At 37.6% G+C, this 72,089-nt stretch overlaps 2 protein-coding genes across 2 annotated transcripts; one reads left to right on the forward strand and one right to left on the reverse strand.

The window, feature by feature from the left end:
* Window positions 1–13,826: 13,826 nt before the first annotated feature.
* LOC127123883 (uncharacterized) lies at window positions 13,827–15,146 on the reverse strand. Its single transcript, XM_051054061.1, has one exon. It carries the CDS (start codon window positions 15,144–15,146, stop codon window positions 13,827–13,829), a length of 1,320 nt encoding a protein of 439 aa, XP_050910018.1.
* Window positions 15,147–25,691: 10,545 nt separating this feature from the next.
* LOC127120773 (late embryogenesis abundant protein At1g64065) lies at window positions 25,692–26,514 on the forward strand. Its single transcript, XM_051051314.1, has one exon. It carries the CDS (start codon window positions 25,821–25,823, stop codon window positions 26,385–26,387), a length of 567 nt encoding a protein of 188 aa, XP_050907271.1. The 5' UTR covers window positions 25,692–25,820; the 3' UTR covers window positions 26,388–26,514.
* The last annotated feature ends 45,575 nt before the right edge of the window (window positions 26,515–72,089 follow it).

The following is a 72,089-nucleotide window of genomic DNA, read 5'->3' on the forward strand; positions in this document are numbered from 1 at the left end:
CCTTTCGTCATGATGTCTGCAATCTGATTCTCAGTTCTGCAGTGTTCCACATTCATCTTCCCACCTGCTACCTGCTCTCGAAAATAATGGAACTTCATCTCGATGTGCTTGCTTCGACCATGTGCTATCGGATTCTTCGCCAGACTGATAGCTGACATGTTATCGATCTTCATGGTAATTGCTTCATGACTCTTCGATGTTATCTCTTCGACCAGATTCACCATCCATGTTGCTTGACACACACAAAGAGAAGCAACTATGTATTCTGTATCGCATGATGATAATGCCACTACTGGCTCTTTTCTCGAACTCCAAGCAACTGGTGCATCACCTAGCATAAACATATAGCCAGTTGTGAATTTTCGATCCTCATCATCACTACACCAACTTAAGTCGGTGTATCCCACTAATTTGCATTCTTTTCCTTCATCAGCTGCAGGAAACAAAATGCCATAGTTGATAGTTCCTTTCAGATACCTTAGTATCCTCTTCGACGCTGCTATATGTGATACCTTTGGCTTCTGCATGAACCTACTCACCATACATACACTATATGCTAAGTCAGGCCTTGTGTGACAAAGGTATCGAAGTGACCCAATAAGTCTTCTATATTGGGTTGGGTTGACATCATCTGAATCTGAATCTTTCGACAGTTGTAATATGGGCTCAGCTGGAGTCGAAGTTGGGTTGCAATCTTGCATCTCAAATCTCTTGAGAATTTCGCCTACATACCTTTTTTGGTGCATCATCAAACCTCTACCACTCTTGTAGAATTCGATGACAAGGAAATATGAAATGTCACCCAGATCTAACATTTTAAATTCCTTGTTGAGATCACCTTTGAAGTCTTCGATCTCCTTCTTGCAGCTACCTGTTATCAACAGGTCATCGACAAAAAGGCATAGTATAAGCAGTTCACTCTTGCTATACTCCATGTTCAAATTTGCACTTTACAAATTCCTGCTCCCTTATAAATCCATCTATCTTCTTGTTCCAAGCTCTTGAAGCTTGTTTAAGTCCGTATAGGGCTTTATGCAGCATGTACACCTTTCTTTCTTCACCTTGTTTCACAAACCCAGTTGGTTGTGCAACATAAACTTCTTCTTCTAAGGGGCCATTCAGGAATGCATATCTCACATCCATTTGACACATTTGCCAGTTGTTCATGTTTGCTAGACCAACAACCAACCTGATTGTTTCGATCCTAGCAACAGGTGCAAAAACTTCATCGAAGTCAATTCCTTCTTTCTGAAGAAATCCTTTCGCCATAAGTCTCACCTTGTGTCGAGTCACTTCTCCTTTGGGATTCAACTTCACCTTGTATACCCATTTCACATTGATTTCCTTCTTGTCTTGGGGCAATTATACAAGTGACAAAGTGTTGTTGACTTCGATTAACTTCAGTTCTTCATCCATTGCTTTCATCCACTTCGAATCTTTCAATGCCTCAGTTGCATTAACAGGTTCGACATCCGCGTAGAAAGCATAATGTACCAGCTCACCTTCTTCATCGACCACATCATCTGATGTAATCACACATTCTTGCAACCTTGCAGACATGTGTCTTGTTCTTTGAGGTATGCTTGTACTTGCTTCACCTCTGACTTCTTCTTGTTGAACTTCTCTTTCGACTTCACTAGCTAGTTCCTCACAAAAGATTCTCACTAAATCTTTCTTGACATTCTCAGTCCAATCCCACTCCTTAAGCTCATATATGATCGTGTCCCTGCTGATCACTACTTGCTTATTCACTAGGTCGAACAACTTGTATCCTCCAGTCGAATGATATCCTATCAGGATCATCTGACTGGACTTGTCATCAAGTTTTCTTCTCAACTGATTTGGCACATGTCTATGTGTTATAGATCCAAACATCCTCAAATGACTTGAGCTAGGCTTGACATCAGACCAACATTCTTCTGGAGTGATTCCTTTTAGCTTCTTCGTTGGACATGTGTTCAGGATATATGTCGCAGTCGACACAACTTCTCCCCATAATTCTTTGGGTAGATGCTTGCCTTTTAACATACTTCTAACCATATTCATAATGGTTTTATTCTTCCTCTCTGCGACTTCATTCTGCCGTGGAGTGTAGGGTGGCACCACCACATGCACAATCCCTTCTTTCATACATAATGCATCGAAGTCTTTCGACACATATTCTCCACCACCATCAGTTCTCAAAATCTTGATCTTTCGACCGCTCAATCTTTTGACCATAGATTTAAACTTGGAAAATACCTCAATCACTTCACTTTTCTTCTAGATCAGGTAAGACCACCGTTTTTGACTGAAATCATCTATAAATGTAACAAAATGTTTGTTACCTCCAATCGAATCCACCTGGAGAGGACCACATACATCAGAGTATATGACTTTAAGAATTGCCTTCGACCTGCTTCCTGCATCCTTACTGAAGTTGTTCTTATGTTGCTTCACCTGAACGCATTCTTCACACACTTTGTTTGGAATGTCAATTTCTGGTAACTCTGAAACCATATTTCTTCTCTTCAAATCTCTGATGTCTTTGAAATTGAGATGGCTAAGTCTGTAATGCCATATCCATTCATCTCTGTTGACTGTTGTTGCAAGGCACCTATGCTCCATCACATTTAGTTCAATCTTGAAGGTTCTATTATGAGACATTAGAGCCTTTAAGATCAACCTTACATTCGAGTCGAGAACTTTCATCATCTTGTCTTTGATTGACACCTTGTAGTTCTTTTCGACTAACTTCCATATGCTGAGAAAATTGCTCTTCATGCCTAGTATGTACAACACATTTGAAATTAATGACCTCTTGCCACCTTTCCTTATAATCAAAACATCACCAACATCTTCAGCTGCTAGAGTGTTGTCATTTGCAAATTTCACCAGGTTCTTCGTTGAGGGCTTTATGTTTACAAACCAATTTTTTCTTCCAGACATGGGTGATGAGCATCCTGAGTCCAAGTACCACTGGTCCTTGAATCTCTCTTCTTCTCTTGTTGTAACCATCAACAACGTTTCTTCTTCTTCATGTTTCGCCAGCTTTGTATAAGTTTCTTAATTCTTCTACTTTTCTAGACAATAACTAGAATAGTGACCACATCTTTGACAATTGTAACACTGAATGTGACTCTTGTCTGGCTTTTAAACACCACATCTTCCTCTATCGGTAACACCATCTTTTTGGTTGCCTTGGTTCCAGGGTTTTCTCTGATTCGACCAGTTTCCTTCTTGCTGATTTCGACCAATCAAACTGTTGTAACCTCCTCTGCTTTTGTTGCCATTCCAGCTACCTCTGTCTTTCCTTTCTTTTGCTGATTGAGTCTGCAAAGCCATATCACTCTTCGACTTCCTACATCTCTTTCAGCCATTATTTGTTCATGAGATTCAAGTGTCCCTTGAAGCTATTCCTTTGTCAGTTTTGGCAAATATTTCGACTCTTCTATGGCTACTACCACGTGGTCGAACTTTGGAGCCAACGACCTCAAGATCTTTCTAACAACAGATTTTGATGTCAACATTTCTCCATATACATTGATTTAATTCACTAGTTTCATAACCTTGGCGAAGAAATCAGTTATGCTTTCATTGTCTTCCATCTGGAGCAATTCATACGTTCTTTTGTGAGTTTGTAACCTCACCTCATTCACCTTCTTCGCGCCTTCAAACTATTTCTTCAAAATTTCTCATGCTTCTTTCGCTGACTCTGTATTACTAACCTTTTCAAAGTTATCTGTATTAACACATTGATGGATTATAAAGAGAGCTTTATAATCTTTCTTCTTTAATTCTTTATGTGCATCATATTCTTGATATGTCGCGGCTTCTGCAAGCGTTGTTACTCCTTCCTTCACAAGATCCCCAAGATCTTGATAACAAAACACAACATTTATTTGCTTGCACCAATTCTCATAATTGTTGTTCCTGAGAATCAGAAGATTTACTGGAAAATGCCTGTTTGGATGATTAGTTGTCATGATGATTTTTCCCCACAAATCGATTAAACCGGAGCTCTTGATACCAAATGTTGGAAATCCACCAAAACCTATGGAGAATTTCAATCAATCTTGATGAACATGATTATTATCACCCACACAATAACAATGGAAAGAGAAGAACAATGGAAAAAGAAATAAAGTAAAGAACGATGAATGAGAAGAAGAATTAAATTCTACAGAGTTTCTCTCTGCCCACAAACTGTGGAAAACTTCTTATTCACTTTGCAACTGCAAAATACTGTGAATTACAATGTTATGGATACTCTATTCATTTCATTGTAAGAATAAGGGTTACTCCATCTATTTATAGATTTATGTTAACTTGGACCTCAAGCCAAAACCCAAAACTATAAAAGCCCAAAATAGCTGACACTACTAAAATAGGCATAAGTCAAAATTCGGTGTGAAACAACATGCTTCGAAACTTCGACACACTAACACAACTCAACACCTAGATGATTCGACACTTCCTTGTTCTGTCTATCAATCTGTTTCGACACAAGAAATTACAATCCAACACAAGTAAAGTTATCAAACATAAGAAAATATGTTCAAATAACTAACATATTTTTATATCATTTGCATTTGACACTTTTGAATTCCTAACACCAGAGGCAATGGATCTTTTAAAGAGAGTTCAAAGACTTATGCATACAATATTGTGTCTCCCGAGCGATGAAAACAATTTTTAAGAAGATTGATTCCGCCATCCAAAAAAGAATAATGACACAACTTATTATCCGTTTGCCTCCCATTAATGTGTAATTAATATTATCTTCTATAATAAAATAATGTTTTTCTTAAAAAAAACACTAGAAATACATTTTTAATGGTGACATATTCGAAGACCATAATAACTAGATGTTTATTTGATAGAAGTTGAGGTAGAGTGTCATGGATGTAATGTTTGCTACTTAACAAATATATGTGCAATGCTCTAGTAACTTAAGTTGTAAAGATGGTTCTAATTTGATCATTTATGAACAATGTCCTTTTCATGTCAGGTTAATTTTACTTGCAGATAGTGCACATATCAGTGTCCAACATTTAATTAGTGAGTCACGAGAAGGATCATTCCCATTGGGTCAAGAGCAATCACACAAGTGAGGAAAATATTACATATTTGTTCAAAATATTAAAACATTAGGTATATGAGTCATTTGACTTATAAAGTGTTTAACCTTTATTTTTTTTAAAATCAATATGAGACTTTTAACTCACATTTGTATCACAATAATCTTTCTCTCAAGTGTGAGTTTGTCTACTATAATATCCCTCAAGCAGAAACTCTTTCATACAACTGTTGACACCATTTCCACATCACTTACACTTCAACGGAACGCGTCACCTAACCACTATTATGTCAGGAAGACTTCCGATATAAGAAGTCGATCCCTTACTCCAACCATCAATCCTAATACCACTGATAGATCACAAGGAAAAGTATCCATGTTGAGTCAAGAACAACTACATAATTGAGAGAGACTATATATATACCCAAAACCTCAAAGACATTAGATATATTGACCATATTAGTTATAAATGTTCATTATCCACTTGTTCAAATAATGAAAATCATATTTGTATAAAATATTAATTTGATTGTAGTTTTTCCTTCCTTTTTTTAATAAAAAAACAAAATAATTTTTTCAAATAATGTAAATTTTTTAAATCATATTTATATAAAATATTAACATGATTGTAGTTTTCCTTCCATTTTTTTAATAAAAAAACATAATAACACGTCTCACGTATTATTTAAGATATTAAAAAAACCTTTACTAGTTTATGAGAAATGTTATAATGACATCAATTTAACTCATATATATATATATATATATATATATATATATATATATATATATATATATATATATATATATATATATATATATATATAATATATATATATATATATATATATATATATATATATATATATATATATATATATATATATAAAATACAATTTTTTCTTTATCAAAATTATTTTTATGTGTATCGGAAATTAAGTCACATTCAAAATAAAATATAAATCAATGTAAAACATACGAGAATAATTAATCGGAATGTCAATATAACAAACCTCTTACTTTTTCATTAAATTTTTCTTTTATTGCATTATATAGTAAACAAATTACATCCTATTATTTAGGTATTTTATTTATTTCTATTTTAAATTTATTATTATTATTATTATTATTATTATTATTATTATTAATTATATGGTGAAATATGTTATATATTTATAAATTAAAATATATACATTCTTCAGCGTGGTTTAATCCATGAATGATACTCCGAAGCATGAACAACGAAGGTCACTCGACACCGTTATGTTGCCAACGAGAATGTTGAGGTCACTCTTGATCTTCAAGACAATCACGATGCCGTTCTTCACGATGTCGAGTCAGTATCTGCCATTGACATCGACGATGGTGTCAAAACTAGCGGGGACGAAAGCTCAGTTCCGGCTACGAAGTTGCCGCCGATCAGGAGAAGCACTTCCAAAATGTTGCGGCAGTTCTCACATAAGACCAAAATCGGCAGTTCTCACATAAGACCAAAATTGAGGCGGTTGCCAAGGTAAAATAGTTTTCACAAGAGCTTAATCGATTAACATTCAATTATGGCGGATCTGAAGCAGGGTTGTTGGCTAGAGATCTTAGGAAACAACGCACTCAGCTTGATCGTAATCGCTCCGGTGCTAAGAAAGCGCTACGTGGATTGAAATTTATTAGCAGTAACTCCAACGAAGGTGATGCCCAGAACGATGTGCATAACAATTTTGATAGATTTGCCAATAACAGTTTCAGAGCCGAACCAATCAATCCACGACCTTTTTATAATTTAAAAAATAGGTCTAAAAATATCAATTTATATTGAATTTTTTAAATAATCGATAAATATATATATATATATATATATATATATATATATTTGAAAAAAAAATTATTTTACATCTCATTTTTAAAAAAAAAATGTAAAAGAGATTTTAAAAATAAACTATCATTCGTTGTTAAACAAATAGCTGTAAAATATATATTTTTTTAAATTAAAAAAAAGTGGACCCTCCAAAACTTGGGGTCAGTGCTGTAGCACAGAATACACTTGCACTGACCCCAATACATAAGGTTGTTTCATTATTTTTTTCTGCAATTTTCATTTCTATTTTTTCCTTGTGCATGGGTTGACTTCGTTATCCTAAAGGCATACTCTCGATTTCACATTTTTCAAAGACCATTAAAAAAATTCCTGTAAATATCAATAATCTCTATGCCAAACTGCTGAGACTAAATCTTTGAATCACTGCACGTGATTGCATAGTCTAATAACTTGAAAATTATACTTGATTTTCAATCATGCATAACTTATTTTTGTTTTTGTTTTGAAGGCATGAGAGATTCTAAGGAGTTTGGTTTGGAAATATTTGATGCTTTGAATCGTAAACGAAGAATGAAGGTTGTGAATTTTGGTCAGGGTTTCGATTCACAACTTCTTATTTTCTTTAACATGTAATGTAATAATTAATTCATTAGAAATTCAACGAATTCAAAATAAAACAATGAATTAATTTTTTTAAATTAAAATTAAAACAAAATCCAATATTATCAATTCTTTTAAATAAAATATGCTCCTAATTGTAATTTTTATCCATCTTTACAGGGTAAACAAAAACGAAGAGGGTATACTCAACAAAGAAGAGGTGAAAGAGGTATAAAACAGTTTATTTCTTTTAATTTTGTGTGTATCATTTTAAACAATTCTTTTTGCTCGGATTAAAAAGTTGGAATTTGGTAGCCCACAAAAACATTGGCCAGTATTAGGATTTAGTTTAGGACTTGATAATTTCTCAATCTATCAAAATCAATTAAATTTCTCTAGATTTTTCATTCCTTTTTATATAATTGCTTTTGATATTTTAAAGTATATTAATTATATTTTTACCAACATATAATCTCTTGTTATCTTGGGTATTGACATGGTATTTCCAAGTACTAGTTACATCATTTATTTTTATTTTAATAAATGTATTTGGGTGCTGATGTTTAGTTAGTTAGGATGTCAAATTTACTATATGGCTTTACAATCAAATTTTGTATAAAAGAAAAAATATATAATTATGTTATATTTTTTTCTCCTTAAATCTACGATAAATACTTTTCTACAAATATTAATGACATATCTTTTATAAAAGACAAACTTGTAAAATTCAATAAAATAGTTAACTTTCTTAAAGAGACATACACATTTCTATTTTGTAAAAAGAAAAAGTAAAAATATTAGTCAAAGTTAAAACTTTCACTAAACAATAGTTATATCTCATTCAATTTTTAGATCATTACACTAAGTGCTTCAACCAATAGTTGTGCAGATTAAAGGAGCAGACTCAAGAATATGCATTTTTAATCATGGAAGAGTTAGATCTTGAAAGACTTGATTACATTGAGTAGAGAAATCTTAAATGTTTGGTTTGTAAGTAATTTTGGTTTGGTGCATTTTGTTTGGCTTAATACTTTTTGTTTTGATATTTCATTTATTATAGATTAAGTGGAATAAATCAATCATTGATTTGTCTAACTTATTCTAAAAATGATAATAGATATAACTACACGATGATATTACTTCTTGGTTGACATCCCCTTTCAAATTGATGAGACTTATTAATGAGCATTAATTTGTTAACAAAAATGCGATGACATAGGCACGAAACAAACTTAGTAAAATATATGGAACTTAAAACTGAGTATTAGGTAAGAAAGTGATTTTGGTCATTATAGACGTCCCAAATTGAATGAAAACCAATTTTGAAATGGTTGGTGCGTTCATGAAAACTGAATTTGCAACAATTTAGAAACACTTATATTATCAGCATAAAGTGATATTGGTTTTGTTTAAAAAAATTCAAATCCAACTAAAAGATTTAGAAACTCTTATTTATTTCTTATTTTTCTATGAGACCAATAAAGAATTAAGAAAGGTGCATCATCTAATGACAAAAATCAACATTATTGTAAACACTTAATTTAAGGGCTATATTGATGGGAAAGAACCGCAGTGAGAGGTTCCATTCAAGTGGTAAATTATACGACAAAACACAACCAAGTGAAGACAACGAAGATAATGCATGGATTGACTTACTTGTTGAACAACAAAAGATATATTAAGGAAATAGTTAAGTAGTTAAGGATACCCACGAGATGCCGATACATTAAGTGGTCCGAAAAAAATCACCATCATCATAATGGTATTTAGCATTGATCATAAGAGGAATATCTACCGAATTCACTGATTTGAGACTAGCCATAGAAGTCAAATTTGTGTCATATTTGTATTGGTATAAGAAGATGTCATTGAACGTATAATGAACCTCAAGGCCTAGAAAATAATGCAGGTTACCCAGATCTTTCATAAGAAATGAAACATGTAATTGTTGTTTAAGTCGTTGAATAAAAGCGCGATCAAAATTAGTAGTAGCCATATCATCAACAATTCTCGTAGATATTCTATGAATAAATAGGGATGAATCATACTGACTATACATAAAGAATGATTCAAGTATGGTAGAGCTAAAATTTTCATACCATGCCTTAGGCACGTGTTTTAAACGATATAAAGAGTGATTGATCTTGCACACACCCTTAGATGAAGAGGACAAGCCTTAAGGAGGAGTCACATAAATATCTTCGACCAGATCATCTCGAAGGAAATCATTGTTCACATCCATTTGATGAAGAGGTCATCCATCGGAAGCAAATATAGAGAGCATAGTGCGATCAATTGTCATTTTAGAAACCGATGCAAATGTCCTATCATAATCAATGTCATATTCTAGGTTGTTTACTAAGGCAACAAATTGATCCTTTAATGGACGATAGACTCATCTGAATTCAATTTCATGAATACACTTATTTGGAGATAGTAGGTTTTATTTATATCATGAGAACAAGAAACAATATCCCATGTAAAATTTTCTTGAAGAGCGTGAGTTTCCCCATTCATTGTTATCCGACCCACATCTTTAACAACCTATAAGTAACAAGTAGGAATATACTCCCTCTGAACTTATTTATATCATGAAAACAAGAAACAATATCCCATGTAAAATTTTCTTGAAGAGCGTGAATTTCCCCTTTCATTGCTTTTATCCAACCCACATCTTTAACAACCCATAAGTATCAAGTAGGCATATACTAGTATATGTTACAGAGTAAGACAGTCCGAGAAGTATGTGAGGAATCATACATGTATGGTGAATATATATTTGATCCTCGAGATATTTGACCAGAACGTCATGGTTTAACCAATACAAGATCATGCGGCAAATTAGGGTCTGAAAGGGGTGTTGGAACATGTTGTCTGTGCGTGTAACGTATAAATTTCCTAATTTTTAATGTTCTATAGATCGAGGCATAGTAAAAAAATTAAAAATAATAACAATATCATTCATGGCATGAGAAAGACAATGAGACTCCCTTGTTCATACACCTCATGAACAACGAAGATCACCTTTATTTGTCTAAAACATTGATCCCAATTCTACCTCATGAACAACGAAGATCACCTTTATTTGTCTAAAACATTGATCTTTATTTGTCTAAAACATTGATCCCAATTCTTGTCATAAAGAATGGGGAAAGTTAGCATGAAAGGTGCCATTTCCTCTAGCCATGATTTCTCACATGATATTTTTTTCTCACTTTTTGAAAGATCAACTAAGGGTGAATGAACAATCTTAGAATTTGGATTGGTCCTAACTCATCCCTACAAAACCGGTTTATAAGGTGAGGATTGCCCCCACTTATAAACACAACACATACCATATCTCTAAACAATGTGGGACTAAATCCACCCTTTCAAAGCTAACACAATGAAGGTGTTAGGGGCTGCAATGAGGCAAGTCAAAGTGCCGCAATTAAGGCGACTAGGGGTGGACCGCAATTAAGGCGAAAAGCCCAACAAACAATTAAGAGAGAAGAGTTTATTGATTTAGTAGTAGAAGAATGAATACATGATTACAAGCACAAACTATGCATTTATAGAGATTTAGCAACATGGTAACTGGTTTACTTGTGATGCAAGTAAACCAGCAGCCAAAGTTAGTTAATCTTAACTAATCTCCAAATTACCAACTAACTTGTAACCAACATAACTGCTAAATTTAAACTAATTGTAAAGTTTGAATTAAAACTAACTTAGATGACATATTGAAATATCTTTCACATACATGATTCAACACCTGATAGTCTTACTGCACTTTTATGCGCGTTGTGTTATTGCAGCTATGGCAATTGGAGACACTTTTGTTACAAAAGGATGCAGACATCGGTTACAGCCGGGCTCTAAGCTACCCAAATCAAGCTCTGAACCAGAACCCACAAGAACTATGGAGGATGAGTCACAGGTTGCTCTACAGTTTACAAGAAAATTGGAAGAGACTTTGGGTTTTAACACTGTGGATTTCCATAATGATTGGGCTGTTTATGTGGAAGTTCATCCAATACAAGCAAAAAGATGCTTATAATATCATGGGTTACTGTCTACTCACGGCGAAAGGCGCGGCTGAGACACTGAAGTTCAATATGGCTCTTATACTCTTGCCTGTATGCAGAAACACCATAACATGGCTCAGGTCTACCAAACTGGCTTACATTGTACCTTTTGATGATAACATCAACTTTCACAAGGTAACCATTTAATACATCAATATTTTTTTAAAATCTTTATTTGAGATAGACTATATATTCTTAACAATTTTTTTATGACATTTGGTAGATAAACTACTCATCATAATATTATTAATTTACTGTTGGTATTGATAATATATAATATTTTCATCGTATTACCTTTAGACTTGTTTTCCAAAAGCAAATAGTCCTAAAAAAAGTTTCACCTGCAAAAAACCAGAGAAAAAGAAAACAGAAAATAGCTGCAGAAAATTATCTGGAAGAAAGCAACAAAATTTATCATGAGTAACTGAACATAATATAATGTGCAGTTATGGATGTTTGCAGACAATTGCGGCGGCCATAGTCATTGGAGTTACGGTTCATGTCGGCAATCACCTTACATGTGATTTTCCAAGACTTGCAAATTCCTCTGAAGACGAGTATAAGAAGTATTGAATGGTGCATTTGGAGATCATAAACCCAGTTATGGAGATCTTGCTATAGGGATTGAGGGTGTGACTTGAATTTTGGTGGTGATTTTTATGGCCATGGCATTGATACTTGCAACAACATGGTTCAGGAGAAATCTCATTAAGCTTCCCAAACCATTTAATAGTCTGACAGGTTTCAATGCCTTTTGGTATTCACACCATCTATTTGTCATTGTCTATGTGCTGCTCAACATTCACGGAATAAACCTCTGCCTCGTGCGAGAACGGATCCATCAAACGGTATGTTATCTGTAGTATCAGTTTTCAACTACTTAGGAGCTTTGTCATACGATTTCTTGTCAGTGATTTGTCACTTGACACATTGATCTCTTTATTCAGACATGGATGTATCTTGTAGTTCCAATCTTACTTTATGCAGGAGAAAGAACACTCAGATTCTTCCGTTCTGATTTATACACAGTCAGTCTTATAAAGGTGAGCACACAATTCTAAGCAGTTACTTCTAAACTCTGATTCTGTTTTCAACCTTGATAACTTTTCAGGACTTTTTCCTCTTATTTGAAATCTTTTTTTCAATATGCCCCAGTCTGAAAATAATTTTTCAATCTATCCTTTTTTCAGAGTGAACTCGTCACTCCAATGGACGAGGGCCTGAAGGCCTAATTCATGAAGTTAGGGCTCGGCCAATGAATGGCCGAGGGCATGAAGAACACATTTTTTTATAAATATTTTAATTACTTTATTAAATATTAATAATAACTAATATAATTGAATTTTAATTATTAATTCAATATTTAATTAATATAATTGATTTATTTAAAAAAATAATAATTTTTTTATAAAAAAATATTTAAAATAAAATGTAAATAAAAATAGTTTTTCATGATAATAAAAAAATTGTGATATTATTATTTTTAAAATATTAATAATAAAAATGATTAATTTTTAGAATTTTAATAATAGAAATAATTTGTGTCTTATATATTAATAATAAAATTGATATGTTTCCCTCCAAAATGTCAATAATTTTTTGGGAATGATATCTTTCCCGCCAAAAAGTTTTTGTGTTTATACTGTCTCGGCCAATGATTGGCCGAGTATTCAACTATTAATTTTTGTATAAATAGCAGAACTTGTAGAAATGTAACTCAGATCACCAAATCCTTTCTTTAGGTCAGAATTTCTGTTTGTGGTCTTGTATTTTATGGACACGGTAAAAAAATGAGTGTTTGCCTTGACCCGCAATGGAATTTCAGAACACTGATTTCAGCCATCCACATTGGCTTCCGACAGTTGGGCGGGCGTCGTATGAAGGTGAGGAAAGTAGAGTATCGTTGTCCATACATAACGTTGACTGATGCAAGCCCCGATGGTACGTACATGTATCACCTGGATCGTATAGAAAATGATGAAGATGTCCAGTGTATGTTTTCGGCACATGGTGGTGAAGTTAATAGAGGAGTTGAAGGTCCACTTGTGTTGGTTGTTGTTGTTGATTAGTTTTTTTAATTACTAGTTGTGTTGGTTGTTGTTGTTGTTTAGTTAATGTGATCGTACTTTGTAACCATAACCCTTTGATTAACAAATGTATTTCATAAATGTTTGTTCCCAAAAGACATTAGAAATACACAATGGTTTATATATATTACGTGCATAGTAGTTAATAAATAAATAAAAAAACATAATCATATGAACAAATATTTAAAACAACAACATAATCATCTGGAAGGTCGTTGGGATGGTCCTGCAACATTAGGACATTTCCTACGCATGTGTCCTATTTCACGGCAAATTCCACACCTTCTCTTTTCCTTCTCAACGTCGTCCATCTCGGTTCTAATCCTGGTGCTGTTTGGGCGCCCTTTCTTCCTCCTTCTCATAAAGTCGTCGTGGCAAAGAGTAAATCCTTCATATTGTGGCCAATTCTCCTCATGGGGAAGCCCTAGGAAACTCTCCTGATAGACCTTGAAGACGTCTGGAATGTGAATGGAATAGTCCTGGCGTATGCTCGAACATGCTGCGATTACATGGGAGCAAGGTAAGTGAAATGCCTGAAATTTCCCACAATCACAGTGTTGTTTCCTCAGATCAATCCTGAACGTTCCGGTTGGTCGACCGTCGTTATGATTAATCTTCTCTTGGACCATGAAATAAAATCTCTCTCGATCGAACTGCATGACGTTGTGCGTGTTAGCTTTGATGACTTCCTCAGCCATCCCCTTGTTGCAGTTATCAGTGAAAACCTGCCCAGAGGCTAACATTTTTGTCCACTGATGGCCTCTTCTACCAAATAGTGATCCTAAACGATAGTAAGTAGATTTGACCAATGCAGTGATTGGAAGGTTTCGGGTTTCTTTTAGCACAGAGTTTATTGCTTTTGCTAGGTTAGTTGTCATGTGACCCCAGCGTTGCCCTCCGTCAAATGCCCTAGCCCACTTCTCGCGAGGGATGTTGTCTATCCATGATAAAGCATCGTTGTTTGTTCTTCGGATTTCCCCCCGATAATAGTTAAACGTTGCCTCTGTTAACGCATAACCCATGTTAACAACTATTTTCCGCAGATCCTTGTCTTTAATCTCCCGCATGAAGTTTTGCGCGATATGTCTAATGCAATAGACGTGTGATGAAGGAGGAAACTGCCATCCATTTTTCGGGTTGTTGTATGCACTCTTTATCGATTCATGCCTGTCTGATATTAGGCATAGATTTGCTTGGGGGGTAACATGCATTCTCAAATTCTTAAGAAAGAAACTCCAGGCTTCCTTTGTCTCACTTTCAACCAATGTGAACGCTATCGGAAATATGTTCCCGTTCCCATCCTGTGCCACAGCCATCAGTAGAGTCCCTTTGTACTTTCCATACAACCAAGTTCCATCAACCTGCACAATTGGTTTACAATACGCGAAACCACGTATACATGGTCTAAACGCCCAAAACAGACGATGAAATATCCTTTGGTCACCCAAGTATGAACCATCATTTGAAATCACAGGTAGGGATTGTAATTCTATAATGGTACCTGGTAGATATGTTTTCATTACCAGTATCCACTACGGAAGATCGTTGTAAGATGTCTCCCAATTTCCATACAGCGACTCAATTGCCTTACACTTTGCAATCCATGCCTTTTTGTATGATATGATATACCGGTATTTCTCAACAACATGAGCGATGATAACCTTCACCTTAAGAGAAGCGTCTTTCTTATGGATGGGGGAATCACACTGTGGGACGGCGGCAAACATTGCCGAATACGTAAGTCTCGTTCAAATTTACCGTTTTTTATTACCGTTTTTTATTTCCGTTCTTTATCAGATCAAATATTCATTACCGTTTTTTATTTTAATTTCAGCAAGATGGTAGATTTCGGGCCCATTCGCATACATATATTCAACCAAGTGCGGTTATAATACCGTATTTGGAGCTAGCAGGTTTTGCGAATGTGGCCAAAATTGCAAGTCTAAAAGTAGACTCTAAACTCATTGTGGCATTGTTAGAGAGATGGAGACCGGAGACACATACATTTCATTTACCAACAGGTGAATGTACCATCACATTAGAGGATGTGAGTATGTTATTCGGTCTCCGAATCCATGGAAAAGCTGTCAATGGCCCAACAAACGTAACCAATGACGTTTACATGGAAAATTTGGGCACCGAACCAACCGCCTCGGATAAAAATGGGGCTTCTGTCAAAACTGTTTGGTTAGAAGCAGTATTAACGCAACTCAAAAATAACCCTAACCCGTCTGAGGCAGAAAATATTTTACATGCAAAAATTTATATTTTACTTTTAATTGCTATTTTTTTAATGCTAGATAAGAGTCACAATTTGTTGCATTCTTCTTGGTTACCTTTAGTAGGAGACCTTGAAAAATGTAATGCATACAGTTGGGGTTCTGCTTGTTTGGCGACACTATATAGACATATGTGCAAGGCGGCCCATAGAGGAGTAAAGAGCATAGGAGGATGTGTTGTATTACTAACTGTATGGGCATTCACACGCATACCCTTGTTAGCCCCGGTTAGTAACGAGGTTCCATCACATCCTTATGCATTAAGGTAACGATTTTCATTTAAATGCAATTTATATTTATCAAAATTATTTATACGTCACTTTAACGTATTTTTTTTAATAAGCAAGATGGTGCAAACGAGGTATGAATTATGGAAATAATCCTCGTCATCATCTACGAGGGTACCGTGTTGCAATAGAACACATGGAAGAAAACGATGTAAGAATGATTAATTATACTATTAAACTTATTTAAATTTATTTTATACATTCTAATATTAATTATAATATTAAACTTATTTAAATTTATTGTATACATTCTAATATTAATTATAATATTAAACTTATTTAAATGTATTTTATACATTCTAATAGTTATATTTCTTTTAACAGTTTATTTGGAGGTCGTACATACAATATTCAGTGCCTGATTATAATGACAGCCGAGTCTGGAGTGCAACAACATATATCATATGTTCCTATACCGTTGAGATGCATTAGACGGATCGAGTCAAACTCCAATTTGGATTTGAACAACAAATACCGTCTTCGCCAAGATGTCTAAGTGAACACCATAACATGACTATGGTCCAAGCTTGGGACACGCATTGGAAAGATTTAAATAAAGAAGAGCTGAAAGAATGGAAAAGAAGAAGGCATTTGGTGTTACAAGGAAACTCAGTAATTGGTGAGTCTAAGCCGGATAGAGAATACATGAATTGGTTTTTATCAATTCCTTTTATGCACGTTGCTCCGACACAATTTTTGGATGATCCCCGCCAACGTGTAGCTTCTTCAACCCAACACACAACATCACCCCCACAACAACATAACCAACCATCATCCTCAGCTCAACAAACATACCAACACTTCCAGACCACCCAACAACACACCATTTATTCCACCTCAACCCAAACCATAATCCCCAAACTCCATTCCCTCAAACAAACTACTTTTACAACCAACAATATCAACAACAAACCAACCTACGCCCACCCATACAATACACTCCAATTCCTCAACCAAACTTTGAATACTCAAACCCTCATTCTCAACCCCAACCTTCTAACACCACATACGCACATCCCACTCCCACATACAACCCTGATGATGTGTATTATCCTCCTATCCAACACACCCGACCCGAAACCTACACACAAACCACACATTCACTACCCAACTTTGACCTCACCGATGACCATTTAATGAGTATGCCTTCTTTTGGCGTTCAAGAACTCGACGTTATGGATATGCCTCCAAACACATCACAACAACATCAAAGTCAACAACATCAACAACAACAAGACACCCTTGATGAATTGTCTTCCGACTCATCTCCGTCTCCCGCAAGACAAAGACAAGAAGACTTGGGCAAGGGAAAACACAAAAAAATTGGCACAAGATCTGGAACAGGCGGTCACTATAAATAAAATGTATTGATTCCATTATATCAATAAAATGTATTTCTTCCATTGTATAATAATATTTTAAAATTAATCATATCATAATTTTAAAAATTCTAAAAATAATAATAATATTTTTATTAAAATTCTATTATTAAAATTATTTCTATTATTAAAATTCTAAAAATTAATCATTTTTATTATTAATATTTTAAAAATAATAATATCACAATTTTTTTATTATCATGAAAAACTATTTTTATTTACATTTTATTTTAAATATTTTTTTATAAAAAAATTATTATTTTTTTTAAATAAATCAATTATATTAATTAAATATTGAATTAATAATTAAAATACAATTATATTAGTTATTATTAATATTTAATAAAGTAATTAAAATATTAAAAAAAAATGCGTTCTTCATGCCCTCGGCCATTCATTGGCTAAGCCCTAACTGCATGAATTGGGCCTTCAGGCCCTCGTCCATTGGAGTGACGAGTTCATTCTGAAAAAGGGGGTAGATTGGAAAATTATTTTCAGACTAGGACATATTGGGAAAAAAAATTCAAGAAAGGGGCAGGGCAGGAAAAAAAAGTCACTTTTCACATGAGTTCCAACACTAGACACAAATAATTGTTTGGACCTTACGGTGCGCCAGCACAGGACTATGCAAAATATGATGTCATGTTACTTGTTGGTCTTGGAGTAGGAGCAACACCTTTTATCAGCATTCTAAAAGATCTTCTCAACAAGCAGAAGAAAACAGTGGCGCTTACCAGCACTTATTTCTACTGGGTAACAAGAGAACAAAGTTCTTTTGATTGGTTTAAAGGGGTCATGAACCAAGTTAGTGAAATAGATCAAAAGGTACTAAGTTTTACCTAAATGTTCTTTTATCTTGTTTATGAAGCAATTACATAGACACCAGGCACGGCTAGGACACTAAAACACATGGATAATAATTTAAATAAATAAATAAATTATATATAATAACATACACTGACACCAGACACACTTTTGTTCAGATGTTTAAGTAATTTAAGTGGTTACAACTTTCTCTTAAATTTTTTTCTTATAATCCTTAAATTATGGTCTTCAGGGTGTTATTGAGATGCACAACTACTTGACCAGCGTATACGAGAAAGGTGATGCAAGATCCGTCCTCATCACCATGGTGTAAGCCCTCAACCATGCGAAAAATGGAGTTGATATTGTTTCTGGGACTCAGTGAAGACCGTCTTTCGCGAATTATCAACACTTTAAAAGCTAGAATTTGCTTTCTAATATCTTACATAAATTTTTAATCTCCATTTGAATCTACTATCAGGTGCGAACTCATTTTGCAAGGCCTAATTGGAAAAAAGTTTTCTCTAAAATATGTTCTAAGCATTGTAATAAGCGAATAGGTAAGTCATTCTACATCATACATTGTTTTAGAGACTTTGTTATTTGTTACTATGTCTTCTACTCATATATCTTGGCTTGGTATCATAAGTATTTTATTGTGGAGCACCAATTTTGGCCAAAGAATTGAGCAAGCTATGCTCCGAGTTCAACAAAAAGGTGCGACAAAATCAAAATTTGAGTTCCACAAAGAGCATTTCTAAGGAATATGCACAGCATGCTGTGATTCCAAATGTTTATGTTAACATGCCGGCGCTGTGGATCACTATTGGTTTCCTAATGTGTGTGTATAAAAAGCTTTTCCATGTGGCATTTTGGTTGTGTTTTGTTTCCTAAATTTCTATTTTGCATCAAAAAAACAAATGGACGTCATCTAAAAAAATGGAAAATGTCGATCTGCTACCCACCAAATATATTTTAATACAAAGTTTGAACTTTTCTATTTCTGCATTTAAAATAGTATTTATTTATTTTAAATTATAATAATTTATAAAAGATAAAAAGATTTTTTTTTTAAAAATAATTTGAAAATACCAAAATAACCATTTTTAGAAGAGAATGCACCAGATGAATTGGTGCATCCCCTAAGTTATCAAAGCAGAAGCCCAAGGCATTGGCGCATGCATTGGACTCCTCATGAGGAGGCGCCAATGCTCTTGGCGCATGCATTGGCCCTCATGAGGAGACGCTAATGCTCCTGGCGCCTGAATGGTGCCTTAAGTGGAGGCGCCAATGCCTCTGGCGCCTGCATGATGTGTCATGTTGGGCGTCAACCCTCTTGGCGCATGCATTTTTTGTCATATCTGTATAAATACTACACCTTTGATGCAATATTTTTCACACAAAAGCATCCCCTACTACCATATTTTCTCTAATTCAACCCCACCCACCTTCAAGTTTCCGTGTTTTAACCATGTCTGCATACATTCAGAAGCGAAATACCGATATAATATTTTCTGCCGTTGCGGCTCCGATACAAATTTGGCTCTGGAACACATATACGTTTGAACGTCTTAATCGGATGTTGTACATTTGGTTAGAGGGAGAAATTGGAGAGGATGAAAGGATTAAAAGAATACAATGGCTTGTATCCACGTTCAACCAAAATGGAGAAGTGTGCGAATGGGTGGATATTAAGACCGACCAAGACGCTCGTAGGATGATGCATTACATGTTCAAAATTGTTTTGATGGTTGTAATCGCATAGTTCTTGTATTCTAGTTGTTTTAATTGTTTGTGTTATTGTTTATGTAATGGTACTTTTGTCACAGACGTCTAATATGAAATAAATTTAGTTTTTCATATATTGCAATAGAGGTACATGTGAATTTATCTGGTTGTGCTCGTTCCAACACTAGGACAGTTATTGTGATTGTGACCTGGCTGACGGCATGAACTACATAATCTAACCATTTTGTTTGCCGTATCCATTTCGGTTCGAATCCGGGTACTGTTTGGGCGACCCTTTTTCTTCCTGCGCATAACTTCGTTGTGCCAGACGATGTCCCCTTGATATTCTAGCCAGTAATCCTCTTTTGCCATTATGGAAAAACTAATTTTATAAACATTTGATAGGCTGGTGACTTTGTAAACTTCAGATAGCAAGTAGGATGGATCCCTTCGAACATTTGAGCATGCTGCAATGACATGGGAGCAAGGCGTATGAAAGGCTTGGAACTTTCTACAGTCGCATCAACCTCTATTTAGTTCGACTTTGTATTGTCCCATCGGCATGCCCTCATTGTAATCCATGGACTCGGCAACACTATATCAACCTTTAGTGCGGTCAAACACTGTGACTACATGTGTGTTCGCTTTGGCAGCTTCATGTCTAATGAATTTCATTGAAGCATCACTGAACAACTGCCCAGATTGCAACATTGAACTCCATTTGGAACGTCGGCTCTCAAATAGCGCTCATAGCCTGAAATATGTTGTATGCACCAAAGCAGTTATAGGTAGGTTACAGATGCCTTTGAAGACAGAGTTCATTGATTCCACAAGATTTATTGTCATGTGGCCTCAACGTTGATCGTTGTCGTATGCCTTAGTCCACTTCTCCAATGGAATACTATCGATCCACCATACCGCATCTTCGTTTGACAATATTATTCCTTCGCGGTAGTGTTTGAAAGAAGGTTCTGATAATGCGTAACCTGCATTGACAACCTTCTTCCGCAACGTCTTATCTTTGATTTCCCGCATGAAATTCTGAGCAATATGTCTGATACATAACACATGCGTCTGAGGAGGATTTTGCCAGCCTTTATCAATGTTATTATATGCATTGATGATTGAAGGATGTTTGTCGGAGATCAAACATAAGTTAGGTTGAGGTGCAACGTGCAATCGAAGATTTCTTAGGAAAAAACTCCATCCCTCAGCAGTCTCCCCTTCAACTAGGGCAAAGGCGATTGGAAAAATGTTATTGTTGTCATCTTGTGCCACTTCCATCAGTAAAATTCCTTTGTATTTCCTGTACAACCATGTACCCTCAATTTGTATAATTGGTTTACAGAAAGAAAAACCTATGATGCATGGTTGATACGCCCAAAAGAGACGGTGGAATATTTCATTTCCAACAGCACACGTCCCGTCTGGTGTATATGCGGGCAATGTTTCCAACTTGACAATAGTCCTGGGAGCATATTGTTTTAGAGCCAACAGGTATTTTGAAAGTTGTTTGTAAGACTCCTCCCAATTGCCAAACACTTTTTCAACAACCTTTGTCCTAGCTATCCATGCCTTCCTATATGATGGAGTGTACTCGTACTCTGCCATAATATGAGAGATTATTGTACTCACCTTTAACGACGAATTTTCGCCAATGACAGACAATATTTCATCGCATATTAGTTGAGAGCTTAACTTCCGATGATCCTGCATTGGGTTTGTCAACATGCATGTGTGATCTGGACCCATGGATCCAATCTCCCAAGACTCGCTCCTCTTCCGGTACGAAACTGACAACCTAAAAAGGCAGTGCTCATTCGGAAAATAAATTTTATACCTCAATGCGTTAGTTCTGTCAACTCTGAAATCAGCCGATAGTTGCATGTGTAATTTTTTAATGGCTTTTACACATTCCTCTTTTGTGCGAAATGTGTCTCCTTATTTTAAAGATCCTTGCATTTGCACATATGGATTGTATCATATATCTTTGTTTTCTATTCTTTGTTTAATATGTGAAAAAATTTATCATCGATTTATTGTAAACCGAGATACCTCTATGTTTCGAAAACAAAAACCGAATAATTGATGATCAAATATTTCACCTTCGATATGGGCACTGATCATGTAATGTTATGAGGAAGACATATTTTATAAATCTAACTTGCTTTTCTTTACTGAAATTGAATGCATTGCTAAGTTGATCATTTGCACATACTAAATAGCGTAAACGTTGAACGCATTGATCACTTGGCTCGTCTGCATATACTTGACCATGCATGCAGTGAAAATAATTCACATGCAGTGACAAGAATGACAAGAACACACATGCTCCTAGGGAATCTTTGTAGCAAGGAATCTTTGTGCTCTAATATTCTAAAAAGACGCACATTCCCTAGGTGCCATAAAGCAACATGGGCGCCAAGAGGAAGGGCACCCCTTCCATTCAATTACTCTTAGATGCCAAGAGGAATGACGCCTCTTCCTTGCATGTGACTAATCACATGCAGGCGCCAAGAGGAAGGACGCCTCTTCCTTGCATGTGATTCTTCACATGCATGCTCCTAAGACTAAGGCTAGTCTACTTTTGTCATTGCATGCAATCAATCCCATACTTCGTAGGTTGCAAACCTACTAAATCACTCATCTATAAATAACCTTCAAATCACAATATCAAATCATCTCCAACACTACTCATCTATACTCTTTCTTTACCACACTATTTCTCTACCACATTCAAGCTCTGCAACATCAAATTATGTCTCTATTAACTATGGGTGTGAATATAGAGGAACACTCGAGAATATCTCGACATTTGTATGTTATCACTCTCTTTTTACTTATTCCATTTTTAAGATGTATACCTTTCTTATCTATGTTTGTATTATGTATTCCTTCTTCTTATTGCATTTCTTACTTATGTGTTATTAGGATCCAAAGCGTTTTCGGTGCCGTGTACATGAATATGTATCCCACGATCCTTTGATAGAACCATATATTAGAGGATGTGGATCTGGAAATGCACCAAAGTGACCGGGTCAAACTGCAGTTCGGCATGCAACAACAAATTTCAGAACCTCCCACGTGCTTGGGGAATTGGCATCAAAAAAGGGTTGATGCACAATGGGATTATTCTAACTGGAGAGACTTTGCAAAAGAGATGTGTCGTCAATGGAGGAATCGACGACAACACATCTTAAACGAACCAGTCATCCATGGTGCAAGACCAACTCAACAATATATGACGTGGTTTAGGTCGGTAACAACACAACAATTTGTATCTAAGTCACGATATTTGATGGATCCACGCTAACTAGCTTAACCATCGTACACCCCACAACAATTCCCCACCCAACACCAATGCCAAACCACCCAAACCCAACAACCAACCTCACAATATCAACCTACCACATACACACAACAATCAAACACCCAACCTCGAAACCCGTTCATATCATCCACCCAACAACCAACCATCCAACGTCGCAATCCATTCATACCACCCACTCAACCACAAAACCAAGAATCAAACCTTGCAACTACAACCGTCTATAGCCCAGATGATTCATATGAGTCACTTCACCGTAGCCCCCCCACCAATGACCACTCAAACTTCCCATCACCAAAACACACAACCATTGTTTAACTATAATATGTCCCAGAAACCATTGCTTCGTTTCCAAAACGATTCAATGCCCCAATTTGGGCAACTATACCGTCCCCAATCCACCCAATCCCAACGACCTAGCTACGATGACATGGGCACCGAACTCCATTACGTAAGCGCTGTTGGCCAGAGTCCATCAGAATATTGGGAACAAATGATGACACATCTGTCAAATATCGCTGGAACTTCCGCTGGACCTTCCCACCAGCCATCATTCGATCAGGTCAGCACACAAAGACCTCAAACACCTCAAGAAAATCGTGGGAGACCTCGGAGACAAACTAACACACCTGGATGTGGAACAAGGGGACGTTTCGGTCGGGCCGGTCATTAAATTTATGTCAATCCAATATAACCAATTCTTACCACATGAATATTTTTTTTTACATTGTTCTTTTTTATTTGATAAATAAACAAAATTAAAAAAATAAATAATACAATGGTGTATGCGTCAGATGAATTGACGCATACACCACATGCACCATTCAGACGCCAGGAGCATTGACGCCTCCTCATGAGGGCCAATGCATGCGCCAAGAGCATTGTCGTCTCCTCATGAGGAGCCAAATGCATGCGCCAATGCCTTGAACGACTCCTTTGATTACTTAGGGGATGCGTCAATTCATCTGACGCATCCTCATCTAAATGTGATTATTTTGATTTTTTTTTTGAAATATTTATTATTTTCGATTTTTTTTAAAAATAATTATTTAAAAAAAATCCAGATAAAAACTAATTTATATTCAAATATAAAACTAAAACTAAAAATATGTAAAACAACTAAGCGTGATTTTTTTTTTAATTGAGGTGAGCTTATCAACTACAAGTAAAATATAGTTTCTTTTAGAACTTCTGCATTAGAAATATATTTATTTATTTTAAATTATAATAATTTATAAAAAGATAAAAATAATTTTAATTTAAATATAAAAATAAAACAAAAAAGTAGGTAAAACAACTAAACATGATTTATTTTATTTATGTGAACTTATACACTACAAATTGAAAATATATTTTTTTTTTAAATTTTCGACTCCAAGTCAATATAACATCTAATTATTATTATAATTAAATTTTATTTCATTTTATTTTGATATATTTGATCGTTAATATATCTAGAGCATATATGAACGAAATAAATGTATCAAAAAAGACAAATTTACTAATATGACCGGAATAGATAGTTTGAAATTTACTTTGTTTATCATGATAAATATTAATTATGTATTTGTCCATAAATAATAATTATGTATTTACCATATCATAAATTAATACACAGAAATATTAATTATTATTATTATAATAGGGTTTATTATGTATATTAATAATCATTTTCTTTTCTATCTCCTTTATAAATTCATTCTATGTATTTCCTCTATAATTTCTTTTTTTAATTTATTAAATAAATTAATGTATCTGGTATATTGACCAGATTCACTATGTAAAAGATATATTGACACCTAAAAAGTATTTGAGTTGTCATTTTAATAATATTATTTCTTTTTCTACTGATTAGATTAAAAGTTGATTTAAGTGTATTTATACATATCTCTATCCGATATTAAATTTAGATGTTTAAATATCTCTATTCCATTCAATATATATGAAAAAGGAAATTTGTCACCGCTGTGTTGAAATTGAATTTAATAGAAAAGGTTTAAATTATTTGACGTTCAAACCAACCTTCAAATCATATTAATCAATTCAATATACCGAATATACAAATAAAAAAAATTAATCCCTTAAAATATGACTTCAGTTGAAAGTTGGAAATGCCAAACTAAAGAAAGGGTAACATCGTAACCCCCTGTGAAAAGTTAATTAAAGAAAGAAAAAAATAACTTTTTATTAATTTACATAACTATCCATTACTCATGAATGAATCAGCTACCACACTAAACATTTATAAATAAACACTACAATACAACTCATAACATACATTTCAATTCTTCAAACCATTTATCTTCATCTAATTCAGTTACTGAAGAAAAAAAAAACATTATGCCAAAAAATCAATCAAACAATTGATTCACCAAAATACCCCTGCATCATGTACAAGCAGGAACGAAGCAACAAATGTTTCGTCTACTTTTTCACTTTCTTTGTTTTCTGTTGTGCAGTTTTACTAATCGCTGCATTGATATTCCGATTGAGGAATCCAGAGGTAAAGTTAACTTCAACTACATTGGATCAAATTACCTATAACGTTACTTCACCGTCGCGTTCATTCAACGCAACAATTCTCACATATTTCAGTATCTGGAACCCTAATTTCGGTGGAATATTCAGTTACGAGAATAGCGATGTGAAATTGATGTATGCGGGTGTTAAAGTTGGTTATATGAAAATTCCTGATGCCAGAGTGAAAGAAAGAAGAACCAAACATACGGATGTTAAGGTGAATATGAAGTTTCCCGAGTTAATTGTTGATGAGAATGGGAATTTTACTAGGGATGTTTATTCAGGGACGTTGAATCTTACGGGTTATGTCAAATTCAGTGGGATTGTTCAAATTCAGTGGTTGAAGATTGTTCACAAGAGAAAGACAATAGAAATGGTTTGCAATTTGAGTATCATATTGACATCAAGGGCAATTCAGGGAATTCAGTGCCAATAAGAATAAGATTTTTTACTTGATCTTTGTGTTGTTTTTAATTTTCAAAATTCCTTGTATTTTTATCTATGTAATCAAAATATATGGTTGAGATTGATTATTCTTTTAAATAGAATTTCCTTCTAGTGTGTCTGAAGCTTATAATGAAAATTAAATGTAGCATTAAAATTGTTGGATATCAACTTTATTTTTCTTTAAGTTGATTTCGAGAAAGTATGTGATTGTGCATCTTGGGACTATCTCAAATGCATTTTGAAAAGGATGGGTTTCGAACCTAGGTGACTTAAATGAATGAAGATTTTAGTTTCTGTTTTAATTTGCGACGAGTCTTTGAAGAATTTATGGATGATGTTTGTAAGAATTTATGGATGATGTTTGTAAAATCCAAAAAGGAAGAGGGCCTTAGGGTGAAGGACTTTATGGCGTTTAATTTGTCTTTGTTAGGTAAATGATTTTTGGAGGTTTTTATAGGAGGATGACAACCTTCGTATGTGTTTCTTTCTTTTGTGAGGTTTTTAAAGTAAGCGATCTCTTGACTACTTGTTTGGATCATACTTTGCCAGTTGTTAATAACTCCATTTGGTGGAGGAATGCGAGAATGGTGAGGAGGTCAAGTGATGTTAGACATGATTGGTTTTCAAATTTTGTTCGGTACAAATTTGGGAACGAGAAAGCAATTTGAAGGGATACTTTGTTAGAAGTAATTCATATTCAGTAATAGTATTAGTCTTATTAAGCTTAACCTAGCTAGTGTAGGTTAGCGTTTTCGCCTACGTGGAATTATTATTGTGTATATAACAATTGTAGATGTTAATAGTGGTGTGTGTAATTATTTACTGTAACCGCTTTGAAGAGTAGTGTAAGTTTGTTATTTCAAATCTCTCTTTTCTCTCTCTTCTTCCATCTTTGTCGTCTTCATTTTGTGCACCAACAATTGACATCTAGAGTTCCGGTTTAGATCGACGAGGAAACATAGAGAAACACGAGTGATGGTGGGGTATTGTGTGATTGATTTCGTTTCTTGAATTCGTGTTGAATTTTTTATCGGAAACGTAACAAAATCACATTTCTTGATTCTGCGGGATTGGAAAACACTAGTGTTTGATGAAATCTGAGTGAATTGCACAAGGTTGAAGATGAACGTAAACGGTAATCTGAGTATTATGCTTCCAGTGTTAGATGGAAAGAACTGGAATCGGTGGATGATTCAGATGCATGTGTTGTTTGGCGCTCAAGATGTTCTTGATCTTGTCAACGACGGTTACGTTCTGGTTGCACTTTCGGCAGTGTGTGGATGCGAACATGTTTAAGAAAGTCGTTGATTCGACGATGGCGAAGGTTGCGTGGGACACAGTGGTACGTTGCTACGACGATGATGCATCATCAGTGAAGAAGGTGAAGTTTTAGTCTCTACGTAAGCATTATGAGAATCTCAACATGAAGAACAATGAAAAGGTACCTGACTACATCTCTAGAGTGATTATGATCACAAATGAGATGAAGTCGTGTGGAGATACTCTCTATGAAGAAAAGATCGTTGAGAAGGTACTTAGATCTCTTACTCCTCAGTTTGATTACATTGTTGTAGCAATTGACCATTCTAGGGATCTTAGCACTATGAGAATTGAAGAGCTGTAAAGTAGTCTAGAGTCACAAGAATTGCATCTGATTGAGAGAAACTCTGAAATGGAGGTAGAGCACCAGACTCTGAAAGAAGCTTTTGGTAAGAAATATTAGAAGCCGACTTGGTTAGAAGCCAAAAAGAAATATAATGGTGTTCAGAAGTCAGAAACCTCAACTTGAAAGGCATAAGAGTGCTCAGAAGGGGAAGGAGAAGTATGACAAGAGGAAAGTTTAGTGCTACTGTTGTAAGAAGTTTAACCACTTCGCTGCTGATTGTTGGTTAAATAAGGAAAGGAAGTCCGAAGAAGTAAACATAGCCACAAGAGATTCTGATGATGAACATGTGTTATTGATGGATTTTGAGTCTGATAGCGCTTCTTTGGAAGATGGTGGTACATGGACACTGGTTGTTCAAATCACCTTACTGAAAATAAGGAATGTCTGGTTAAGTTTGACTTTGATAAGATGACCAAGATCATACGTATTGATGATAAGTATTTGAATGTTGAAGGAATGAGAAATGTCACAGTAGTTATGAATAATGGTAAAACTGTATTGATTCAGAATGTGTGGTATGTTCCTGGCATGAAAAGAAATTTGATAAATGTAGGTCAATTAATTGAGAAACAATTTTTCAGTTACTGTCACACCCCAATTTTGATCCTGAATCGTTGATTCAATACATTCATCATAGTTGTTGCATCTTTGCATATCATAACATGCATTCCATACCGCATAATGCTTAGAATATCAGTCAAAATAAATTTTTGAATCTACACGCATACTGGTTGAATTAATTGTCAAATGTGTGTCAAATTAGCGGACGAAAAATTTCCAAACCAAGCTCGTAGACATCAGTTTTGTTAATCTATATTTCACGTAGTTTAACCTGGTGTGCTCGATTTATTTTTCAGCTAATTTTTTGGGCACATTTTGATCCGTCTGAGCATTTTAACCGGGCGTTTTCCATTTCAAAATTTGACAAAAAATGTATGTTTTCGAGTCGTTTATTTTGCACTTATCATTGTGGTGCAATCATTTTAATTTTTCGGGCATTTTGGCGTCCCACTTTTTATTCATTTTTAGTAATTTTATTTTCGTTTTATAGCCAAAATGATCTTTATGATTAATTAGATTTATTTGAGTAGTTAGATTATTTTTATTTATTTATCTAATTTCTAATATTTTAAAAATAAAAGAAAATATATAGTAAGTGGGAAAGAATCAATTGATCCTTATCCTTTCCCACAGCAGGGACACGTGTCATACTCTGATTTGAAGAAAGAGAATATTAGAGGACCACTAACATGGGATCCCAACGTCTCTCTCGTTGGGATTTTTTTTCACAGCTCATAGCATCTTTGAGGGGAATGAATGACTCAAATCCCCAATAATCGGTCCACACACATCCCCCTCACTAAAAAAAACTCTCATTTTGATTCCCTCTCTCTCCCCTAAAACACGTCATTTTAGACCCGTCCATTTGACACTCAGAAGACTCATAAGCTCTATCTCGCTCACTGGTAAGAGAGAAAAGAGACCACGCCTCTTCTTTTCTTTTGACAGAAAACAATAAAGCACCACTCCTTTTTCTTGAACCTAATAAACCGCCGGATCCACCACGGAAAAACGCCTCCTCCGTCCAAACCTTCTTCTTCTTTTTCAAAGAACCACCATCTTCAAAACCATTCTCTCCACCACTCGGATCTGTCACCACCATCATCACTATTGTGACACCTCATTTCTCTCTCAACTCCCCACACTCCAACCTTCGATTCATAATTACCCCGCTCACTTTCGCCTCCATCCTCACCACCAAAACCTCCCTCAACATTTGCACTGCCACTCCGTTTCCAAGAAATCATCATAAAACGATGAATCTCGACAAATTGCACAACAAAACCACACAAATTTGCTTACAGCCGCCAGTGCAAACTTGAACTGAAACAACAACAGTCGTTGACTTCCAAGCTCCGAATCCAGTCAAACATCGTTGGATCCATCGTTACACTTGCCGAATCCATCCGCTGACCATTTCTAAATCCCGGTCAAACATTTACAATCCCCGTCGACGGCCAAATATAATTGCAAACGTGTGTACAGTAAGCACCTCTCTCGCGGTAACATATGGTTTTCTTACTTTGTGGTTTCGTTTTGCTGTGATGTTTTTTTTGGCGGAACATTTGCGTTCATCACAGTCGTGTGGGTCTTGTTCAATTTTTGTTTATTTTCCATGAATGATAAATTGTCAGTAGTTATATCTTGTTTCGTTTGTGTTTGTCTTGCTCCATTTTCATGTCGCCATAGTCGGATTGTCATGAGTGTTTATGTTGAATGGATGTTTTTTTTGCTTGCATTTTTCTAGTGAGATTAAGAGAATGGAAAAAGAAAGCATAAGTGAACAAAGCACGATATATATATATATATATATATATATATATATATATATATATATATATATATATATATATATATATATATAGAGAGAGAGAGAGAGAGAGAGAGAGAGAGAGAGAGAGAGAGAGAGAGAGAGAGAGAGAGAGAGAGAGAGAGAGAGAGAGAGAGAGAGAGAGAGAGAGAGAGAGAGAGAGAGAGAGAGAGAGAGAGAGAGAGAGAGAGAGAGAGAGAGAATTTTTTATGAAAAAGAGCATAAGATTGAGAGAGGAGCCTCTGTTTCGTTTTCGCGTGGGATATAGAATAAGAAGTTTTTGCTTCTTATTTTATTAATTTACTTCTTTTGTGATTATTTATTGCAATGCCATGTGTTATGAGATGATTAGTTTGATTTTTGAATTTTGAAAACATGTTGCATTTCTTCTTCAGAATGGCGCTGCTCTCCACTTGCAATATTCATTTTTATTATTATTTTTAATTATTATATATTATTATAAAGTTGAATTTAGGATAAATATTGGACTTTTGAAATGAAGATTAGGTCCATTTACTTTTTTTTCACCTCCCATATTTTGTAAATAATCTTCAAGTATTATAAATAAACTCATGTTGCGCTTTAATTGCATCGTATTTGAATCGGGTTCTTAAATCTGCGGAATTGGTAATTTCATGTCGTTATGCCGCCAAAATTTTGTTTCGATATAGTGATTGTATTTCGCCGCGTTATGACCTTTGCATACGAAATTCCATTCATTGTCGATACACAAATCGACTTTGAGCACATTATTTAGGACTTTGCCGTATCCCTTAAATTATCGATTATTTTGAATTGTGACTCTGAGGTTCACTCGATCATGGTTTGATACCATTTACATTACCTTTATGTGAATCAATCCTTACTTCACGTTTTCATCGGCTAAACGGTTGAGCTATATTCCATGCTATTTTATAATGGTACGTTTTTCACTAGCATTTCTTTCGATTCATGATAACAAACAATGATCCAACGTCATGTTTGTTTAAATCAAATTTGCTTCTCAATTTCCATTTTCCTTGCACGTCTTTACGTTATGTGACTTTGATTCGCATCCTCGCATTCCGATTTTAATCCGTGCACGTCCTAATTTTAATTCTTTAGATTTAATTGTTGAATGTGTTATAAATACAATTTGTGTGTTTTCTTTACATGACTTACTCTTGGGCCTTCTTACAACGATACCATCCTCTTGCACCTACACTCATACATTGTTTGCTCGTTGATTGGGTCCAATTTAATTGTTTCATTATCTTGAATCCCCATTTGACAAAATGTACCCCCATTCCATGACGTGTAATAATTTTGCTGCTTTTATTTCTTTGTTGCTTGATTGCTTAGCTAGTTACTAACACAAGAACAAAACCAACTTCTTTTCAAAAAGATCAAAAATAAAAATCTGATCCAACGTCGAGTATTTTCTCGATAAACAAATCAATCCACTTCTATCCATTCCATTTCTCTCAAACCTTTTCATTCAAATCTTTCTCAGTCATTCATCAAACGCTTGATCCAAAGTCAAGTCACTTCATAATAAAACTCAAAAATACTTAACCATTATTCAAATACTTTTCAATAAATATGGAAATGGAACGGGATGGATACCACGAGCTCCTGAGACTAAATTCAAGATGCACATCTCTCCCATCTTAGATCTCGCTATCACTCAAAACTGTCGATGCGGTTTCGTCAAACCCTTTTCTCAATCAAATCTCAAAAACACATAAAAATATCAAACCTTTTTGCAAATAATACGGAAATGGAACATGGTGGATACCACGCACTTTTGAGGCTAGGATTCGAGATGGATATCTCGCCCATCCAAGTTCTCACCATTACTCAAAGCACATTCAAACCAATCAAACTCTTTTCTCGTCGTTGTGCAATTGATCCATTAAACCCTTTTCTCAAACGAAAGGTATTTTGTTTCAAGACGATGCAAAATAATGTTTCATCCACTTGATCATGCGAGTAAGCTTATGATGTTGCCCATGAATGTTGATTTGTAAATCCATTCGGGCGTGATGCAAATGTCCCATTCTCCACTTGTTTTGGGTAGTCCAACAATGTTTCTATCGATTGACACAAAGTAGCTTTCGCTAAAATCGACCAATAAATAAACATTTTTTACCCAGAAAAACATAAGCCTTGAGTTCTCTATTGCACCCGGAGATACGTAGGAGCAGGATTTATAAATCTTGTCAGGCCCATTAGTAAAAAAACTTAGGTTTAATCCCCTTCGTTAAAAATCCCAAAACATTCTTCTCTCTTTTATTCTTTCTTTCCCACCAAATAAATCGAGAATCCTAACATTTCAAGCTAACACTAACGCGTACAACTAACCTAACAGTTCCCGTTGAGTACAACAGATGTGAGGGGTGCTAACACCTTCCCCTCACGTAATCGATTTCCTAACCCTGATGTTGGTTGTGACGACCATAATCATCGTCGTTCTTTCTTGGGTTTTGTCGATATTTCCCCTTTCCTTTTTAGGAATAAATAAAGTTAGCTGGCGACTCTGTTCAGTCCATCATTGCGAGCGTGCGATTGCACTTCGCTAGGTCGTGTTCTCTCATTTTTTTAAGGTACGACAAATGGCGAATCTGCTGGGGAACTGATTCCCTAAGTGAGTCCGGCCTAGTTAGGTCGTTTGTGTGCCTTTGTTTGTTTACTTGTGTGGATTTTCTTTATTTTTTTTGTTATCTTTATTGTCATATTGATATATCTATTGTATATTGGTTCCATTATGTTGTGGTACTTGGATATTCTGATTGCAAACCATGTGGGAACGACTTTTTACGCGAGTCTAGAGTGAAAAACATAAGATAGGATAATGGTTGAGTAGTACAGACTCCCGAGGTGAACAATTTGTAAGAGTCGGTATGAGAATCTCACTTATAGTATATCCTTTTGCAAATATTGTCGGCCGAGGTGAATACTTCGTAAGCTTCAACGTTTCAAAGGGGTCCATGACTCTAGGTACCTTTTAGAACATTGAACCTTTGGCCGACTAGGAATGATGGTTGCATAGTATGGATTCTCGAGGTGGATACTTTGTAAGAATTGATACAAAAACCTCGCTCAGAATATATTCTCTGGATGAAGTTGACGCACAACAAACATTTGTCGTAAGCGGCAAACAGTCTTGTGAATCCATGACTCTAAGTACCTTGTCTAGAACCCGAGTCAATGGTTGCATAGTACGGACTTCCAAGGTGAATACCTCGTAAGGGTCAGTACGAGAACCTCACCCATAATAGATTCCCTTGATGGAGTTGATGACCGAAAAGCATTTTCCATAAGCGTCAAACATTCTCGTGAATCAGTGACTTTGGGGGTCCTTTGTAACAAAAACCATAGATTATACTTGGTGAGAACCCCGTTTTGGAAAGCAATCAGATTTATTCGTACCTCGGACCTTTGAACCTATACCAAAGAGCAGTCATTCATCCATTTATTGCGTACGCATAAAAATAAAAACTCTTAGTTTGTTTCACATTATTTCAGGAATTCAAGACTTATTAGCAAAATGAATCTTGAGAGAATAATATTTTTAGTTCAAATACAAGAAAGTGGACGTTGTCATCTTGCAGAAGTTGAGTGCCAAAGTGACGTGGTTAAACTCACCAGCTTCGTGAAAGACCATGGAAGAATTCTGAACATCTTGGATGAGAAGATGGACATGATGATTATTATGACTATTGCTCAGTTCTATGATCCACCTCTACGTTGTTTCATATTTTCTGATTTCCAGTTGGCTCCTACCTTGGAGGAATTAGAGAGGATTGTAGGCTGGAATTTGAGGGATCATAATTCATTTCATAGGTTTGATGAAGGTATTCCTCCCAAGAGGATATCTTTAGCTTTGGGTTTGAAGGTTTCTGAAGTCGTAGCAAATTGGGATGTGAAAGGAATATTCAGTGGTTTTTCTAGAAATTTCTTGGAAGATCAAGCTTTGAAGATGGATAAAGATGGGAATTGGAAAGATTTCTATGTTGTGTTAGCTGTGTTGGTATATAGGATAGTTCTCTTCCCAAATATTGACCATTTTGTGGATCATCTGTATGTGAGGATCTTTTTCTATGGTAACACTGTACCATTTCTCCTAGCTGACCTTCATTATGCTCTCCATGAGCGTCATGAGAAGAAGGGAGAAGCTATCTTGTGTTGTGCACAGTTGTTGTACACTTGGTTTAGATCTCACATGCCCGAGGAAGGCCCTTTTGTCTTAAAGGAACTCAAGGCCCCTTAGAAGTTGGCTTCTCTCACCTCCAGTCATGTTAAGTGATACATCAGGGATTAGGAAACCGAGGATGTTATTGATAGCATTGAGGACTTCCCCAATGTACCTTTGATAGGAGCCAGAGATTGCATCAACTACAACCCGTGTTATCCTTGAGGCAACACGGTTACCCCATGAATGGTCCTCCAAGAGTTGAAGCGTTAAAGCCTTTTATCTTGTACAACATTGAAGCAGATTACCCTACGATGAAGAAGATTAAGAGATCATGGCAAGCAAATATCAGAAAGGGTAAGGAATTGGGTAAAAGAAATGCCATTGCTCGAGAGCCTTATACCTGTTGGGTGAGAGAGAGGGTTCAAATGGTTAAACTCCTTTTTACATTTGATCCTTCCATCTATCCTTTGGTTCCTAAGCCATAAGTAACCCATATTACCTGAAGATATGGAGAACTTTAATGCCTGGATTAAGGAGCTAGAAATGGAGAATACTGACTTGAGGATTAAGCTCGACCGAGTCTTGGTGGAGAATGGAAATCTGAAAGATAGGCAGCAAAAGAAGGATAAAGAACTTGAAGCTTCCAACAAAAGGGCTAGGGAGTCTGATGCAAGGAGAGAAAATTTCGGATAAGCACTCCAAGGTACTAAATTTGTGTTCAAGGCTAAGAATGAAGAGTTGGATCAAGCTATACTCCAGATTTAAAAGCTCAACAAAACTCTGGAGTTGACCCTTGAGATGAAGAGAGAAGCGTGTTTGATTTCTGAGATTCGTTCTCGTGAACTTGAGAACACCATTAAGAGGTACAAGGATGCTTTGGATCGTGAGAAGTTGAGGACTGAAGAGTCAGAAAGAGCTTATACACGCTTGAACTATCAGTTGGAGCAAGCCAATATCAGGATCCAAACATTTGAGAGTATGTATTAGGATGTTGCTTATATGTTGTTGACAAATGAGTGCAGATAATGAAGAAACCTTTATAGAGACATAGAGGCGACCAAGGCTGCAGACTTGCACATTATTCAAGACCTTCAAGGACTTTATGCTGAGTGGAAGGGAAAATTTATGAGGCTGTCTAGATTTGCAAATTCCATCATGCAAGAGCTACCTGGGAAATTCCAAGACGCTTATTGGTGCATGTGTCCAAAGAACATTCCAGATCAAGTTTTTAATTTCATTAAATTTTGTAAGATGATGTTGGAGAGGCTGACCACCGACCTTGCTACGGTTCGGAAGGCCCGTATGCCGTAGGCATTTGCTTGTATTTGAACCTTGTTCTAAATTCATGAAAAATCACTTTTGGGATTTGTTTTATTATGTTTTATTGCTTTATTGCCTTGAATACTTACGAACAAATGTTGTGACATTTCTGAAATGAATAACTGAAACTAACCAAGTGTTTTGCAAACAAAAAATGCACCCATACATGCATTTATACACTTTCAAAATAAAGTCTCACTTCGTCCTTTCTTCCTCCAGTTTCACGCTGAATCTCCGACACCCGTACAATACTCGTGCCCGAGCAAGACAAAGTATGGTTGAACAAGAGCAAGAAAGCGCTTGAGTTAAAGCTGAATTAGACAAAATCAAGGGGGGCATGTCCCATATGAGAGAAATGCTCCAAGCTTTAACTTTCAGATTTGAAGCTCCCCAAGCGACCGTGATTTCGGAGATCACGGGCCCAACATTTGAAGTCCAACTTCAAGTTCTTTATCGTCAACCTTACCTCCATATGGGTTACCCTACGACTTTATCCCTCGAGCATAGGTAGTGCATGATATGGGAAAATCTGTCCAACAAGCTATGTCGTTGCCAGTTTATACTGATGCATGCCCGGTCATCCACATTGCTGCTTCACCAGCTACCTATGCTAGGCCTGTTCCTCATTTTGAAGATCAACACCACCTATATCAGACTGTTGAATCAACTATTAGTGGTAATGAGGTAAGATTTGAAGATTTCAGAGAAGTGAAGGAGAACATGCAACTCCTTTAGAAGAGGCTTTGAGCATTGGAAGGAGGCAACATATTTGGTTCTGCTGCCAAAGAAATGTGTCTTGTATCTGGGTTGGTGATTCTAGATAAGTTCAAAAAACTCCAGATTTTGACAAATAAAAGGGGAATACTTTCCCAAAGAGCCATCTCATTATGTATTACCGTGAAATGGTTGCTCACGTGGAGGATGACAAGCTGATGATCCATTATTTTCAAGATAGCTTGATTGAAGCTCCTTCCAAATGGTATTTGAGTATGGATCAGATGCTTCCAAGACCTATCAGACGCGTTCACCAAACACTACAGATACAACATGGACATGGAGTCTGATAAAAGACAGAGGTAGATCATGTTCCAGTGCGACACGGAATCTTTCAAAGAATATGCTCAAAGATGGAGAGAACTGGCTTCTCAAGTTGAACCACCTCTTGCCGAAAAAGAGCTTGCCGAGTTATTCATTGACACTGTCCAACCCTAATTCTATGAGAAGATGGTTGGAGTGATTCCTTGGGTTTCTTCGAGCTTGTTTCCATAGGAGCTCGTGTTGAATATGGCTTGAGGAATGGTAAACTTATAGGTGTTGTCGAGACTTCAAGTGCTTATCCAAAGAAGTTCTCTGAAGGGTTTCCTAAAAAGAAGGAAGGCGAGACTAATGCGGTGTCTATTGGCCAAGGAAGAGCTCCTCCAAGAAGAAGACATCAGCAACAATATTCACAACAGCAGTATGTTTAACAACCTTTTCTATATCAGTAACCCGTGTATCCCACTCAGTATGCCCCACAACTGTACATAGTCGATGTGACGCCTACTTTCAATCAACAACCAGCTCAGGCTTATCAACCAGATCAGTTTTATCGACCAGTTGCATCTCAACAACGTGCTCCTGATCCCCCACTTTATCAACAAGCTCCAGCAGCTTCTGCCTATCAACAGCCGAGAGCTCAAGCTCCAAGACAAAATGCTCAGAACTAGAACAGGAGACAAGGGGATAGAGAAACCTTCAATATAATCCCAATGTCATATACTGAGTTTTATCCTTCTTTGTTGCAAAAGGTTTGGTGGTTCATAGACCTATAGGACATCCACTTGATTGTTTGCCTTCATGGTACAACCCTAATGCACACTGTCCTTTTCATGAGGGTGCCCCCGGGCATGACCTAGAGGGTTATTATGCTTTTAAGCATATGGTTCGTGAGCTGATTGATAGCAAGATTCCGTCTTTTAGAGATATGGGAACAAATGTGAAAGATAATCATCTTCCCCTCCATGGAAACCTTACAGTGAACGCCATTGAGGATGCCTTTGACGGTGTTGTGGTTGAGAAGGTTGATAATGTTAAAACTCCTTTGGCAGCTTTCCATGCCTGATTGGTGGAAGTTGGCCTAATTAATGTTTGTTATGACCGGTGTGAAGAATGTATCATACATCCAAGGGGATATCAGATGGTACATGATAATATTCAAGACTTGATGAATAAATGAATACTTCAAATCTCCAGTGTTGCAAAAAATGAAGATGTGTCAGTAATTGAACCTTGTTTCAATTTACCTGAACCGGTTGAAATCCCTTACTATAGTAGGACAGTTGTGCCTATGGATAGTCATCTGTCACCTGTTGTGATATGTATGCCTACGCCGTTTCCATATGAGAACACCAAGGATGTGCCTTAGAAAAATGAGATTACCGCGGTGGATAAGATCTTGGAAGGAAGTGAATATGGTATAGTTTTAGAAGCTTGGAATGAAGACGTTACCAATATTGCAGGAATGAGAAGAATGACCCGTAATGGTCAAATTTATATGCCTGAGTTCAATGTGACTCCTCAAGTACCAACAAAGGAATCTACAATTATAGCTCCTGCTAAAGAACTCGAAGTGGTCCAATCTGAAGACGTTGTTGAATTCTTGAAGTTAATCAAGAGAAGTGATTATAAGGTTGTGGATCAGTTGCATCAAACACCATCTACGATCTCTATTTTGTCTCTGCTATTGAACTCCCAAACCCATAGGGAGGCTTTGTTGAAGGTGCTTGCCCAAGCTCATGTAACACAAAGCATAACAGTAGACCAGTTTGATGGGGTGGTTGCAATCATCATAACTTGCAATACTTTAAGCTTTAGTGGAGAAGAACTACCCGAAGAAGGACATAATAATAACCGTGCTCTCCGCATCTCAGTAAAGTGCAAAGATAATGCCTTGGCAAGGGTTTTGGTTGATACCAGATCTTCCTTGAATGTGATGCCGAAGAGGACACTTACTAAGTTGTCTTATCAAGGACCAGCCATGAAGCCCAGTGCCTTGATAGTGAAAGCTTTTGATGGTTCCCGAAGAACTGTGATTGGATATGTGGAACTTCCCCTATTGACTGGCCCTCATATATTCCCGATTACTTTCCTAGTCATGGATATTAATCCAGCGTATAGTTTCTTATTGGGACGTCCCTGGATTCACACTGCAGGGGCAATTACCTCCACTTTACATCATAAATGAAGTTTGTAGTGGATGATCAATTGATCATCATTTCTGGAGAGGAAGACTTTGTGGTCAGTCACCTTTCATCCTTCAGATATATCGAGGCTGATGAAGACGCTTTGGAAACTTATTTCCAAGCTCTTGAAATAGGCAATGCCACTTTTGTGGAAATGAAGGACCTTGTTGGGAAAGCTTGTTCATCTTTCGCTTCTCTGAAAAGTGTAAAGTCTAGCATTGAAGGAGGAAAACCTGAAGGTTGGGGTCAACTTATTGATGTTAGTCAGAAGCATGATTGCTTTGGTCTGGGATATGTGTCTTTCGCCATGAAAGGAGCCTTGGTCCCTGCAAAGGACAAAAATTGAAGCATCCAGGAAGTATTCTTTAGTACAGGATTCATCCATGGAGATCAAGTCACCGTAATTGAAGATGACACTGAAGATGAAGATGTGCCATGTTTGGTTTACCCGTGTGAGACAACTTTGAACAATTAGAAGGTGGTTGAGATCCCTGAGTTTTTTCCTTTATCAAAGTAATACTTGTTGTTTTTCCTTTCAAATCCTTAGCTCTGCCTAAGGCTAATGGATCATGTTATAAGGCTCCTTTTCATTTTCAAATAATCATTATCAATGAATAAAAGGAATTTTGTTAAATTCTTATTATTCATTTATTTGATTTCTTTTTAAGAAAATGGAAATCTTTTCAAAAATAAAAACCTTTTTTCCGTTTGTGCATATTTTATTTTTACTTTTCTAAAAAATAAAACATTCAAACATGCAGAATAAATGATAACCCTGTTGAATCCAATGACTCTACTCCCTCTCATAATTTTGACTCCCTCATCTACCAAGCGGAAGAAGAGGGCGAGGAAGATTGTTACATCCCCGACGAATTGGTAAGGCTGCTCAAGCACGAGTCCAAAACCCTTCAACCACATAAAGAACCAGTGGAAACAATCAACCTTGACACAGAGGAAGAGAAGAAAGAAGTTAAGGTCGGGACCACACTTGAAGCAAGCGTCAGAGAGAGATTGGTCAAGCTGCTACAAGAATATGTGGATGTATTTGCATGGTCATACCGGGATATTTCGGGCCTGGACACCAACATCATCATACACAAGTTGCCGCTTTAGCCAGACTGCTCGCCAGTAAAACAGAAACTCTGAAGAACAAGACTAGATATGGCTCTGAAGATTTGCGGAGAAGTCAAAAGACAATTTGACATCGGTTTCCTCGTAGTGGTCAAGCACCCACAATAGGTGGATAATATCATATCTGTGCCTAAAAAGGATGGTAAGGTAAGGATGTGTGTTGACTATAGGGATCTAAATAAAGCTAGTCCAAAGGACGATTTCCATGTACCACACATTGATACTCTCGTGGACAACACTGCAAGTTTTGTTGTTTTCTCTTTTATGGATAAATTTTTCTAGATACTGTCAAATCAAGATGGCTCCAAATGACATGGAGAAGACTACTTTCTTTACCCCTTGGGGCATATTTTACTACAAGGTGATGCATTTTGGTCTCAAAAATGTCGGGGCAACTTACCAAAGAGCTATGGTAACTCTTTTCCATGATATGATAAATAAGGAGATAGAGGTCTATGTCGATGACATGATCGCTAAATCTCATAATAAAGAAGATCATATGGACCATCTGAAGAACCTTTTTGAACGCCTCAGAAAGTTTAGACTATGATTAAACCCTACAAAATGCACATTTGGTGTCCGCTCAGGGAAGTTGCTTGGTTTCATCATTAGTCAACGAGGAATTGATGTGGATCCTAACAAGGTCAGAGCTATACAAGAAATGCTTGTTCCATGTAATGAGCGAGAAGTTAGAGGTTTCCTTGTATGTTTGAATTACATCTCAAGGTTTATCTCACATATGATGACCACGTGTGAGCCTATATTCAAATTTCTTCGAAAACATCAAGCAATTGAGTGGAACTTTTATTGTCAAAATGCTTTTGAGAAGATCTGTCAATACTTGCAAGAGCCTCCCATTCTGATTCTACCTATCCCAGGAAAGCCATTAATCATGTATCTGACTGTGCTTGAAGAGTCAATGGGATGCGTGCTGAGTCAACATGACGAAACAGGCAGGAAAAACATGTTATTTACTATCTGAGTAATTTTTTTTCTGATTTGTGAAAGTTGATGTCCGCTTTTGGAGAAAACTTGTTGCATGCTAGCATGGGTCGCTCATCGTTTGAGGCAGTATATGATTTGCCGTAATACTTTGTTGATATCGAAAATGGATCCAATAAAGTTCATCTTTGAGAAACCTGCCTTGACTGGAAGACTTACCCATTGGCATATGCTCTTGTCTGAGTACGACATCCAGTATGTGACCCAGAAGGCAATCAAGGGAAGTGTGTTAGCAGAGTACCTCGCTCACCAACCAGTTGAAGTTATCAGCCATCGAAGTTTGATTTCCCTGATGAGGATATAATGGTGATAAAGGATTGCGAGATCCCAGGCTCAGATGAAGGACCAGAACTAGGATCTCGATGGAAGCTCGCATTCGACGGTTCCTCCAATTACAGTGGTCATGGTATGGAAGCCGTTTTGATGAATCCAAATGGTGGCTTTACCCCTTTCACGGCAAGGTTGTGCTTTGATTGTACAAACAATGTTACAGAGTATGAATCTTGTATCGTTGGTATTGAAGCCGCAATTGATCTCTGAATCAAGATCATTGAGGTGTATGGAGACTCAGGCTTGGTGATCTATCAAGTCAAAGGTGAATGGGAAACCCGTGATCTAAAGTTGATCCAATATCGTGCTCATATTGTAAAGCTGAAGGAATACTTTGATGATATCACTTTCCATCACATCCCAAGAGCATAAAATCAAGTGGTTGATGCTCTGGAAACATTAGCATTAATGTACCAAGTCAAATCCCGTAATAAATCTCTGACTATTCAAATAGAGCGAAGAGATGAGCCGACCTACTATCAACTGATTGAAGAAGAAACTAATGATAAACCATGGTTTCATGACATCAAGCGCTATCTATTAAGTCAAGAGTATACAAAAGATGCTACATTGTTGGATAAGAAAACTCTGAGGAGGTTATCATCCAAATTCTTTTTGAGCAATGATGTGCTTTACAAGAGAAACCATGACATGGTTCTGCTCAGATGCGTAGATAGACACGAAGTAGACCTGTTAATCAAGGAGATTCATGAAGGACCCTTTGGAACCCATGCCCACGAGCATGCCATGGCCAAGAAGATTTTGAGAGTTGTCTATTACTGGTTGACCATTGAGTCTTATTGTTTCAACTATGCTAGAAAATGTCATAAATGTCAAATTTATGCTGACAAAGTGCATGTACCGCCAACATTGTTGAATGTTTTGACATCACCTTGGCCTTTATCAATATGGGGAATCGACATGATTGGTGCTATAGAGCCTAAAGCTTCCAATGGTCACCACTTCATCCTAGTTACCATTGATTACTTTACTAAATGGGTAGAAGTTGCTTCCTACACCAATGTGACAAGACAAGTGGTTGCCCTCTTTATCAAGAAGGAGATTATATGTCGTTATGGAATCCCAAGCAAGATCATCACCGATAATAGTTCAAACTTGAACAACAAGACAATCATAAAATTATGTGAGAGTTTCAAGATTGATCACCATAATTCTTCTCCATATCATCCAAAGATGAACGGTGTTGTTGAAGTCGCCAACAAAAACATCAAGAAGATCCTGCAAAAGATGGTGAAAACCTACAAAGACTGGCACGAGATGCTACCATTTGCATTGCATGGATATCGGACCTCAGTCCGCACTTCAACAGGGGCAACCCCATTCTCCTTGGTATATGGGACGAAAGCAGTTCTCCTAGTCTAAGTAGAGATACCTTCAATGAGAATATTGATAGAGGCCAAGCTAGATGAAGCTGAATGGATCCAGGACAACTATGATCAACTTAACCTCATTGGTGAGAAGCGTATGACCACTCTATGCCATGGACAATTGTACCAATAATGGATCTAGAAAACGTTTGACAAGAAGGTTCATCCTCGAGAGTTTAGGGAAGAGGATATCGTGCTCAAGAAGATTTTGCTAGTGCACAAAGATTCACGTGGGAAATGGACTCTCAATTATGAAGGCACATACGTTGTAAAGAGAGCATACTCTAGAGGTGCTATGTTTCTCACAACTATGGATGGAGAAGAGCTCACTTACCCTGTGAACTCTGATGCAGTCAAAAGATATTATGCCTAACAAAAACCCTCTAAGTCGAAAACTTGAAAGGGCGACTTAGGAAAAAATGGGTATCCCGGTGGATTGAAAACCCAAAAGGACGGTCCAGGCAAAAGTTAGGGATAACAAAAAAAATGGTAGCTCGCTAAGTTGAAAACCTGAAAGGGAGACTTAGGAAAAAAAGAGTGTCCCGGTGGATTGAAAACCCGAAGGGAGATACAAGCAAAAATTAGGGACAAAAGGCATAGATTGCATAAGCTGTTACTGATTAACACAAAAGAGCTAAAGGTGGAAGATCAATCTAGTTTCTCCCTTCAGAAGCGAGGTTTTTTGGAGTCATTGTTATTAGGGATAGTAGTAGTCATTGTGATTCACTATAAACCTTTTCCCTATTGCCACTTTAAAATTTGTAACGTTCCATGGAGCTACACCATTTGTGTGCTACCATTCTTTAATAAATACAAGTTTGCCTATCAATTGCTATCATTTGCTATTTTTCTCTGATTTTATTTGTTATGCAAAATGCCATTTATTTATTAATAATGAACTTTTGAACTTAAAAATATTTTTTCAACATATTGAGAAACACAATTTTTGCTTTGACATGTGGAAATATTAAAAAAAAATCTTTCGTCTTCCCCCACAAGTCTCAAGTTGCAAGACTTCTCCTAGATAATCAACATATATCTCAAGAGAGCATAATTCATCTTCATCTGAAAGGATTACTGGGCCAGTTGTAACTGTTCAACTTGATAGATCCCCCTTTGATGCATCTATCACCACTCTTTGGTTGGTTTGTTGGTGTTGAGGATTCAGTACCTCCATAAAGCCTTCTCTAAACTTCTAGTCTGCATAGTGTCAGCATTTGCATATCATGATCATTCATATATCATGCATAGAAGCAAAATTAGAATATGCATAGCCCGAAGTGTACTTCATGCTCATTGCATAATATCATATCTCGTTGTGGATTTTTTTATCCCTTGAGCTCTAAGCCCAATTTTTATTGACATCATTTATTAACACTGGTTGTCACCAGTACCTTTGAAATCCAGTTGTATTTGGCATCTCTTTAAAGTCTGGTTGTCCCCGACATCTTTTGTCAAGTACAGTTGTAACTGGAACTCTGTTAAAATCCATTTGTAAATGGTACCTTAAGTCTGGTTGTAACCAACTTTGTTTGCAAGTCCAATACTTATTGGCACTCTCGAAGTCCAGTTGTAACTGGTATCCTATTTTCAAATCAAATTGTAATTGGTACCTTTATATCTGGTTGTAACCATCATTTGTTTGCAGGTCCAATTGTTATTGACATTACCCGTTAAGTTCGGTTGTAACTGACGCTCAAGTTTTAAAATCCAATTGTCACTGGTATCCTTTTAAGTCTAGTTGTAACTAGTATTTTGTTTAAAAATCCAATTGTAATTAGTATCTTAAGTCTGGTTGTCACCAACACCCTTGAAGTCCAGTTGTACCTGGAACCAATTCGTTTAAAGCTGGTTGTAACCTATGCTTACAGTCTAAGTCCAACGGTTGTTGGTACCTATAGAGAGTTTTAAACCCTGTTTGGTCTTGGTGTTTCCTAGGAAGCTGTCGTTTTGACTCTTTCATTGTTAGGAATTTCCAAAAAAATTGATTGGATGATTTTCTTGTGAGAGATCTCCGGATTTGTCAAAGTTGTTATAGTTATCATTAGGTCATGTATGAACCCGTTAATATACTCCCTTTGAATTTTCCAATATTGTCAGATCATGTATGAACCTGTTGGTTAAACTTTCCTTGATATTCTAGTGTTGTCAAGTCATGTATGAACCTGTTGTTGGAATTTTCTTAAAATGTTCTAGTTGTCATCAGGTCATGTGTGAACTTGTCGACAGAATCTCTTTATACTCCCCAATGTGTATTTGATTCTCCAGCAGGATTGTTATCCCCAACGAGTTTCTACCTTCATTGTTGTTTCCCGTGGGCCATCAGTAACTTGGTGTCCATCATTCCCCACAAATATGTCTGTCTTGCATAACATGTCATGTTAAGGGTTCACCATATCCCTAACAGATAAATTCAAAAAAAATATTCCCACATTCGTGCGTATCGTATCATATCATATCATTTTCATTTCAGGACCAAAATATGGGTCTTCTTAGTATTTAATTATATTCCACTATGATCATATGAAGAGTGTTCTGCTTCATATTCTCTGGTTGAAGATATTTAAATAGGGGAAACTGTCATACCCCAATTATGACCCTAAATCGCTGATTCAATACATTCATCATAATTGTTGTATCTCTGCATATCATAACATGCATTCCATACCACATAATGCTTAGAATATCGGTCAAAATAAATTTTTGGATCTACTGGCAGACCGATTGAATTCATTGTCAAATGTGTGTCAAATCAGCGGACGAAAAATTTCCAAATCAAACTTTCAGACCTCAGTTTTGTTAATCAACATTTCACGTAGTTTAACCTGGTGTGCTCGATGTATTTTTCGGCTAATTTTTTGGGAATATTTTGATCCTTCTGATCATTTTAACCGGGCGTTTTCCATTTCAAAATTTGACAAAAAAATGTATGGTTCCGAGTCGTTTAGTTTGCACTGAACCTTATGGTGCAGTCATTTTAATTTTTCAGGCATTTTGGCGCTCGACTTTTTATTCATTTTTGGTCAGTTTATTTCTGTTTTTTAGCCAAAATGATCTTTGTGATTAATTATATTTATTTGAGTAGTTAGATTAATTTTTTTTGTTATTTTTTTTTATCTATTTTTAATCTTTTAAAAATAAAAGAAAATATAGAGTAAGTGGGAAAGAATCACTTGATCCTTATCCATTCCCATAGCAGGGACATGTGTTCTGCTCTGATTTGAAGAAAGAGAATGTTGGAGGACCACTAACATGGGATCCCAACGTCTCTCTCGTTAGTATTTGTTTTACAGCTCATAGCATCTTTGAGGGGAATGGATGACTCAACTCCCCAATAACCGGTCTACACGCGCCCCCCTCACTAAAAAAAACTCTCACTTTGATTCCCTCTCTCTCCACTAAAACACACCATTTTAGACCCATCCATTTGACACTCAGAAGACTCATAAGCTCTATCTCTCTCACTGATAAGAGAGAAAATAGACCATAACTCTTCTTTTCTTTTGGCAGAAAACGATTAAAGCACCACTCCTTTTTCTTGAACCAAATAAACCGCCGAATCCACCACAGAAAACTGCCTCCTCCGTCCAAACCTTCTTCTTCTTTTTAAAAGAACCACCATCTTCAAAACCATTCTCTCCACCATTTTGATCAGTCATCACCATCATCACTATTGCGACACCTCATTTCTCTCTCAACTCCCCACACTCCAAACTTCATTTCACAACTACCCCGCTCACTTCCACCTCCATCCTCACCATGAAAACCTCCCTCAACATTTGCGCTGCCACTCTGTTTCCAAGAAATTATCACAAAGCGATGAATTTCATAAAATTGCACAATAAAACCACACAAATTTGCTTATAGCCGCCAATGCAAACTTGAACTGAAACAACAACAGTCGTTGACTTCCAAGCTCCAAATCCAGTCAAACGTCATTGGATCCATCATTACACTTTCTAAATCCATCCGCAAACCATTTCCAAATCGCGGTAAAACATTTATAATCCCCGTCGACAGCCAAATATAACTGCAAATGTGTGTATAGTAAGCATCTATCTCGCGGTAACATATGGTTTTCTTACTTTGTGGTTTCGTTTTGCTTTGATGTTTTTCTTGGCGACGCATTTGCGTTCATCACGGTTGTGTGGGTCTTGTTCAATTTCTTTTTCTTTTCCATGATTGATAAGTTGTCAGTAGTTACGTCTTGTTTCGTTTGTGTTTGTGTTTGTTTTGCTCCATTTTCATGTCGCTATAGTCAGATTGTCAGGAGCGTTTATGTTGAGTAGAGGTTTTTGTTTGCTTTCATTTTTCTTGTGAGATTAAGAGAATGGAAAAGGAAAGTATAAATGAAGAAAGCACGAGAGAGAGAGGTTGAGACTTTTTTGTGAAAAAGAGCATAAGATTGAGAGAGGAGGTTAACCTCTGTTTCGTTTTCACGTGGGATATAGAATAAGAAGTTTTTGCTTCTTATTTTATTAATTTACATTTTTGTGATTACTTATTGTAATTCCATGTGTTAGGAGGTGATTAGTTTGATTTTGAATTTTGAAAACATGTTGCATTTCTTCTTCAGAATGGCGTTGCTCTCCAGTTGCAACATTCATTTTTATTATTATTTTTAATTATTCTATATTATTATTATAAAGTTGAATTTAAGATGAGTATTGGACTTTTGAAATGAATATTATGCCCATTTACTTTTTTTTGCACCTCCCATATTTTGTAAATAATCTTCAAGTATTGTAAATAAATTCATGTTGCGCTTTAATTCCATCATGTTTGAATCGAATTCTTAAATCTGCGGATCCGGTAATTTCATGTTGTTTTGTCGCCAAAATTTTGTTTCAGTATAGTGATTGTATTTCGCCACTTTATGACCTTTGCATACGACATTCCATTCATTATCGATACACACAAACGACTTTGAGCATATTACTTAGGACTTTGCACATATCCCTTAAATTATCGATTATTTTGAATTGTGTCTGAGGTTCACTCGATCATGGTTTGGTACCATTTACATTACCTTTATGTGAATCAAGCCTCACTTCAAGTTTTCATCGGCTAAACGGTTGAGCTCTATTCCATGCTATTTTGAAATGATACGCTTCTCGCTGACATTTCTTTCGATTCATGATAACAAACAATGATCCAACGTCATGTTTGTTTAAATTAAATTTTCTTCTTAATTTCCATTTACGTTATGTGACTTTGATTCGCATCCTCGCATCCCAATTTTAATCAGTGCACGTCCTGATTTTAATTCTTTTGATTTAATTGTTGAATGTGTTGTAAATACAATTTGTGTGTTTTCTTCACATGGCTTACTCTTGGGCCTTCTTACAACGAGACCATCCTCTTGCACCTACACTCACACATTATTTGTTCGTTTATTGGGCCCGATTTAATTGTTTCATTATCTTGAATCCCTATTTGACAAAATGTACCCCCATTCCCATGACGTGTAATAATTTTACCGCTTTTATTTCTTTGTTGCTTGATTGTTTAGCTAGTTACTAAAACAAGAATAAAACCAACTTCTTTTCAAAAAGATCAAAAATAAAAACTCGACCCAACGTAGAGTATTCTCCCGATAAACAATCAATCAACTTCTATCCATTCTATTTCTTTCAAACCTTTTCATTCAAATCTTTCTCAATCGTTCTTCAAACACTTGATCCAAAGTAAAGCCCCTTTCATAGTAAAAATAAAAAATACTTAACCATTATTCAACACTTTTCAATAAAGATAGAAATGGAACGGGGTGGATACCACGAGCTCTTGAGACTAAGATTCAAGATGGATATATCGTATATCTGATCTCTCGCCATCATTCAAAATTGTCAATGCGGTTTCATCAAACCCCTTTCTCAATCAAATCTTAAAAACACATAGAATTATTGAACCTTTTTATAAATAATACGGAAATGGAACATGGTGGATACCACGCACTCCTGAGGCTAGGATTTAAGATGGATATCTCATCCATCTAAGTTCTCGCCATTACTCAAAGTACATTCAAACCAATCAAACTATTTTCTCTCCGTTGTGCAATCGATCCATTAAACCTTTTTCTCAAACAAAAGGTATTTTGTTTTAAGAAGACGCAAAATAAAGTTTCGTCCACTTGAACGTGTGAGTAAGCTTACGAAGTTGCCCATGAATGTTGATTTTTAAATCCATTCGGTCGTGATGCAAACGTACCATTCTCCACTTGTTTTGGGTAGTCCAACAATGTGTTTATCGATTGATATAAAGTAGATTTCGCTAATATCGACCAATAAATAAACATTTTCTACCCAGAACTACGTAAGCCATGAGTTCTCTATTGCACTCGGAGATACGTAGGAGCAGGATTTGTAAATCTTGTCAGGCCCATTAACAAAAACTTAGGTTTAATCCCCTTCGTTAAAAATCCAAAAACATTCTTCTCTCTTTTATTCTTTCTTTCCCACCAAATAACTCGAGAAGCCTAACATTTCAATCTAACACTAACGCACACAACTAACCTAATGGTTCCCGTTGAGTACAACGGACGTGAGGGGTGCTAATATCTTCCCCTCGCGTAATCGGTTCCCAAACCCTGGTATTGGTTGCGATGACCATAATGATTGTCGTTCTTTCTTGGGTTTTATCGATATTTCCCTTTTCCTTTTTAGGAATAAATAAAGTTTGGTGGCGACTCTATTCAGTCCATCATTGTGAGTGTGCTATTACACTTCGCTAGGTCGTGTTCTCTCATTTTTTTAAGGTGCGACAGTTACCATGAAGGACAATCTTTTGAAGTTGTCTGATTGCAATCAAAAGTTGATTATGAAGACAGAACTTGGAAGGAATAGAACATTCAAAGTGAATGCTAAAACTGCAGACTCTGAATGCTTTAGTGCAACAAGTGTTATGAAGGAAAGTGGCTATGGCACAAAAGATTTGGTCATCTAAACTTCAGAAGCTTAGGGAATTTGAATTTAAAGAATCCGATACATGGAATTCATGTAATTAAGAAGCCAGAGAAGTCATGTAATGTGTGGATGAGTGGGAAGCAACCAAGACTGTCATTTGCATCTGAAATGCCTCCAAGAGCAAAACATGTTTTGAGTGTGATGGATTCAAATGTGAGTGGACCACTTCCAATATCTTCACTTGGAGGGAATAAATACTTTGTATCATTTGTTGATGAGTTTACAAGGATGGTGTGGGCATCCATGATAAAGTTCAAAAGCAAGGTGTTTGCTGAATTTAAGAAATTCATAATCAAGGTTGAGAATTAGAGTGGTTAGAAGCTGAAAGTTCTCATAACTGATGGTGAAGGTGAGTATAACTCTACATAGTTCAGAAAGTTAAGTGAGGATAATGGAATTGAGCATGAGGCGATTGCTTCATACATTCCTCAACATAATGGTCTTGCTTAAAGAAGAAACCAAACTTTGCTTGATATGACAATGAGCATGTTGAAGGATAAGAAGCTCCATCACACCTTGTGGGGAGAAGTTATTGCCATTTCAACATATGTGCTCAACAAGTGTCCAACCAAAAAGCTGAAGGAAATTGTTCCTTTAGAAAAGTGAAGTGGAGATAAGAAAAATGTGAGCCATCTGAAGGTGTTTGGTTATGTTTGTTACAAACATGTTCCAGATGCTAAGAGAAGGAAGTTGGATGACACAAGAAAAATTATGCTGCTGATTGGGTACCACAGTACATGTGCTTATAAGCTCCATTGTCCAGTCACTAATAAAGTTGAAGTCAACAAAGACATCATTGTGAAGGAACCAAAAACGTGGGATTGGAGTAACTCTCAATCCAACTCTGGTGAGTTAACTTCTGAAGATATTTCAAAATCAGAAGGTTCTAGAGATGAGTCAGAATCAGAAGGTGACTCCGAAGGAGAATCTGCTTCTGAAAGGGATTCTACCTCTGAAGATGAGTCAGAGTCTGATAGTGACTCTGAAGGCGAGTCTGACTCTGAAGGTGAATTTGATTTTGATCCAGATATTGATGGTGATTCAGACTCTGGTGGAGATCCAGACTTTGGGAATATTCTAAACTCTAAAGGCGGTCATGCCTCTGAAGGTGGTACTTTTGGGGTTCCAGCATCTGATATTGTTATAGCGCCCGAAGAAGATTTTGAATAAGTTCATAGGCCACAAAGAATCAGAAACATTCTGTCATACCCCAAAATTTGCCCATTAATCTTGCAAAACATTTCTCGAAGCACTCCAACTTATTCTGCAAGGCACTGACCTTAATGGAACAAAAGCCCAGCTCACAACAGGCCCAATCCAGGAAAAGGCCCAAACTAGCTTGCTCGCTAGGCGAACAACTCCATCGCCTAGCGAACCCTTCGCCACGCGCTCGCCTAGCGAAGCTTGCGATATATCAGAATTTTCGGGCTTCATTCTGAGCCCATTAGGTCACCACAATCACTATAAATACCCCAACTTCAGCCAGGGAGAGGAGGACGAAAAACGGAGAAAGGAGAACCCTAGCAAGTAAACCCTAACACTCACGGGAGGCAAACCCTGAAGGAACTCGGCGGCATCAAGGTTTACTTCTGCCCAATTCAATCCGATTTGCCGATTCAAAGTTGCAATTCAATTGCAAACAGGTTTACATTGCTATTACTGCTTTATGTTCTTAATTCGCATATGACATTATGATTAAATTTATGAAAATATCTTGAGTTTGGCATATGGATTTTAGTATGTATCTGAATACCTTAAATGATTAACCATATAATTGCTGTAATGAAAGCCATAAGGCATAAAATTGGTTGAAATTGTACTGATATCAAAACCAGAATCCGCAGCCGCTCGCTAGCACATCGCTAAGCGAGCATGCAGCGAGTATTCGCTAAGCCTTCGCTAGGCGAGGCAGGAGCGAACGTGACAGTAGCTGATTTTTCTGTTCTGATTTTTCACTCATGTTTTATCATAGCCATGCATCATTTACCCGACCCTATTTACTATTGTGATCTTTTTTTTGTGGTGTAATCCTCGATTGCACCCTGATTTGGTGTTCTGACATGTTTTGTTGAGTTTTGTAAAGGTTCACCTACCCCCAGGAAAAGATTGCTTGTTAGGTATCCCACTTTATTTGTGGGATACCCTTGTGGAAATTCACCCTGAATTGCTCAATTGATTTTAATGTATTAATTTTATGGCAAAGATACACCCTAAATTGCTTAATGGATCTTAATGTATTAATTTTAATGTGGGGATTCCTCCTAATTACCTAATTGATTGTAAAATACGGTCTTGGAATATGCGATCTTGGACCTCTCTTTGTTGCCCTACGGTATTACGGTATAATGGTCATGTCCCGCGAATATGGGGATACACTTAGCAAAGACCCTTCGATTAAATCATCATGTCCCTACAAAACGAATCATAGTCCCTCGGATGTTGCCTTCGAATATATGATTTTGTCCCTCGATGACCCTTCAGTGTAGTCTGCGGTTAAATGATGAGTGTCCCTTCAAATGCTAAGGTATCCTTACAACTGTTGCCTCCAATGACCAATCGATGACCCTACGATGACCCTTAAATCCAAAAGGACAAGACTACTTACTTCTCAATAGTAAGGACAGTTTTACCCTCATAAGGATAGGAAATGCCCATAAAGACCCTAGGAAGGTATAACTCTTAATTGCTGGCTCACAACCTAAAATATTTTTCACACCCTACACCTTTCAAAACATCTTTTAGAAAACCACCACTTGGTATACATTCATACTAGAATCATTACCGAGTTATATTTTTCTAAACAACTTTCTAAACTAAACGAGATAACCACTTTGTATACATTCGTACAAGAATCATTACAAAGTTAAACTCTCTTTTCAAAACATTTTTAAGCAATTCACAAACATTTTTTTCAGACAAACATAAGTGATCAAGCAATTAAGAGCCCATGGATAACCATGGATACAAAGGGTGCTAACACCTTCCCTTTGTATAATGTACCTCCCGAACCCAAAATCTAAATTAAGGTCTTTCCTGTTCTTTTCCGCCTTTCCTTATTGGATGAAAGAAAAGTCGGTGGCGACTCTTGCTAACCGCGACATTTGCTTTCCAAAGCAAAACACACTAAGTCAGTTCACCGTATGACAGAACTGGCGACTCTGCTGGGGACCATTAAAGAGAGGTCACCTTAAAAACAAGATCACTTATTCAAATTGTCTGATTTACTTTTAAGGGATTGCTTGGGTATTTTATGCTTGAGTGAAAGATCCTACACCCGGATCTAGTGTACCTTAAGTAAGTAGCAAAAGATCATCGCGACTATCCGGCGTATACCGGAATGGTCAAAATGATGGCTACGGTTAATGTGACACTTTGGATGTCCTGATGTTCCTCATGTTTACTTGAGGAAAAATTTGGCTTCTGCGTGGTGTCATCAAAGCATTAACCAGACCTTTAGAACCCTAATTGACTCATCCTAGCCATTAGAAAGTAGTGAGATAACTGACTTCGGTTCCGACTGGGGTTGGTTGATACTCGATACTACACTCTTTGAGATTGGACTTTAGGGAAGCTTTGGTCAACCACTTGGTGTTGCACTGAAGTGGACTTAAAGAAAGGTCGATGATTTGAGGTCCTTCTAGAACCCGGTTACTATTCTAGGACAGGTTGAACCAACCAAACTTCAGTGGGGAGGGTACTTACCTATGGAACTCATGCAAGCCTCAAAACTTAGGAATGATTGTTGTGTGACTTGCTTATGCGTGTTATTTACCTAACATCATAACATCATACCATCATAACATCATAACATCATAACATATGACATTGTACTAACCATTTCAAGGACTTAGGGATTTAACTTTGCTCTGTTTTGTAAGGCTATGGCTTCCAGGAAGACTATTCGGATTAATCTTGTAGCAATCTCTCCTCAACTCAAGCATTTAGTGTCGGAACTTCCCGATCATGCTCAGTTCATCCAGAAACATGGTTCTCTTCTCAATTTGGTTACCACTGGTTTCAAATAAGATATGATGAGAGTTCTATTCCAGTTCTTCGACCCTAAACATCATTGCTTCACATTCCCAGATTATCAGTTGGTACCCACATTGGAAGAATTCTCCAGACTGCTGGGGATACCTATCCTTGATCAAACACCTTTCAGTGGTTTAGAAAAGATTCCGAAATCTGAAGAAGTTGCCGCGGCTTTACACATGACAAAGTCCGATATTGAAACCAATTGGGTAACAAGAAGTGGAGTTAAGGGTTTACTTGCCAAGTTTCTGATAAATAAGGCCCGAGAATTCTTAAACGTTATGGATGTCCATGCTTTCGAAGATGTCCTAGCATTGCTTATCTATGGTTTGGTGTTATTTCCTAATCCAGACCAATTCATAGACATGAATGCTATTAAGATATTTCTCACTCATAACCCTGTGCCTACCTTGCTCGGAGATATTTTGCATTCCCTTCACACTCGTACTATGAAAAGGCAAGGGACTCTCATGTGCTGCGTACCTTTATTGTCTAGGTGGTTTATTTCACACCTTCCTCAATCAGTCTTGAAGAACGAGCAGAATTTGAAATGGTCTCAAAGGATAATGTCGCTCTCCCATTCAGACATCTGTTGGTGTCCTCAGTTCAAGGAAAATGTTACCATCATTGACCGTTGTGGCGAGTTCCCCAATGTGCCACTCCTAGGAATAAGAGGAGGTATCACTTATAACCCAGCTTTAGCCCTACGTCAGTTTGGTTATGCTCGAAGAGATGGTCCACATGAAATAATTATCCAAGGCACGGTATTTGACTATGACAACGATTCCCAAGGTCTCCGTCAAAGATTTGTACGAGCTTGGGGCATGGTGAAAAGAAGTACTTTAGGACCGAAAAACTCTATTCCTATGGAACCTTATCTCAGATGGGTACGCGCCAGAGCTCGTGAACTTGTTATGCCATATCTTGCAGTCGGACCACTAATTGTTGACCCAGAAGTGGAAGGAGGTACTCCTCAGATCGTTCCTTATCCAGATATGCCTACCGATGTTGAAGAGTTAAAGAAATCCTGGATCCAGTTGAGAGAGGAAAGGGATTCTTTTGAAGCTCAGTTCGTTGCAGAAAGGAAGAAAGTATTAGAGCTCACCAGCCAGCTTAATGAGGAACGAAGACTCAATACATATCTTCGTCCGAAAAGAAGCCGTCCCTGGGAGATTTGAGCTTTCATTGTATTTTTACTATGTCCTTTTGTAATAAACAGTGATTAAAAAAATTATTAATAAAAGTTTCCCTCTTTTTGTTGGTTTACGCAAAGTTAAATTCCAAAAGTCCTTGAAAACATTTCATACATTGCATAGCATGATATAACATTGCATAACAGGTATCCTAAAAAAAAAAAAATCAATGTTCTCACGGTCTTCATTGCAAACAGAAAAATGGACCTCGAACAAACTGTCAAAGATCTCCAGACTCAGAATGCTCAATTCCAGGAGTTGATCTTGAGCTTATCCAAAGGGCAGGAGGAACTGAAGGCTCTTTTGCTCGAAAAGAAGAAAGACAAGAAAGCTGTGAGTTACATCAACACGGGAAGAAGGCTTAAAAGTCAGGCCGCGGGAGTCAAGTTTGGAATTCCGAATGGTCCAGAAGAGGAGACGGAGAATGATTCCGAGGAGGAGAATGTTGATTTCTCCAACCCTGAGGATGACGATGAAGATTATGAAAATGAACAGTACTCTCCAAGAGATGATAAGTACAAGTTGCTGGAAGAACGTATGCTAGCCATGGAGGGTCAGAAGGCGCCCGGTCTGGATTTCGAAAGTTTGGGTCTGGTCTCCGATGTGACCATTCCTCGCAAATTCAAGATCCCCACTTTCACTAAGTACGATGGTGCGTCCTGTCCTCAGATGCATCTGAGAGCTTATGTGAGAAAGATTCAGCCGCATACCACTGATAGGAAGCTATGGATCCATTTCTTCCAAGAGAGTCTGTCTGGCACACAGTTTGAATGGTATTATCAGCTCGAGAGCTCTGACATCCGCACCTGGACTGATTTAGCGACAACTTTCTACAAGCACTACCAGTATAATTCTGAACTAGCGCCTACTCGGCTACAGTTGCAGAATATGACTATGGGATCCAAAGAAAGCTTCAAAGAATATGCTCAGAAATGGAGAGATTTGGCTGGCAGAGTCAAACCCCCTATGCCTGACCGAGAATTAGTGGACATGTTCATGGGCACACTGACTGGCCCATTCTACAGCCATCTACTGGGAAGTTCTTCATCAGGTTTCACTGAACTTATATTGACAGGTGAGCGTGTTGAAAGCGGCATCCGAAGTGGAAAGATACAGGCGGCTACCCCTGCAAGCACCAAAAGGTCCTATTAGGGGAGGAATGAATCAAATGCTGTGTACGGTCAAAAGGGTCGTAACAAGAAAAATCGTGACCATACCATTGGAGCGGTTACGATTGCAGCACCGCCATCTCAAAACTTCCAGCCCAAACAAGACAAGCCAAGAAGGCAGTTTACCAGGATCAATATGACCTTGGCACAGGCACTGCAGGGAATGCTAAAGGCAAATCTGATCACCCTCAGAGATCCTCCTACGAAACCCAACACTGCTTCTTCTCGTTATAATCCGAATGCAGGTGTGCATATCACTCCGATAGCCCCGGGCATGATACAAACGATTGCTGGTCATTTAAGAATAAGGTTCAGGATATGATCGAAGCTGGAGAAATTGAATTTGAGCCTCCGGAGACTCCTAACGTCATCACTGCACCTATGCCTAACCATGACAAGACTGTTAATGCTGTGGATAACAATTCTCACATTTCTAATGTAGCTGATTTAACATCTCCTCTTCTGATCATCAAGAAGAATTTATTGCAAGCTGGTTTATTTCCAGGTTGTGCTGAAAATTGCGACCGCTGCATACTTCGACCCAACGAGTGCCTGAAGTTGAGGAATGGTATTCAACGGCTGATGGACGATCGTACAATTCTCTTCGAAAAGATTCCTAAGGTGGAAAACCCTGTGGAAGAAATATCTGTGATTGCCAGGTCCAAAGGTCCAGTGAAGATTACCGCTACTAGAGTACCTGTGAAGATTACTGCTGAGCCCAAGGTAGCTCCCCTAATCATTACTGCACCTGGCCCAGTACCGTATTCCTCAAGCAAAGCCATTCCGTGGAATTATGGAGGTGATGTTTACATCCATGGTGTAAAGCAAGTTGGTAATTCTGCTAATCCTAATGACATTGTTGGGACTAGTAAAATTACTCGAAGTGGAAGGATCTTCTCTCCAGAAATCTCGCCTCCCGCCCCTGAAACCCGAGGAAAGGAACCAGTTAACCCTTCTCAGTCAGGGACACCCGTCGAAGTTACCACTGAAGATGTTGCCAAACAAGAAATGGAAGAAATGCTGAAAATCATCCGTAAGAGTGATTTTGATGTGGTAGAACAGCTGGGGCATACTCCGTCTAAAATTTCGATGTTATCATTGTTGTTATCTTCTGAATCTCATGCCAATGCATTGATCAAATTCTTGAAGACCGCTCATGTACCTCAGGAGACATCCGCCGATCAGTTCGAAAACTATGTTGCTAACCTGACTGTTGATAATGGCCTAGGTTTTTCCAATGCTGACCTGACACCAGTAGGGAAGAATCACAATAAAGCTCTGCATATCTCCGTTGAGTGTAAGGGGATCACTTTGTCTCATGTGTTGATCGATAACGGCTCTTCTTTGAATGTACTACCGAAAGCCGTGCTCGATAAACTTGACTGTAAAAGTATTGAACTGAAGCCTAGTGACGTTGTGGTGCGTGCTTACGATGGTGCGAAGAGTGTTGTCCATGGTGAAGTGGTTCTCCCTATCAAGATAAGGCCTCAAGTCTTCAACACTATCTTTCACGTAATGAACATTCGTCCTGCCTATTCCTGCTTGCTGGGACGCCCTTGGATTCATGGGGCAAGTGCTGTAGCTTCGTCTCTCCATCAAAAGCTGAGGTATCCAATAGAAGGCAAGATTGTCACCGTATGTGGAGAAGAAGAATACATTGTCAGTAGTGTGCATGCCTTCAGATACGTCGAGATGGATGGCGAATTCTTTGAGACTCCTTCTCAATCATTTGAAGTAGTTCCTCCGACTAATCCTGTCCTTAAGCCGACTTCCTGTGTGCCCAAGGTCATCCGCGCTCCTCCTGCCATGATTTCTCTGAAGGACGCTCAAGCCGTGGTTGAAAACGGTGGTCGTACTGGTTGGGGTCAACTGATCAACGTACCATACAAGTCTGATAGGTCTGGTCTGGGATTCAACTCTGAAAAGATGGTCAAAGATCAGATTAATGCTGTAGTAGATGCTGATAGCGATTGCGACCTGGATAGCTGGATTTTCCCAACAATTGGTGACGGACTCAATAATTGGAAGGCTGAAGACACTATCCCGATTTCCTTTAGTCAGGAGTAATTGTTATTGTCTGTTTTATTGTTGCAAAGTTTTTAGTTTTACAATTGAACTTCTTAAAGCATTGTGTCTATGCCCGAGGCACCATAGCTAATTTGTTAAGGGTTTTGTCATTTTCATTAGCATATTCACATTCAATAAATCAATGGACTTTTTGCATTCAAATGTTGCGCTCTTTATCTTTCCTGTCATTTTCCGAAAAACTATGTTTTCTTACACACACTCGCGTAACGAATTGCAGATCCATACCCACTCTGGATCCTGTTGATAATAGTTCTGCTACTGTTCATTATGACTTTGAAAATCCGATCTACCAAGTTGAGGATGGAAGTGAGGAAGATTGTGAAGTACCTGGAGAACTTGCCAGACTGGTACTGCAAGAAGAGAAGACTATACAACCGCATGAAGAGTCAATCGAAATTGTAAACCTGGGTACTGAAGTGGACAAGAAAGAAGTCAAAATAGGAGCAGGCTTGGAAAACAGTATTAAAGAAAGATTGATTCAGATGTTACATGACTATGTAGAGATTTTTGCTTGGTCTTATGAAGACATGCCAGGATTGGATATTGATATAGTAGTACATCGTTTGCCAACGAAGGAAGATTGTCGTCCTATTAAGCAAAAGGTTCGCCGCATGCGTCCTGAAATGTCTGAGAAAATCAAAGCCGAGGTTATGAAACAATTTGATGCAGGTTTTCTGGCTGTTACTTCTTATCCTCAATGGGTTGCTAATGTGGTACCGGTACCGAAGAAGGATGGTAAGGTGAGAATGTGCGTCGATTACAGAGATTTGAATAAAGCAAGTCCCAAAGATGACTTTCCACTCCCGCACATTGATGTTCTGGTAGACAATACCACTCAACACAAAATATTCTCCTTCATGGATGGATTCTCGGGTTATAACCAGATTAAGATGGCACCTGAAGACATGGAGAAAACCACGTTTGTGACGCAATGGGGCACTTTCTGTTACAAAGTAATGCCATTCGGTTTAAAGAACGCCGGGGCAACGTACCAGCGTGCTATGGTGGTTTTGTTCCATGATATGATTCATCATGAAATAGAAGTATATGTGGATGACATGATAGCCAGATCTCATACTGAAGAATAACATCTCGATCATTTGTACAAATTGTTTGAGAGGTTGAAGAAATACAAGCTGAGATTGAACCCGAACAAATGCACCTTCGGAGTAAGATCCAGTAAACTCTTGGGATTTATTGTCAGTGGTAAAGGAATTGAGGTTGACCCGGCTAAGGTGAGAGCTATCCAAGAAATGCCAGTACCCCGCACAGATAAGGAAGTCAGGGGTTTCTTGGGACGTTTGAATTACATCGCCCGGTTTATCTCCCATTTAACTGCTACCTGCAAACCCATCTTCAAACTACTGAGGAAGAATCAAGAGATGATATGGAATGATGAATGTCAAGAAGCTTTTGACAAAATCAAGAAGTATCTCCAGGAACCTCCGATCCTGATGCCACCAGTTGAAGGAAGACCTCTAATCATGTATTTGACCGTGTTAGAAAATTCAATGGGGTGTGTGTTGGGGCAACATGACGAGTCTGGTCGAAAAGAGCATGCCATATACTACCTTAGCAAAAAGTTTACCGACTGTGAAACAAGATACTCGCTGCTCGAGAGAACTTGTTGTGCTTTGGCCTGGGCTGCTCGCCGACTAAGACAGTATATGTTGAATCATACCACTTTGTTGATTTCTAAGATGGATCCCATCAAATACATATTTGAGAAACCTGCCCTCTCCGGAAGAATAGCGAGATGGCAGATGATTTTAACAGAGTATGATATCCAGTATACTACCCAGAAAGCAATCAAAGGAAGCGTGCTGGCCGATCATTTGGCTCATCAGGCGGTGGATGATTACCAATCTATGAATTTTGAGTTCCCAGATGAGGATGTCATGCTTGTTACTGATTATGAAGAACCTGGACCGGATGAAGGACCCGAACTAGGATCCCGATGGACTATGGTTTTCGATGGATCTTCTAATGCGTTGGGCAATGGTGTTGGTGTTGTAATCGTTTCCCCCAAGGGTTGTCACACGCCTTTCACTGCTAGACTATGTTTCGATTGTACCAATAATATGGCTGAGTATGAAGCATGTATTTTGGGACTCAGAGCTGCTATAGACTTGCGAATCAAGTTTTTGAGCGTGTACGGAGACTCAGCTTTGGTAATCAGTCAGATCAAAGGAGAATGGGACACAAAACATCCGAATCTCGTCCCTTATCGAGAGCGGGTGTTGACATTAATCCCATACTTTGAAGAGATTACATTCGAACATATTCCACGAGAAGAGTATCAGTTGGCAGACGCATTGGCTACCATGTCGTCTATGTTCAGAGTCAGATGGGACAATGAAGCCCCCAGGATCACCATTGAACGACTAGATGAACCAGCATATTGTTATGAACTTAACGCTGCTGAAGTAGAAGAGAAACCTTGGTTCCACGAAGTGAAAAGATATTTAGAAACTCAAGAACACCCTGAAGGGGCATCCATCAATGATAGAAAATTCCTGAGGAAGTTCTCCGCTAAGTTCTTTTTGAGTAATGGAGTATTATACAAACATAATCATGATTCGACCTTGCTTCACTGTGTGGACAAAAAGGAAGCCGGAAAAATTATGGAAGACATGCATGACGGTGTGTTTGGGACCCATTCTAGTGGACATACGATGGCCAAGAAGATTTTGAGATCAGGATATTATTGGTCTACCATGGAAGCCGATTGCCACCATCACTCCAGAACTTGTCACAAGTGCCAGATCTATGCGGATAAAGTACATGTGCCTCCTGCTCCTTTAAACGTGTTGACAGCCCCTTGGCCTTTTGCAATGTGGGGCATTGATATGATTGGGGAGATTAAACCTACTGCTTCTAACGGACATCGCTTCATTCTTGTTGCGATTGATTACTTTACAAAGTGGGCAGAGGCAGCCTCATTTGCTTCTGTCACCAAGAATGTGGTGGCACGGTTCATCAAGAATAGTCTTGTTTGTCGATATGGCGTCCCTGAAAGAGTTATCATTGACAATGGCACCAATTTGAACAACAAAATGATTACTGAACTCTGCACGCAGTTCAAAATAAAACACCATAACTCTTCTCCGTACCGGCCAAAGATGAACGGCGCCGTGGAGGCTGCTAATAAGAATATCAAGAAGATCATACAAAAGATGACAGTAACGTACAAAGACTGGCATGAGATGTTACCATTTGCTCTTCATGGTTATCGCACTTCAGTACGCACTTCGACAGGGGCAACTCCTTTCTCTTTAGTCTACGGAATGGAAGCCGTCTTACCGGTGGAAGTTCAGATTCCCTCTCTAAGAATCACGAAAGAGGCAGGTTTAGACGAGGATGAATGGATTCAAACTCGACTCGATCAGATAAATTTGATTGATGAGAAGAGACTTGCGGTTGTTTGTCATGGGCAGATATATCAGAAGCGCATGACCCAGGCATTTAACAAAAAGGTCAAGAGACAGGTGTATCAAACTGGCGACTTGGTGATCAAGCGTATCATTCTACCACAAGGTGATCCCAGGGGCAAATGGACTCCCACATACGAGGGCCATTTGTAGTTAAGAAGGCATTCTCTGGTGGAGCCATGATGCTTACTACAATGGATGGCGAAGACTTCCCACATCCCGTGAACGCAGACATAGTCAAAAAATACTACGCATAAAAGAGACCCGCTAGGTCGACGTACCTAGGCAAAAGTAAGGGCATCCCGGCGAATCAAAAGGGGTTCGGGCAAAAATTAGGGATAAACATATAAAAATGTACACCCGGCAAGTCGAAAACCTGAAAAGGCGGCTTGGGCAAAAAAGGGTATCCTGGTGGACTGAAAACCTGAAAAGGCGGTCCAGGAAAAAATTAGGGATTAAAGCGTGCGACCATGTCCCGTTCTCAGACAGCTTCATCCAAGTTCAAGGGACTGAACAAGCCAATCACTTCTATCCGACAGTAGGAGATGAGATACTTGAAGACATAGTGACAGTGGCAGAATTAAAATCAATAGGACTTTTTCTTCATAGCTTTCCTTTTTTTTCTCGACAATTTCCTCTTACTATGATTTCTGTCTCATTGTACACAAATTGCCTGTTTATAGGCCCTCTTTCAAAATTCATACAATGTTATTTCAAAAGATGCTTAGGTTTTACCTTTTTCTGTTTTGTTTGCATAAACGTCCATTGATTTAATTCGAATTAATATGTGCATTTGAATATGATCAATGTTTGCCAAAAATGTGCGCATAAAATGGATATAACGATTACTACGAGACTTCAGGATCGAGGAGAAGGTCTAACCATGCGTTCCAATGAATCCGGGTGCTAATTCTATTCCTCAACAAAACCAGTTATTCCCCAGAAGAAATTGGTATCACTAGACAGGCTGGTCATCTCTTCCATCCCCAACCAGGCTCTGTCGAATATTTCTACCATCAGACAAGAATCAAGTATCCCTAGCTAAGAAAGGATCACCAATACCAGTATCTCCAACCAGGAGACTGAAATTTGTTTCCCCAGTAAAGTCCTCGGGGAGAACTTTTCAGATGCATAATTCATTCATTACATCATTACACAGCATACGCATGCGTACATTGTTCGCATTTATTGTCGAAAGCATAAAACATCTCATGCATCATGTCATGGCATGAAGCTAACTTTATTTTTCAGGTTAATTATCCTCCTAAGGATGGTATCTTTAAGCCCATCCCGGCCATTTATTGCAAATACAACATCTACACATACGACCAGATACAGTCTAACGTACAGTTCATTCTGATTCAGATCAACATATGACTCCTTCCACTCAGATACGATCTAACGGACGATCCATTCTGACCTTCAACTACTCCAATACGGTCTAATTTACGACCCAGTTGGACCTTTCATTTCTCAGAGACTACCTAGCGTACGGTACATTCTGACGTGTAGCCTAGCATACGACTACCCCTCTCAGATACTGCCTAATGGACGGCCCATTCTGCAACTCAGATACGATCTAGCGTACGATCCATTCTGATCTTGCATCCCCGGCGGAGTCACCCGCCTAAGGAACAACTCATTCTACTATTCAGATACGGTCTAGCGTATGATCCATTCTGATCCCTTATCCCCAGCAGTGTATGACACACTCTGACTCCCCAGCAAAGTCGACAGCATAATGGATGACTCATTATACGGTCTAGCGTATGACCCGGTGTGGCACCCATGTCTGCAAATTGGTCTAACGTACGACACAATCTGAAGCTCTCATCATCAAACTTCCTGGATGGCATCTTTAAGCCCATCTCCATCAAGACTAATTGACAAGTGCAAATTTTTGGGGGCATTCTAGTGTTCAATAATCTTCCACCTCCAGACCACGAATGGCATACATGCCATCCTAACTCTCTCGGATCAAGAATATTGAACAGGGGCAGCTGTCATACCCCAAAATTTGCCCATTAATCTTGCAAAACATTTCTCGAAGCACTCCAACTTATTCTGCAAGGCACTGACCTTAATGGAACAAAAGCCCAACTCACAACAGGCCCAATCCAGGAAAAGGCCCAAACTAGCTTGCTCGCTAGGCGAACAACTCCATCGCCTAGCGAACCCTTCGCCACACGCTCGCCTAGCGAAGCTTGCGATATATCAGAATTTTCGGGCTTCATTCTGAGCCCATTAGGTCACCACAATCACTATAAATACCCCAACTTCAGCCAGGGAGAGGAGGACGAAAAACGGAGAAAGGAGAACCCTAGCAAGCAAACCCTAACACTCACGGGAGGCAAACCCTGAAGGAACTCGGCGGCATCAAGGTTTACTTCTGCCCAATTCAATCCGATTTGCCGATTCAAAGTTGCAATTCAATTGCAAACAGGTTTACATTGCTATTACTGCTTTATGTTCTTAATTCGCATATGGCATTATGATTAAATTTATGAAAATATCTTGAGTTTGGCATATGGATTTTAGTATGTATCTGAATACCTTAAATGATTAACCATATAATTGCTGTAATGAAAGCCATAAGGCATAAAATTGGTTGAAATTGTACTGATATCAAAACCAGAATCCGCAGCCGCTCGCTAGCACATCGCTAAGCGAGCATGCAGCGAGTATTCGCTAAGCCTTCGCTAGGCGAGGCAGGAGCGAACGTGACAGTAGCTGATTTTTCTGTTCTGATTTTTCACTCATGTTTTATCATAGCCATGCATCATTTACCCGACCCTATTTACTATTGTGATCTTTTTTTTGTGGTGTAATCCTCGATTGCACCCTGATTTGGTGTTCTGACATGTTTTGTTGAGTTTTGTAAAGGTTCACTTACCCCCAGGAAAAGATTGCTTGTTAGGTATCCCACTTTATTTGTGGGATACCCTTGTGGAGATTCACCCTGAATTGCTCAATTGATTTTAATGTATTAATTTTATGGCAAAGATACACCCTAAATTGCTTAATGGATCTTAATGTATTAATTTTAATGTGGGGATTCCTCCTAATTACCTAATTGATTGTAAAATACGGCCTTGGAATATGCGATCTTGGACCTCTCTTTGTTGCCCTACGGTATTACGGTATAATGGTCATGTCCCGCGAATATGGGGATACACTTAGCAAAGACCCTTCGATTAAATCATCATGTCCCTACAAAACGAATCATAGTCCCTCGGATGTTGCCTTCGAATATATGATTTTGTCCCTCGATGACCCTTCAGTGTAGTCTGCGGTTAAATGATGAGTGTCCCTTCAAATGCTAAGGTATCCTTACAACTGTTGCCTCCAATGACCAATCGATGACCCTACGATGACCCTTAAATCCAAAAGGACAAGACTACTTACTTCTCAATAGTAAGGACAGTTTTACCCTCATAAGGATAGGAAATGCCCATAAAGACCCTAGGAAGGTATAACTCTTAATTGCTGGCTCACAACCTAAAATATTTTTCACACCCCACACCTTTCAAAACATCTTTTAGAAAACCACCACTTGGTATACATTCATACTAGAATCATTACCGAGTTATATTTTTCTAAACAACTTTCTAAACTAAACGAGATAACCACTTTGTATACATTCGTACAAGAATCATTACAAAGTTAAACTCTCTTTTCAAAACATTTTTAAGCAATTCACAAACATTTTTTTCAGACAAACATAAGTGATCAAGCAATTAAGAGCCCATGGATAACCATGGATACAAAGGGTGCTAACACCTTCCCTTTGTATAATGTACCTCCCGAACCCAAAATCTAAATTAAGGTATTTCCTGTTCTTTTCCGCCTTTCCTTATTGGATGAAAGAAAAGTCGGTGGCGACTCTTGCTAACCGCGACATTTGCTTTCCAAAGCAAAACACACTAAGTCAGTTCACCGTATGACACATTCCAAGAAGATTTGCAGAGTTTGAAATGCTGAAAGATACTGAAATAGACTCTAAGGGAGAAGTCATTCAGTGTTCCATGTTAGTAGACTCTGAGCCAGTTAATGTTGAATAAGCACTCAAGAAGAAAGTGTGGATGAAGGTCATGAAAGAAGAACTTGAGGCTATGGAAAGGAAAAAGACTTGGGAGTTGACTGAGCTTCCAAGGGACAAGAAAGCCATCAGAGTCATATGGGTTTTCAAGGTGAAACTGAACCTAAATGTATTAATTGGTAAACACAAATCAAGGTTAGTGGCAAGACATTTTTTTATAGAAACCCGGGTTAGACTACTTTCAGGTGTTTTCTCCTGTAGCAAGATATGAGACAATAAGACTGGTGATTGCGATAGCTGCTAACATGAATTGGCCTCTGATGCATTTAAATGTGAAATATGTATTTCTGAATGGTCCATTGCAAGAAGAGGTATACCTGTCACAACCTCCTGGATTTATGAAAAAGAATCAGGAAGGAATGATGTATATGTTACATAAAGCGTTGCATGGACTGAAACAAGCTCATAAAGTTTGGAATCTGAAAATTGATTCATTTTTCAAGCTCCAAGGATTCAGAAAGTATGAGATGGAGTATGGTGTTTATGTTCAACATACTTCTGAAGGCAATATGTTTCTGGTGTGTCTCTATGTTGATGACATATTGCTGACAGAAAGTTGTTTGGATGAGATAATGAAGTTCAAGAAGGTGCTGATGAATGAGTTTGAGATGACTGACATGAGAAATATGGTATGTTTTTTAGGGATGGAGATACTGTACTCTTAGAAAGGTATCATTTTGCATCAGCTGAAGTATGAACTTGAGCATTTGAAGAGATTTAAGTTGCTGAATTATAAGGCTATTGTCACACTTTCAGAAACAAATCACAAATTAGATTTTGATCCTGGTGGTGATTGTAAGACCCTAATTTTGACCCTAAGATCCCTCATGGCATCATATCATTTGCTCAATGCATTGCCTCAAGGATCATAGCATGTGTGGCTCCTTAACCCTAGGGGTGGGACTTGTGTGAGTGATTCGAGACCACCAAGCATGCTTTCATTGTATATTATTGCTTTTCTTATTTGTTTACTAACCAAAAGCACAAAAATATGTCACTAGGAGGCTCCTAAGCTCAATGAAGTGGCTAGATGAAGATGAGAAAAAGCATGACAATGGTCCAACAAGCTCCTAATCATCATATATGTCTCTCAAGTATCTCAATTTTCCAATTTGATCAAGATAACCCAAAGGGCTTGAGGATTGTTTCCCAAGGAAACCCTAACTCAATTGTGCTTTGACTGCCTTGCCTTGCTCATGAAGCAACCTCAACCTATGATCAAATTTAATCAAGGGAAGTTATTTCATTCATTATTTTATGCATATATGAGCTTATGTGAGGTTCCTCAATCATTTATTCATCAAGATTGGAAGTTTGGCCTTGAAAAGTTGACCAGTCAAAGCATCTGACTAAACTGAGGATTACTGAGACACAACGTGTGATATGTTTGTCAAATGAAGATGACCCCAAGAGAATTTTTTTTATTAAAAACCATATGAACAACTTTAATGTTCATCAAAAATCCATTTGAAACTTGGAAGGTCATCATTCATTTCAAAACATTATAGGTCATTTTGACTGAAACCCTAATTTTGGGTCAACTTCCCAAGGACCTAACTTCCTTAATTTTTATGATTTTGAGGTGATACCAAATGAATTGGAAATCTTAAGATGTTTAGTTAAAATGTTATGTTGGACAAAATTTCATAATCCTAAAATAAAAACATGTGATAATACAAAACATTATAGGTCACTTTGGACCTAAGTCATTGAATTTGAAAATATGCCCAACTTCAAGTGCCCATAATGATCAGTCACCATTTATGATAGACATTCCATTATTTAACCGTAAATAAGTCAGGTAAACTGTGTAAACTGAAGCATTTTTAGTTAGATATAAGCTCAATTCTATAATATTAAGTGTGTTGTTACTTATGAGTTTCTTGAGGATATTTTACACTTTTGGGTATGTTAGCAAGTAAAAAACTAGTTTGGAAGCTCAGGGAATCAAACGTCAGATGCGAAATTGAGCCCGAGCAAGAAAACGGAAGAAAAAATCAATTTTTGGAGAACCTGCTGTCCATACGCGTATGGCCTTACATGATACGCGTATGGACCTGCCCAGTACGCGTAGCATACGTATATGACCAGAGGGATGGAAAATCAAGCAAAATAGCAAGCCTCTGGTGATACGCGTATGGGACTGGGCAGTACGCGTACCAGCCTGGGCAATACGCGTACCAGCCTGGGCAATACGCGTATCAGAGACTGTCTTACGTGCAGTACGCGTTTGAGACTAGGCAGTACGCGTATGAGACTGGGCAATACGCGTATGGAGCACAAAATCAGGAAAAGTCCAACTGAATAGCTATTTAGAGGGCAGAACACGATTTTCCAGGGGTTGGACGATTTTGGAGAGAAAAAAGACGCGTTTTGAGAGCTAGAGACTCTACGATTATCAGAGGATTCATATGTTGAAGAGTTTTCCGACGATTGAAGATTGATTCCTCACGAAATTATGTAATGACAACAATGTTAATCTTTGTTTTTATTTCGATTATGAGTAGCTAAACCCCCCATTGCTAGGGGGGTGACCCTGATTCTGAATGTGACAGATTTTATGTTTATGAGTGCATTGACTATTTCTTCTTTTCCATTGATTTGTTCTTATTACCGTTCTTTATGCTTTATTCGTCGGACCAACGAATGATGATTAATATGAATAGTTTAAGCTGGACAACGATTATTCATTGATCTGGATAAGAACTTTTGATAGTAAAAATAACCTAGGACTAGGGATTTTCTATCTGACCGGTAATTCTTGATATTTGAATGCTTGAGTATGAACTTAATTATTTATGGACATAGTAATTAGGTTACATAATCAAAGGTCTTTTCACTAAGGAATTAGGAATAGATACCCTTGAGGACCGGAATTAATTGGACAGGAATATTGTCTAAACTTTCATAAATTATATCTGTTACAGGAAGTTTCATTCACCGAACCCTAGCAATATTCTCTCATTTGTCTCTTGTTCAACCTTTTACTTGTTTTATTTATTTGCAATTGGTAGTATAATTACTCACAACACAAAAACCAAAGGCTTTTGTCTAATTGAAACAATCTATAAACTCTGTATCGTCAAGCAGTCCTTGAGATCGACAAACGGGAAATTTCCCTTTTATTACTACAGTGAGAAAAATAGTACACTTGCTATTTTCCCATCAAGTTTTTGGCGCCGTTGCCGGGGACTGCCAAAGATAGTAGAGTTTATTAATTTATTTTCAATTAGAATTTTGTTGCTCTGCATCCAAAATTTTATTTATTGTTAATTTTATTTTCATTATTATTATAACTAACTTCTGTCTAATCTGTGTATGCGAGGTAAGGCCTCAGCTGATTTTCATTTTGACGCAGAACCAGAGAGAACATTGCGCGCAAAGCTCAGAGAAGCTAGAAGAAAGAAACTGGCAAACTCTGACACCGAAGAACCGGCCACACCTGTCACACTAGTTTCTGTTCACTCCGAAAAATCTGAGTCAGACACAACTTCACATCCAGACACTGTAAACATGGCTGCAGACCCACCCCCAGCGGAAAGACTTTTAGGTGACTATGGCAGACAGAATAACCCAGCAGTGCGGTTGACCATTGTTAACCAACCTGTTAATGTTGCTCACTTCCAGTTACACCCCTCAATTATCCGCCAGTTAGAAAGCAAACCTTTTGCAGGAAAGATCAATGAGGATGCAAACAAGCATCTGCAGAGGTTTCTAACTATGACTACATCATTAAAAATTGATGGGCATTCTGAAGAGGCAAAGAGATTGGTCATGTTCCCATTCACGTTATCTGAGGAAGCTGAGGAATGGTTCTATTCCCTACCCGCAGGAAGCATTACTACTTGGCAACAAATGGAAACAACATTCTTGAACGAGTATTTTCCTGCTTCTGTGTATATCCGTAAGAGGTATGACATTGTGAATTTTAAACAGAAAGACGGAGAGACACTTGGAGATGCATACAAAAGATTCAAGAGATGTTTAGTTGCATGTCCTACACATAATCTGGATGAAACTGAACAAATGCAGAATTTTGTAAACGGGCTGAAGATGAGAACTAAGCAACTCATTGATACAGCTGCTGGTGGCTCATCTAATTTTTCAACAGCAACCGGTATCAAAAAGATCATCGAAGCTATTGCAGCGAATGAGCATTTGGAAATATATGACCGTACTGTGAATCAGCCGGAGGGAAAAATTGACTTGAAATTAGCAAATCAGGTAGTGAAAATGGAAGACCAGATTGCTGCTGAGGTTGAAAGAAGATTGAAAGCTATGAATTTAGGTACCCAGACTGTTGCTCAAGTTCAACCGGTTCCGACCATGATTTGTGAGATTTATAGTGGACCACACTTTGCCATGCATTGTGTTGCAACCGCAGAACAAGTGCAAGCTATAAATTACCTGAGGCAGAATAATCCCTACTCAAATACATATAATCCGGGGTGGAAAAATCATCCTAATTTCTCTTGGAAAGATCGGCAAGGTAATATTCAGAAGCAAGGACCTCCACAACAACAACCACCTTACCAACCACAATATCAGCCGCAACAACAACATTATCAGCAACAAGTACCTAAGAAAGCGGATTGGGAGATTGCTATAGAGAAGATGGCAACTCAGAGTATGCAATTTCAGGAAGAAACCAAGAATAATCAGAAGAGCACCAATGCATCCATTAAAAATCTGGAGATTCAATTGGGTTAGATAGCACAACAGATAACAAATTTACCAATACCAGGCGCATTACCTAGTGCAACAGTGACAAATCCGAGGGAGCACAATAATGTGAGTGCGGTAACAACAAGAAGCGGAAAATCTGTTGAAGATCTTAAGAAGAAGGATGAAGAAGAAGATAAATTGTGTGAAGTGGACCTGGAAATCTTAGAAAACAAGACACCACCTGAGGAAGAAAGTGTGACACTGCCGGTGGTACAAGAAAAGCTACCTGAACCAAAACCCATCATTAAGCTTCCATTCCCACAAAGAAACAAAAAAAAGAAGCAAGATGAGAAAAATTTTCAGAAATTCATGGAGTTGTTCAGGAAATTAGAAATCAATATTCCATTCTCTGAGGCACTCGAGCAGATGCCTATCTATGCGAAATTCATGAAAGACATCATCTCCAAGAAGCGCACCACTGACACTGACCCTGTTATACTAACTGAAACTTGTAGTGCTATTTTGCAGGGTATGAAGATTCCAGTAAAGAAGCCAGATAGAGGTTCTGTGACCATCCCGTGTACCATTGGAGACAGGTCTTTTAAAAGGGCACTGATTGATTTAGGGGCTAGTGTTAGCCTTATGCCTTTGTCTATTTACAGGAAGCTAGGAATTGGAAATGTTCAAGATACCAGAATGACACTTCAATTTGCTGACCACTCAGTGAAGAGACCTTTTGGGGTAGTTGAGGATGTTCTGGTCAAAGTTGATAAATTTGTTTTTCCTGTTGATTTTGTAATTTTGGAAATGCCAGAAGATGAAGAGATACCTCTGATTCTGGGCAGACCTTTCTTAGAAACAGGTAGATGCATGATAGACATTGAGGGAGGTACCTTGACCCTAAAGGTATATGATGAAGAGCTCAGAATTGATGTCCGAGATACTATGAAACATAAAGAGGATATGTGTACAAACCACTCTGTGGAAGTAATTGATCAAATGGTAACTAGCACAATGCAAAGAAAGTTTCCTGAATTACCATTGGAAAGAGTTCTTAGTCTGTCGGTCAGAGAGATTGAAGAGAATGATGATGAAAAAGAAAAAGAAGTGCTTGCCATGCTGGATACACAACCTCTTTGGATGAAGTCCAAACCACGCCGGTGGGAGGATCTGAGATCTTCACCAGAATTAGAAAATGAAAAGGTAAGTAAACCAGGTATAAATTTTGAATTAAAACAATTACATGTAAACCTTAAATATGTCTTTCTAGGATCTGGAACAAATTATCCTGTTATTATCAGTTCTGAGCTAAATGCCATAGATGAGGAAAAGTTGATACAGGTACTAAAGAAACATAAAAGTGCTTTTGGGTGGACTATTGAGGATTTAAAAGGTATTAGCCCCACAGTATGCATGCATAAGATATTGATGGAGGATAATCAGAAA

The sequence above is a fragment of the Lathyrus oleraceus genome, chromosome 2 (assembly GCF_024323335.1).
Source record: "Lathyrus oleraceus cultivar Zhongwan6 chromosome 2, CAAS_Psat_ZW6_1.0, whole genome shotgun sequence".
NCBI lineage: Eukaryota > Viridiplantae > Streptophyta > Magnoliopsida > Fabales > Fabaceae > Lathyrus > Lathyrus oleraceus.

Bases quoted from the DNA above. Each gene is read 5' to 3' on its own strand.
- LOC127123883 (XM_051054061.1), bottom strand. From the start codon at position 15,146: ATGAAAACATATCTACCAGGTACCATTATAGAATTACAATCCCTACCT.
- LOC127120773 (XM_051051314.1), top strand. From the start codon at position 25,821: ATGTACAAGCAGGAACGAAGCAACAAATGTTTCGTCTACTTTTTCACT.